The sequence below is a fragment of the Gossypium hirsutum genome, chromosome A09 (genome assembly GCF_007990345.1).
Source record: "Gossypium hirsutum isolate 1008001.06 chromosome A09, Gossypium_hirsutum_v2.1, whole genome shotgun sequence".
Classification (NCBI taxonomy): Eukaryota; Viridiplantae; Streptophyta; class Magnoliopsida; order Malvales; family Malvaceae; genus Gossypium; species Gossypium hirsutum.
Genome location: NC_053432.1, coordinates 10,708,058 through 10,780,146, shown reverse-complemented (window position 1 = coordinate 10,780,146; position 72,089 = coordinate 10,708,058). Strand labels below are relative to the sequence as shown.

The window sequence follows — 72,089 nt, the reverse complement described above, 5'->3', positions numbered from 1 at the left end:
ATTGTAGTCAGCCAACTTATACATTTTCCAAAGCTCTATGGTAATTTCTGGTGAACCCTAGGTTATTCTTAAGGTTATTTACGTGTTTTCAACTCTACATGCATAAGTGTCAGATTGGTGTGTAAGGAAGGAAATTTCCTTTTTTGGGTTAAGTGTTAATGTTTCGTGCATGCATGTTTAGATTCGATGAAGTAGTAATATGATATGTTTAAATAATCTTATTTTTAGCTTAAGACACTACTAAAGGTCCGAGTGACAAAGGCAAATAACTTGTTATTTAGATCTTGTTATATTTTTGGTGAGTTTTTTTCTTACTTCCATGTGTTGTGATTATCTTTACTTTTATAATATTGTAAGGTAAGTATTATTACTCTGTAGAGGATGATCAGTGTATGTGTGTGAATAATGGTTTTCTGTCGAAAGTCATTAGTCCAATTTATGTATGCCTAGGATAAGAAGTATGGGTCATTTTATGTTAAGTCATTACCATCTTCTTCTGATATGAATGATATGATATAAGCTGATCTACAAAAATAGAGTTAAAGGAAATATGTTGTGTAGCCTCTGGTAGGGCAGATATATATTGCAAACTGGATTGGCATAACACAATTAAACATGCTACTGAATGATTTTGAAATGGGGAGCTATAAGGAGAGAGTGTATATGAATGAAACGGAAACATCTGATATGAAACTGACTCTGAATTCTAGGTATGTGGCTGGCATGAAAATGGAATGTCTGTGTTATGGTTGTGTTGGCATATAGAATTCATCCATGTGACATGCTGTAACACCCCAAACCCAGCCTAGACGTTATGGCTGAATCCGGAAGTGTCGCATGAAATGGGTTGAAAAACCATTGTCATTAGGTTAAAACCTTTCCAATTCATTAGCCTTTAGAGTTATTATTAATTTCAAAGCTTTCTTTCATTTGATCATTTAGAGTTAAAATTTTTTGTAGCAGAAACTTGTAAAAATCATTGCGTCCAGAAAATTCGTTCAAAGTTTTATAAAACCATCACAGTTATAAATAAAGTAAAAACAAAAATCCAAAACCAATGTCAAAATTTTAAAAGAGTCCAGAGTCCAAGAAAAATACAAACTCGAAGCCAAAACTTAATAACCCAAAAACAAAAACAGTAAAATAGGTGGTCACCGTCGAGTCCTCCGCTGCACCGATCTGCCTATGACTGTGGGTTACATGTTTAGACAAAAAGAAAAGGAATGAGTTTATGTAAACTCAGTGTGTAACCCAGCAGAGTTAAGCATGTACACATACATAATATTACAAATCAGTCAGATTCACAATCGGGCATCACCATGTCAAGTACAGATACAGATTCGGGCCTGAGCCCATTTCAGATACAGACATGCAAATCAAATAACAAAATCCTACCCCCATCCTCTACACACCATCTCCGACCATTCGTGCACACAATGTGGGGTTTAGAACACCCACCCAGCCCTACAAACCACACTGTACCGATGCGGCACATATCAGATATAATACAGCTGTGCTGCCAGATATTAGGCATAGCCTGCCTTTCAGAACACTTTCTCTAGTATACATCATCCCACCCCAATCACAGTAACAGAACACGTATATAGAATTAACAAATAAATCACATTTAACATGCTTACATAATCAGATATCAAATAAACAAACATAGGCATACTCATAAACATATTTCAGTCTAACAGATCAATTGGTTATAGGGTTAGATAGCATTTACCGACCCCATGATAAGGCCACATTCAATTAGGACGACCCATGTGACCCAAAGGAAAATTTCAGTAATATAGACCCACACGCCCATGTGGGTTGCCTATGTGGCCCACACGCCCGTGTAGCATATACGCCCAGGTTGGCCTTACCTGTGTGGATCACACGGCCTGGCCCAGTTACCATACGCCTATGTAGCGTGCTCGTGTGGGCCAACACACCTAATTCGGTCTAGCCCGTGTGGCCCACACAGCCACACTCTAGCCATCACATGGTCGTGTCTTGTGCACAACCTGGCCTTCGTCGATTACACGACTGTGTGGCGTCGACAGTGGGTTTTTTAGCTTTCGTCAAACCTCATTTTTCTATATTTCGGGTACACACATGATATCCTTTCGCTGTAAAGCAATCCCGAGCCATCCAAAAGCCTAAAAAAAGAGCACCCGTCAACGATTTAGTGAATTTACTAACAAATTTGATACAAAGGAAACGATACGAAACTCACTTACCGCCAACGACTACCATTGCTACAAGTTCTAAACCGTCGAAACTCTAACGAATGGTCCCCCGTCAATTCCTTCACATAACAATCTTATTGAATTATTATTCTTTCGAAAACATCCCATTAAGAAAAACTCCACCATTTGAATACACTTCAGCCAAACCGAAACCTTGCTTACCTAGACACACGGCAACCACGAAACACGACACAATAAAATTACCACGGTAAAAAGAAAGAATTGAACGATGAAAGGGAAGGAGGAAAAGAGGGGAAAAGAAATGTAAAGAAAAAAAAGACGTTAACTTTTTTCTAGAAGGGAGAGGAAAACCAAAAACTAATCAGATATCCCACAATCCCTTAACTCTCTTCACTACCCTACTTTTGATAACCTCCACAGAATTTTTGTTTGACAAAAACTCTCTCTCTCTCTCTCTCTCTCTCTCTCATTCAAACAAACAAAAGTAAACTCCTACGCTTGCGCAGGGATTCGAACATAGAACCTCCATACCACACACAGACTCTCTTTCCATTCAAACTAGTAGGCTCATTCTAATCTGATTCCACAAATAATTAACACAAGCCCACTCCCTAAACACAAGATTTAGATAAAAAATCTCAAAATTTACTAAAGGTAGGGCTTGAACTTGGGACCTCTTAGACACTTTCAGAACACTTAACCACTGTAGCAGATACACAGTTGTGTCAAAATCTCACAAAAATAAAAAAAAATAAAAAGAAATTTTGGGGTGTTACAATTCCACCCCCTAAAAGAAATTTTGACCTCAAAATTTACCTGACCAAAATAGATGAGGATACTACTGTCGCATCGAGTCCTCAGGTTCCCACGTGGCTTCCTTAGTGCTATGATTCTGCCATAGCACCTTTTCTAACGGAATGGACTTTTTTCGCAGAACCTTAACATCGTGATCCAGAATCTGAACCAGCTCCAACTCAAAAGTCAAGTCCGACCTAACCTCGATCTCCTCAATTGAGACAATATGAGACGAATCAGAATGGTACCGCTTTAGCATCAAAACATGGAATATGTCATGAATACAGTCCAGTTTCGGATGTAGTTCCAACTGATAAGCAACTGGTCCCACACGTTTCAGAATCCAGTATTGCCCAATAAATCTAGGGCTCAGCTTGCCTTTCCGACCTAACCGTAGAACTTTCTTCCACGAAGAGACCTTAAGAAACATAAGGTCCCCCACAGAATACTCAATCTCACATCTCTTCAGATCCGCATAAGACTTCTGTCTGTTGGAAGCCACTTTCAAATGATCCTGAACCAGTCGAACCTTATCCTCAGTTTTAGAAACTATCTAAGGACCCAAAACTCGATGTTTGCTCAGCTCAGTCCAACACAAAGGAGTACGACACTTACAACCATACAGAGCCTTGTAAGGTGTCATCTGAATACTAGCTTGGAAACTGTTATTGTAAGCGAACTCAACTAGTGGTAGATAATCCTCCTAAGTACTTCAGAAATCAATCACGCAACTCTGAAGCATATCCTCTAGTATCTGAATCACCTTCTCAGATTGACCATCGGTCTAAGGATGGAACGTAGTACTGAAGTCCAACCTTAAACCTAGAGCCTCATGCAATTTCTTCCATATACAAAAAGTAAAACAATGATCTCTATCAGAAATAATCGAGACAGGGACCCCATACAGTCTTACAATCTCAGAAATGTACAACTTCACTAGCTTTTGCAGAGAGTAATTAGTTCGAACCGGAATGAAGTCAGCAGATCTGGTCAACTGATCCACGATGACCCAAACAGAATCCTTGTTACTGGGTGTCAAGGACAACCCACTAACAAAATCCATAGTCACTCATTCTCATTTCTATAAGGGAATCTTGACTGGATGCAATAAACTCGAAGGCAACTGGTGTTCAGCCTTTTCTTGCTGGAACATCAGACATCGAGCCGCAAAGTCAGTAACCTCACACTTTAAACTCGACCACCAGTATAGCTCATGAAGGTCACAATACATCTTATTACCGTCGAGATGTATAGCATAAGGGCTACTATGCGTCTCCCTCAGAATAGACTGTCTCATATTAGAATCGTTCGGTACACAAATCCAGCCTCGAAAACACAAAATACCATCACTACTCAATCCAAAATCTGCAGTAGTACTACTTTTAACCTGACTAAACTGCACACCTAGAGTCTCATCTATTATCTGTTTATCTCGAATCTGCTCAATCTAAGTCACCATAACTTGCAACTTGGCCAATAAAATCCAATCATCATACAAACTAAGGCGAGCTAACCATATTGGCTTTATCTGGATGATACTCTATCGTGCAATCATAGTCCTGAAAAAGCTCAATCCATCGACGTTGTCTAAAATTCTACTCTTTCTAAGTGAGGAGGTACTTGAGGCTTTTGTGATCGGTGTAGATAATACATCTCTCACCATACAGATAGTACCTCCAAATTTTCAGTGCAAGGACCACAGAAGCTAACTCAAGGTCATTTATTGAATAGTTGGTCTCATGCATCTTTAACTGACGGGACGCAAAAGCCACAACCTTACCACTCTGTATCAGAACACAACCCAATCAAACATGCGACGCATCACTATATACCACAAACTCCCTTCCAGATTCAGGCTGTATCAAAACAGGCGTCTGAGTCAGAACAGATTTGAACTTCTCAAAGCTCGATTGCTGCGCATCAGTCTAGACAAACGATACACCCTTATGCAGAAACTTAGTTAACGGTGTAGGAATCAAAGAGAACCCCTCAACGAAACGCCAATAGTATCCCACCAAACCCAGAAAACTGCGGATTTCAAAAATATTCTTAGGTTGTTTCCAATGCAACACAACATCAATCTTCCTAAGATTGACTTGAATCCCCTTAGCAGAGACTACGTGCCCTAGAAAGGTCACTTCCCGAAGCCAGAACTCACACTTGCTTAGCTTAGCATAAAGCTGCTTCTCACGAAGAATCTGAAGCACTACTCTAATATGCTCATCAATATGCTCATCATGCTCATCTTTAGTCTTAGAGTATACCAGAATGCCGTCGATGAAGACTACAATGAATTGATCCAGATAGGTCTGAATTACCTGATTCATCATATCTATGAATGTAACTGGTACATTTTTCAACCCGAAAGGCATAACTAAGAACTCGTAATATCCATAACGAGTCCTAAATGCCGTCTTATGCATATTTACCTCCTTAACCCTCAACTGATGATACCCTGAATGGAGATCGATCTTAGAGAATACAGAAGCCCCTCGGAACTAATCAAATAAGTCTTCGATCCTCAGAAGTGGATACTTATTTTTAATGGTTAACTTCTTCAGCTGCCAATAATCTATGCACATCCTCATGGTCCTATCCTTCTTCCTAACAAACAATATTGGTGCTTCCCACGGAGACACACTAGGAAGAATGAAACCACGGTCCAACAACTCTTACAGTTGAGCCTTCAGCTCTGTAAGCTCCTTCGGTGTCATACGATAGGGAGCGATAGACACTGGAGTTGTACTCGGAAGAAACTTAATCCCAAACTTCACTTCTCGATTCAGTGGTAATCCGGTAACTCCTCAGGAAAAATGTTCAGAAAGTCTTTTATTGTTCTAATGTTCCCAACAGAAGAGTCCCCAGAACCAGAAATACTTACGTAGGCCAAGTACGCCTCACAACCTTTTCAAACTAGTTTCTTAGCTACTAGTGCGGAGATCACATGTGACAAATAGTCTCAACACTCACCAATCAAAACCACCTCCACATCATCCTTGGTTCTCAAAACGACCCTCTTAGATGCACAATCTAAACTGACTCAGTGTTTAACCAACCAGTCCATACCCAAAATTAGGTCGAACTCCCCAAACGAAAGCTCCATCAAATTAGCCAGAAATATCTCCCCTTGCACCTCTAACGGGATATCCTTATACAGTTTACTAATCTAAATAGACTGGCCCAACAGGCTTATCATTGTAACCTCACTAAAAATACTCTTAACCGATAACCTCAGATTTTTGGAAACAGAACAAGCTATATAGGAATGAGTAAATCCTATGTCTATTAGAGTAAAGTAAGGTACATCAAATATAAAGAACGTACCAGTGATGACGTCAGGAGCATCTTTGTCCTCTCGGCGACGTGCAGCATAAACCAAAATAAGCTGCCTTGCCTCAGTCTGACTAGTACCCCTGCCCAGTGCTCTCTGTCCACGACCCAAATCGCTACCACCCCTAGCCTGTCCACGACCCCTAGGTGGCTGCTGAACCACCCTCTGTAGCTGTACAAAACCCAGAGCTAATGCTTGTATCTAATCTGCCCACTGTGGACACTCCCTAATGAGATGCTCAAGAGACCTACACCTCAAACAAGCCCTAATCCTCCTCCAACACTTGCCCGAATGGCGCCTACCACAATCACTACAAGGCTGCAACCTAGTAGAAGCAACAGAAGCAACAGGGGCCCCCACTCTAACTGGCCCATCAGATCTGGCCTTTTTCTTAGGCCTCGGGACAGAACTAGAGGGCTCCAAATCCCTCTTATTCTTACCCCTCTCCATCTCTCTATTCTGGCGCTTCGCGCGCTTAACCTCTTCAGCAATCTTTTCCTTCTCTACTAATACTGTGAACTCATGCTCCCTGTGTGGAGTAATCAGAACCCTCAAATTATCCCTCAGTCCATCCTCAAAATGAATACACTTCTCATATTCTGATACCACCATACCTCGAGCATAGTGACTTAGCCTCAGAAATTCAGCCTCATACTCGGCCACAAATCGGTCACCTTGCATGAGATTCAAAAACTCACATCTGCAAGCATCAACGTAATTGGCCCCCACATATTTGCTCTGAAACGTATTCTTAAAGAATTCCCAAGTCAGACGATCTGGCTGAGTGCCCTCCTTAACGGCCAACCACCACTGGTATGCCTCGTCGCGAAGCAAGGAGACTATACCCTTCAATTTCTGCTCTGGGGTACAGTCCAGATCGTTCATAATCCTTTCAACAACCTCTAATGTAACACCACTAACCTGTATCCAAAACTGGAATAGGTTTACGGAGCATTATCGAAAATTTCAGAACATTTTCAAATAATTCATAATATTTACTGTTCATCGCGAAACTGTCCACTTGAGTTATAGTCACTAAATTATTTATATCTAGAGCTACGGAACTCCAAATTAAGATTCGCTGATTTTCCCTGAAATTAGACTCACATAAAATTTTCAGAATTTATGGATTAGCCAATAAGTACAGTTTATTCTTCAAAGTTACCCCTTTTTTGCTATTTGACAGCTTCGACCTTTCTTTACTAAAAATTAATTATCTACTCTTACGAAATTCGAATGATGTTCCCTTTTTTTTTTGAAAATAGACTATTAAGGATTTTAAACATATAAATTATAACCCATAATTATTTTTGTACAATTTTTAATGATTTTCCCAAATCAAAACAGGGGATTCTGAAATCATTTTGACTCTATCTCACATAAATTCAAATATCTCATAAAATAAGATTCTTTTGCTTACAAGGTTTCTTCTATGTAAAACTAGACTCAATAAGATTTAATTTCATATTTTATTCAACCTCTAAGTCGATTTTCACAATTTTTGGTGATTTTTCAAAGTTGAACTACTGCTGCTGTCCAAAACTGTTTTAGTGAAAAATGTTGATAACTAAGTTTATAACGCCTTCACTTCCTTTCCATTAAACCCTATACATGCCATATAAACCTTAAAATGCACAATAAAATTTACCGAAGTAATCTGGATAGTGTGCCCTGATGTGTTGATCCGATCCACCAATTTCACGTCAATCTACAAAGAATATTTAACACACAGGAGTAAGCTTATGAAAGCTTAGTAAGGTCATGGGCACAGAAAATAATTCTTACCGAAAATATTATAACAATTATACAATATCTAAATTCACTAACTCCTCCTGTCAATCACAAAATTAGTGATAAGTTTACTTGCTTGAATTCAATGTCACTTATTAACCAACTTTTAAATCTCTTGGGCCCCTTTTATCATTTACCTTTCTTAATCAAATTAGGGAACGATTATGGAATTGATTATTCCGTTATCACAATGCCATAATAAAACTATGGTCTTGCACATAGTCACATATTACACAACAAAGCCATAGCCTAGCCATGGTCTTACACGGATCACATATCACACTGATGCCATATCCCAGATATGGTCTTACACAGAAGCACATATCATACCGATGCCATATCCCAGATATGGTTTTATACGAAAGCTCATATCACACTAATGCCATATCCCAGCTATGGTCTTATACAGAAATCACATATCACATGTTGCCATGGTCTAACCATGGTCTTTTCCGTCAATTCATCTTAGCCATTGAACAAAAGTACTCAAATCCATCGTTCTAACTAATTTGTACTTTTACTTAATCATTATTTTACAATTATCAAAATTTTATAACGTTCATATACAATAATATACCATAATATTCATGAAATTTTCATAACAAAACATTGAATTTAGCCATATGAACTTACCTGCGCAAATTCGCAAAAGTCATACAAGTTTAGGGACTAATATGCTATTTTCTTTTTTCCACCATTCACTTCGGGTTCTTGATATATGTCAAAATATGAAAAACCAGCAACTTCCAAACCTCCCATGACATTTTTGCTGAAGAAAAATGATGATATCTCTAGATTTTTCAATTTTGTCTTTATTTTATATGTTTAATTTGTAAAATTTCCAATCTTGCCCTTGTTTCTCCTTGTCTTTTTGCTGATTTTCTTGCCCAAACCATCCAGCCCATATAATTTGGGTCTAATTGCCTTTTAAATCCCTCCTTATTAGTCACTTAAGCTATTTAATCACTTCACCAAATTTTGCATTATTTTTAATTTAGTCTTTTTTTAATTAATTGACTAACCAAACGTTAAAATTCTCTAACGAAACTTTAATACTAACTTAATAACACTCCATAAATATTTATAAAAATATTTATGGCTCGATTTATGAATCTGAGGTCTCGATACTTCATTTTCAACCCGACTTACCTAATTAATTCTTTTAAATCACAAAATTTACTAATTAAAAAAATACTTCTATAATCACACTTGACTCATAGTATTAATTTATTAAATTTTCAAACTTACTTGTCGGATTTAGTGATCCCCAAATCACTATTTTCGACACCACTGAAAATTGGGCTGTTACACCACTGTCCCAAATCCTGTGACACCCCTAAACAACTCATCTCCATTAGACTGAAGTCACTCAGTTATTGACCCTCGACCCCCAGATCCAGAATTAGGCCCATTGACCCTCTCTAATATCCTCAGCATGGCTTGGGACAGTGCGTCATCGGTAGCCGAATGACTCTGAGACCTAGCCTCAATAGCAGGTGACACAGGTGTCTCACTAGTGTCCAGATTTGGCATGCTGCCCGGAGATGAGGACTCAGCTCGAGCCCCCCTACGGCCTCTACCTCGGCCTCGAGTACCACGTCTTCGGATACCTCGTGTGCTCATTTTGATTTAGAAGTTTTATCTAAATTAACAATTTTATGCATCAGTTTCGATATTTATTAATAAATGTTTTATGCATAAAGAATCAGAAGTTTAGAGTTGTTTTCGCAAGTTTTAGTCTCTATCAGTTCTACTACAGTTTCAAAATGCATTAACTATAGTGTTTCCAAGTAGACTATCAGCAATGCTTTCAAAAAATTTTTATCAAAAATCAGAAATACTTACAGGATCGACACCGGAAACTCAATGTACCACGTACTTAATCAAAATATTTTTAAACCCTTTTTAAAACCAATTCTTTAAAACGTATTTTGGAACTCAAAAATCCACAGCCGAGTTTTTGTAACTTGGCTCTAATACCACTAAATGTAACACTTTAAACGTGTCACATGAAATAGGTTGAAAAACCATTGCCGTTAGGTTAAAATCTTTTCGGTTCATTAACTTTTAGAGTTATTATTAATTTCAAAGCTTTCTTTCATTTGATCATTTAGAGATAAAACGTGTTTGTAGCGAAAACTTGTAAAAATCGTTGTGTCTAGAAAATCTGTTTGAGGTTTTAGAAAACCATCACAATTATAAATAAGTTAAAACCAAAATCCAAAACCAACGTTACAATTTTAAAAGAGTCCAGGGTCCCAAAAAAGTACAATCTCAATGCCAAAACTTAATAACCCAAAAACAAAATGAAACAGTAAAATAGGTGGTCATCGTCGAATCCTCCGCTGCACCAATTCGCTTAAAACTGTGGGTTACCTGTACAGACAAACAAAAAAGGATTGAGTTTACGTAAACTCAGTGTGTAACCCAGCAGAGTTAAGCAAGTACACATACGGAATATCACAGATCAGTCAGATTCACAATCAGGCCGGGCCATGTCAAGTACAAGTACAGATTCGAGCCTGAGCCTATTTCAGATACAGATATGCAAATCAGATAATAGAATCCTATCCTCATCCTCTACACAACATCTCCGACCATCTCTACACACCATATGGAGTTTAGAACACCCACCCAGCCCTACACACCACATTGTACCAATACGGCATATATCAGATATAATACAGCTATGCTGCTAGATATTAGGCATAGTCTGCCTTTCAGAACACTTCCTCCAGTATACATCATCCCACCCCAATCACAATAACAGAACATGTATACAGAATTAACAAATAAATCATGCTTAACATGCTTACATAATCAAATATCAGATAAACAAACATAAACATGCTCATAAACATATTTCGGTCTAACAGATCATTTGGTTATAGGGTTAGATAGCATTTACCGACCCCACGATAGGCCCACAGTCGATTAGGATGACCCGTGTGACCCAACAAAAAATTTCAGTAATATAGACCCACACGCCTATGTGGGCGTACACGTCCGTGTAGCCCATACGCCCAGATTGGCCTTACCCATGTAGACCACACGGCCTGGCCCAGTTACCACATGCCTATGTGGCGTGCCTATGTGGGCTCACACGTCCAATTCGGTCTAGCCCGTAAGGCCCACATAGCAACACTCCAGCCATCATACAGTCGTGTCTTGCGCACAGCCTGGCCTTCGTCGATCATACGGCCATATCAACGTACATGGCCTACCACACGGTCGTGTACACTATAAGAAAATAGACTTTTAGCGGTGCTTTTTTTAGCTTTTAGCGGCGTTTTTAAGTGCCATTAAAACTATTTGCGGTGTTTTTACAAGCGCCACAAAAAACGCCGCTAAAAGTCATGACTTTTAGTGGCTTTTGTTGGGGAAGTGCCGCTAAAAGTCAGTACTTTTAGCGGCGTTTGTGGGAAAAGCGCCACTAAAAGTCATGACCTTTAGCGACGCTTTTCCTACAAACGCCGCTATAAAATGGACCTTTAGCGACGTTTTTCTCACAAACGCCGCTAAAGAATATGACCTTTAAAAAAAATTATTTTAATTAAATAATATTTATTTCTATGATAAATATTATATTATGTTTAGTTTTTAAAATTTAAACTTTAAACTATATACTTTTAAGGATAAAAAAAATATTAATTAAATTAAATTTTCTATTAATATTAAGTTAAAAAAAAAAAGACAATGAAGAAATTAAGGGTCAAACATTAGCTCCAATAAATGTTCAAAATGTAAGACAGCTACCTTCAAATAGAAACTAAATAACAACTAAAGCATCCAATGGAACATAATTTCACTCTTCATCACTAAATGTTTCCTCATAAACATGGCTTCATCCAAAACAAAACCTCATACCATTACAATTTGTCTTTTAAGCAGAAGCTGCTGCAACCTTCTTTCTTGGTGCTGCTTCAGTACCTATACATCACCCCCAATCAAAAATAAGAACATTTTGAAAGAAAAAAAAAACCCAAAATTTCTTACAAGAACAGAAATACGCAATGGAACTAAAATCAGAAAGCAATGAGCCTAAGGACATTGGCATTTTCCTACCTTCCCTGAAACCTGTCTTGAACCTACGAGGAACATGGCGAAGATACCTCTATACACCGGTGATGGAGATGTTAGCCTCATCTAATTGAAACCAACAGCTAGAAACACAAATAATCACACAAGTTAAAAACCCAAAATAAGTACTTAAACACTTCAATTTGCAACATTTAAGCACTTCAATTTACAACATTTAAAGACTTCAATTTGCAGTATTCAAACACTTCAATTTGCAGCACTTTTAACACTTCAATTTGCAGCACTTTAACATCTCAATTAACAACATTTATACACCTCAATTACAGAGATAAAACATCTCAATGTCCAGCAACTAAACACTTCAATAAACACTTCAATGTGCAACATTTAAGCAGTTCAATTTACAGCATTTAAACACTTCAATTTACAACATTCAAACACTTCAATTTGCAGCACTTTAACACTTCAATTTACAGCATTTAAACACTTCAATTTACAGCATTCAAACACTTCAATTTGCAGCACTTTAACACTTCAATTTACAGCATTAAAACACTTCAATTTGCAGCACTTTAACATTTCAATTAACAACATTTAAACACTTCAATTTACAGCATTCAAACACTTTAACTTGCAACACTTTAACACTTCAATTTACAGCATTAAAACACTTCAATTTGCAGCACTTTAACATTTCAATTAACAACATTTAAACACTTCAATTTACAGCATTCAAACACTTCAATTTGCAGCACTTTAACACTTCAATTTAGAGCATTAAAACACTTCAATTTGCAGCACTTTAACATTTCAATTAACAACATTTATACAGCTCAATTACAGTGATAAAACATCTCAATTTCCAGCAACTAAACACTTCAATTTGCAGTACTTAAACACTTCAATTTGCAACATTACAACTAATATATAATTTTAGGATTCATTAACCAAGAAAAGGAAGGAAAAATATTCTTACTGCCATGGAATATCGCCTGCAATCAGCCATTCTCCTTCTTTGTCCTGGTAGGTGAGAATATAATCATCTTCATCACATTTCTTGTTGTTCATGACATGAAAAAGAAAAAAGCAAGCTGAATATTGAGATTTTTGGTATTCATTTATCTTTTGAGGAATTTATGTATATAATCAATGACTTTACCTTTGGCAAACATGGTGATCAAGGAGTGATTTAAAATATAAATCATGAAAATATTTTACACCAAGGAAAATAATGTTTTAGTATATATATTATTGGAGTGATTTAAACCTTTTTGGATCTTATGCGTTTAAAGACAGAATCAAGTTGTTGCTCCAAATTTTGAAGCTCTCTAAGACTCAAATTCTAGGTATCTTCTCCTTCGTAATGCCTAGAAATATAATTAATTATTTATTAAAAGAGAAAGATGCATGCCTTGAATGTATCTAAAATTTGAAGCCATTGGGGGGTACCTCAGGTTTCTTTGTAAAGTCTGCATTCTAGCTTTAAGTTTTGCATGTTCCCAGGTCCAGTTTCCCTGTAAAAGAACATATATGTTCTTTCTTGGTGCTGCTTCAGTACCTATACATCACCCCTAATCAAAAATAAGAACATTTTGAAAGAAAGAAAAAACCAAAATTTTGCATTAGATCCCAAATCCACTGAATACTACTTCAAAATTCATGCTTTTTTATGCATAATGCACATGTAAAAGTACAACTAGAAGCAGTAGTTTAAAATTAAGTCGTAAAGTAATCCCCAGTAGTTATAAAGAAATATCACTGGCCATGGAACTAAAATGGCATTCATCACCTTCAACAGCCTGTGCCATAAATCTTTTATGGAGTCCAAATAGAAAAACAACCACATCATGTATCATTTATCATAGATATGTGCACACACACAAAGCAGAGTGTAAGTGCTGGAAAAATTTTTAAAACCTTACATTATCAAATTAGAACTAATTAAACAAATATGGAAAAGAAAATAAATGATTGTAAAAATACGGTGCTGGCTTCATTAACTATCTCACCTTGATTCATGAGGGTGCACACATCACCTCATCATGAAAAATTATATATATTAAATAATTTACCTTGTTTTATCTGATAGAATCATAGTTTGCAATAGTGCAATATTGATCATATCCATTAGTACTTCATCTATGTTGCAATCTGAGCCAATCCTTGTATCAACCAATTCCAACAAGTTAATCTGAGCCAATCCTTGTATCAACCAATTCCAACAAGTTCCCATTCTCCTTCAAAACATGAGCCTATAAAACACACAAATTTAATTGCCACATTCAAATTCATTAGATAAAAAAATGAAACTCAAACTGAAAAATGCATAAACTTTCTTTGTCATGTATATAAAGTACTTGTGTTTGGTATAAGTGATATGTGTTTGACATTCTATAGTATAATCCTTCATATGTATAATAGCTTTTATTAAAAGCTTTCCAATGAACCCTTGAAGAGTAGGACCGTATGAATTCCTTCATTAAGGACTATCAGTTAAAAATGCCAAAAAGTGGCCAACAGACACCAGTTCTTCAGGTTCAGCTATTAATCCAAGCCTAACATCACGTGATAGCAAGCTAAAAGGATTAAACATACACCAAGTACGTAATGACCTAATGGTCCAAGTCCGTCACCAGGAAACTATAGTCTTATCCATAACTACAAATGAATTTCCACATGCCAACATTCTAGAAACTCACACGCATGACTTGTTTCCTTCTAAAAGATATAAAATTAATTCAATAATTAAGTGGAAAAGGGCTCTTTAGCTCGAGGAATGTCAAGCTTCTGAAACATGAAATGAGGAACGCCCTTAAACACTGAAATACAAGTTGACAGCTAAGCACATGTTGTAGCGGGATTCATTAATCAAATGTGCTAGCAGTCTTCTAGCATAGGCTCGAACAGAAACATTCAAGAACTTTACATGAAAATTCAACAATGGAATTAGACTAATAAAAGACTCCTATGCAACAACAGTATCAATTGTTCCCATGCAACAGATCTTCATGCTCACATACCTCTGCAACCTTCTCTGTTTCCTCTATCAATGCAGTCCAAGCATTAAAATCTAATGAATTGGCTCTCAAAATACTCCATAAACGTTCTTCTTCAACAGACATGGTTTTTACTTCTAACTTGCTAAGTTTTTACTTACTCGGACATACAAACAAATATACAGGGAAAAAACATAATTTTTTTTAAAGAATGGTGGTGAATAACTGAATGGCCAAATTAAATAATTTATAAGTAGAACTAATAAGCAGGAAAAATAAAGTTGTTTATCGTAGAGAAAACTTTAATACAAAGCAAAAGAGTGCAATCTAAAAACTGCTAAACAAGGGACCTTAGAGTGTTATAATGGGATGTTAAAGTACAAGAAGTAGCACAGCATCTCCTGCATCAAGAATAATTTAAAGTACGTAAGCTACCTCTTGTCTTCTGCAGCAATACTTAGCAACTCCTTCATGTTTGTAGAAACTAGCTTTTGTACTCCTTCGGAATGTAAGACATCTTTCTTGAGGAATTGGATTTTTTTTTACTATTTCATGAAATTATTTATTACTAATTATATTAATAATAATTATAATAATAATAATAATAACTCCCTAACAAAAACCTCTCTACTTTTCTTCCTTGCGGTGCTACTGTGCCTGTTTCATTGACTAGAGGGCAATCAAATCAACCTGCTAAAAAAATCAAAAGGCAAAAAAAAAAAAATTCTAAAAACCAATGAAAAATACGTTACTTTTTTGTCTGGCAAGTCTTTGCTAGATGATTTGAACACTTTATTCACCGTCGAGAACCATCCACTCCCTTTCTTTCCCATCGTCGGTCAAAAAATAGAAGTTTCTAAAACATATACAAAATGGCAGATCGTAAAACACTGAATTTTTTAAACTAATGAAACATATTACACTCGTTAAAATGTTAGAAAGAACGATACATAGAGACAAAGCAACAAACACTTATATGCCATTTTACAAATTCATGTTAAATGAAAATATAGAATTCATGGCAGCTACTCTCAAGGCGCCATTTTGAAGAAAATCAGCAAGTTAATCAAACAACAAGGCTGTCCTCCATCCCCAACCCTTGGGAGCTTTTGCTAGAAGAGTGCCCCTCTGTTTGAAGCTTCCGATCACCATTACTTCTCGCTTTGATGGACAAATTAGTTGGAAAAACGAAGGTATGAAAACAGAAGGCCATCATAGCCTATGAATAAGGGAACAGATTGCAAATGCTTCGATTTGAACTTAGACTTACTAGATTTCGGCGAAAATCAAAGGGATGGAGATTTAGAGAAACAGGAAATGCAGTGAGAGAGATGCTGAGGATTACGGATCAGTATGGCGACATGGAAATGGTGGCAGGATTTCGATTTGGGTGAAAAATTAGATGTGTTTTGGGGATACTGATTTTAGGGGAAAATTTTAGGGGGAAATTTTAGGGGTTTCAATGGGTAAAATTTGGGGAAAAAAATTAATAAGGGATTTCGGGGTTATGGTTTAGGAGAAACAAAATAGGTTTTAAGTAGAGCAGAACGGCATAGTTTTGTTTTAAGGAAAATGATTTTTTGTGGCGTTTTAACTAAAAACGCCACAATTACTCAATTTTGATTTTTTTTATTTTTAAAATATTATTTTTTATTTTTTTCTTTTAAAATTTTTGTGCTGAGATTATCATTTTTAGATTTTTTTTAATTTTGAATATTGAACTTTTTAACTGAAATATAGAATAAAATATTAAATATTAAATTTTTAAGTTTTTTATTTTTTATTTTTTATTTTTATTTTTAAATTGTATTTTGGAGATTTTTATAATTTTTAAATTAACATATAAAATATAAAAGAAAACTTTAATAGAAATAAAATAGAATCGATGAATTAAAAAAAATACAAAATGAAACAACAATACAAGCATTTTTCTTTTAAGTATAGTTCGTATTAATTGTTTAGATTTTTATGTAAATGGCATTTAATTATATGTATACACCTAAATTTTGACAACGATATATTTCAGAATTATATATGAATTTCGGTTTAATGTGTAATTGTAGACTTGAAATTCTAATTGTGGTTTAAATGTATAGTTGAAACTTTAATTTTGATTTAGTCATACATATTTTAAAAAATAAATACATCAATATATTTTTATATTGAATAAATATAAATATTTATGTATGCAATATATAAATATAAAATGATGTTATATCAATAATTGTGTTAATAATTTACAAGAACTAGATTAAATTAAAGTTCATGTATACAATTGCACACTAAACCATTGTTCATGTATGCTTTTGGGATTTAACCCATTTTGATATATATTTTTTTAAAATAATAATTTATATTTATCTTATTTAGATTTATATTATAAAAAAATCCAAGATACACAAGTTAAGTAGTTCACCATATTTACCCCTAGACACTAAAAATTAAATCCTAAAACCCAAACTTCAAACCCAAAATCCTAGACCATAAATCCTAAATCTTAGACCATAAACCTACACCCTAATCTCTAACTATATAGTTACCTATCCATAAACCTTAAAATAGTAACTCATAAGAAGTTTGGGACCAATGCAGTGAATGGTGGTGGGTCTGGTTGTTCCGGGGACAGCTTTCTGGTACGGCTATTGGCCTTCTAGCTAAGTCACAGTCTTATCCCTTATATTATAAAAAAATTCAAGATACACAAGTTAAGTAATTCACCATATTTACCCCTAGACACTAAAAATTAAATCCTAAAACCCAAACTTCAAACCCAAAATCCTAGACCATAAACCCTAAATCTTAGACCATAAACCTACACCCTAATCTCTAACTATATAGTTACCTATCCATAAACCTTAAAATAGTAACTCAAACATTTTAAACCCTAAATTATATACCATAAACCATAAACCATAAATTATAATGATAATTAATTCAATATTTTAAAATTAATACTATCTCTTTAATAATTATATAAGAAAATATTTATCATATAAATTAAAAAACACTAATTAATCTAAACCCTAAACTCTTAATCCCTAAACCTTAAACCATGAGTCATAAAACATAAACCTTAAACCATAAACCCCTGACCCTTAACCCCTAACATCTAAACCTTAAACCACCCTTAACCCATAATCCCTAAACCCATAATCCATAAACCTTAAAATAGTAACTTATAAACATTAAACCCTTAACCATATACCGTAAACCCTAAACTATAATGATAATTAATTCAATATTTTAAAATTAATACTATCTCTTTTACAATTATATAAGAAAATATTTAACATATAAATTAAAAAACAATTAGTCATATACCAGAAATCTTTAAAATTATTTTAAATAATAGTATTTTAATTTTTTTTCATTTTTGGTGGCGTTTTTTGAAAAACGCCGCTAAAGATCGAACATTAGTGGCGTTTCCCAAAAAGCGCCGCTAAAGGTGTACATATAGCAGCGTTTTTAAAGAAGCGCCACTAATACTGGATCTTTAGCGGCGTTTTTAAAAAGCACCACTAAAGCCACTAAAGGCTCAATACAAAACGACGACGTTGTGTTAATTTTTTTGCGGCATTTTTTTAAAAACTCCGCTAAAGGTGTACATATAGCAACGTTTTTAAAAAAGCGCCGCTAATGCTCGATCTTCAGCGGCGTTTCCGCTAAAAGTCTGTTTTCTTGTAGTGGTAGCGTCGAAAGTGAGGTTTTTTGACTTTCACTGAACCTCATTTTTCTGCATTTCGGGTACACACCTGATATCATTTCAATGCAAAGCTATCCTGAGCCTTCCAAAAGCCTAAAAACAGAGTACCCGTCAACGATTTAGCGGATTTACTAACAAATTTGATACAAAGGAAACAATACGAAAATTTACCGCCAATGACTACCACTACTACACGTTCTAAACCATCGGAGCTCTAACGAATGATCCCCCGTCAATTCCTGAAAATAATGATCTTATTGAATTACTATAATTTCAAAAACACCCTATTAAGAAAAACTCCACCGCTCGAATACACTTCAGCCAAACCGAAACCTCGCTTACCAAAACGCACGATGACCACGGAACACAGCACCACGAAATTACCACGGCAAAAAGAAAGAATTGAATGATAAAAGGGAATGAGGAAAAAAGGGGAAAAGAAACGCAGAGAAAACAAATATGTTAACTTTTTTTCTAGAATGGAGAGGAAAACCAAAAACTAATCTGATATCCCACAATCCCTTAACTCTCTCCACTATCCCACTCCAGATAACCTCTACAGAATTTCTGTTTGACCAAAACTCTCTCTCAGTCAAACAAAAAAAGGTAAACTCCTCCACTCGCGCAGAGATTCAAACACAAAACCTCCATACCACACACAAACTCCCTTTCCACTCGAACCAGTAAGCTCATTCTAATATGATTCTACAAATAATTAACATAAGCCCACTCCCCAAACACAATATTTAGATCAGAAAAATATCAAAATTTGCCAAAGGTAGGACTTGAACTTGGGACCTCTCAGACATTCCCAGAACACTTAACCACTAAAGTAGATACAAAGTTGTCTCAAGATCTCACAGAACTAAAAATAAAAATTTTGGGGCGTTACACAGATACTGAGTTTGTCTGAGTTCTGTAAACGCCAGTGGGCGTACTCTATGGTTATAAGTGATTCCTTTGCAAGATTGAACTGTGTTATTAATATTTTTCTTAAGATATCTACGGAACTCATTAAGTTCTTTTGAACTTACCCCGTTACCCTTTCCTTCTCAAGCCTATTGTTGAAGGAAGATTTTCTAAAGGACTACGCTAGAGGACAACTGTTGCTGTGAGACATCTATTTATTTGTACTATGCGTGACATAAGGTGGTGATGTCTAGTTGTATTTTGAGATGGAATTGTAACTGAAACTTATGAAAATTCTTTAACGGAATTTCATCTAAGTTTTTGGAATGCTTTCATAATGTTATATTTCGAATAATGAAATTATCTTATTGAAGTTTATATGCCATTTGGCTTATACTATATTTTAGTATTGAATTAAAGGTTTAAATCAAACATTGTAAATTATATAAAATTTTCCCTAGAAATAGTTTTAAAGATGGATGACTTCTAAGTAGTGAAACATCATACTTGGGTCCTTCTAAGGGATCGAGTTTGGCGTGTTATAGGTTAGGCACTACCTATTGAACTCAATACCACCCCTACAATTACAAAATCACAAAGGCAACCATTTATTTCCATATCTTCCACTTTGCACATCTTACATAGCACTCTATATAGGTATACTTGTACAAGCCCAATTTAGCTAGGGGCCTAATAAGACCCCAAACCTAAACAAATGACCCACTACCCAACTACTACCCAGCAGGCCCGATCTACAAATGGCCCAAACACAACCCAAAATCCTTAACCTATTTTCTATCAGCCCAATAATCCCAAAACATTAAGCCAACTCAGAAACCCTAGGGTTTCTAAGCCTCCCTTGTGCCGCAGCCACCACCCACGTGCCTCAGCACGCACTCCGCCCGAGGGTCGACGCCCCTTGCACGAAAGTGGAAACTCCCTCATCTATTGACCCTTCATAGACCTGCAAACATGGCAAAAAAAGGAAAACAGCAAAATCAGAGCCAAACAGTAGCAAACAATAGATTAAAATTTTTGTATTCGGCTATAAGAAGCCTCAAACGTAAAATATTTTTATCATTAGCTATTTTCGTTTCTTGTTTCTTTTATTATTTTTAACACAAATCTTTTAAATAAAAAGAAAAGAAAAAACTTACTTAAGTAGTCCCACGCTCCTCCGTCGAGGGTGTTTCACCGGCGCCGAGGGCCTCAAAACCTTTCAAGGTTTGGCCTTGGCTTTGACGGTTGCATCGGCTAGGTAAAATGACCAAAGAGTCATCTTTTATTCAGTTTTTATCACGAATAAAAGGCTAGGCCTCTAGATCCGGTCAAACGAGGGCTAGAGGGACCATTTTACACCTCTCCAACCACCGTCCATGGTAGAGGAGAGGTGGTTTGGTGGTGGCGCGATGATCGGTGTATAACCCTAGCAGAGAAGAAATGAAACTAAAAAGGGGGTGTTCTGTTTTTTTAAAAAGGAGAAGAGGAAACAAATGAAAAATGAAAATTTTGACTTAAGTAATAATGCAAAAATAGCACCGTTTTGCACCTGGGTTTCTAACGCCGAAACGGCGTCGTTTGGAGTATGCCCATGCGCAACCCGACCCGCTCCAGGGAGGTCCGCGCGTTTCCTTTAAGTGGGAAAATATCCACTTTGGTCCCTCCGCCTTTTCTATCCCTTTATTTAGTCTCACTTTTCTCTTTTTCTTTTTTAAAATCTCGCCCTATTATTTTATTTTATTTCCAATTCAATCCCTGGCCTGGACAATGGAAACGCAGCGCGTTGGACTTGGGATATTGTCCCATTTTGTCCTCACGAATTTAGGCGCGTTTTATTAAGGTCCCTGGCAGCTTTCTGTTATCTATGATCTATACCTCAAATTTTGATTCGGTTTCAATCATGTCCATAATTTATTTAATTCATTTGTTAACCTTTTTAAGCTTCATAATATATTCGATTAAATGTCTTATATGTTATTTACCTTAAGGCCATTGTAACTTACTTTAATGTATTGTTTGTTCAAATTATTAGTTATTTTAACTTGCTTTATGTATGTATTATTTATTTTATAATCCTTACCTATTATATATATATATATGTATATATACAATTTATTTCAAGTTTTTATATATTTTCCATTCTTTTAAAACTTTTTTGCCATATATTTATTTCAAATTATTTTATATTGCTTATTTTTATGTTATTGCATATTATGTATTTCAAATAATCCTTTTTTTATATTACATTTGAATCATTATTATATTTATATTGTCTATTTTAATGCTTTATATATTACATATTTTAAACTTGTTATATATATATATATCATTTTAAATCGACTTATATATTTCTTGTTTTAAAATTATTTTATACTTTATTTTAAACCCTTTTTACTTATTTTAAATGATTTTATTTATTCTAGTTTTTTTACGTATTATTTATTTTACATTTTTATACATACGCATTATCTATTCTAAATTATTCATATATATATCTTTTTTTTAATTTGCTTTGTGTATTATAGATTTTAAAATCCTTTTTTACATTATTTATTTTAAACTCATTTATTATCATTCTAAAATTTATTTACATTATATTTATCTTAATTTGCTTTATACCTTTTTTATCACTTAATTCATTGGTTTTTTATTTATCAATGTTATTATTTGGATGTTGTATGATTATTGCCTTTGTGTGTATTTTAATTCGTTTTTTCGTATTTTTGTATTATTGCTATTAATTCGTATAATGTCGTGTTCATGTATCATTGCTCTAGGCTCATTACTATATTTTTATTTCATATCATCGCCTCATGAATCAAGCCTCGTTACATTTACCCAATAAATCATTTTATTTTAATCTAAACAAATAACCCACGTCGTTTTAAACTTACGTTTGATAAAATTTAAAAAAAACAAAGAAATTTTCAAAGTAAGGTAATGTTCTGTATTTGGAAATTCGAGAGATCGTGCCCTAACGTACTGGGTTTCGATTTTTCTCGTTTGATCCAAATGACTGAATAACCTCTTAAAATTAAAACGCGTGAGTTTTGAAAATCAAAAGACCAACTTATTCTCGATGGTCTGAAATGTTATGTCCTAACGTACTGGATGTCGCATTTTATTACTTCGGGACAAGAAAGTCTTTGGAGTCCATTTCAATTTATTCAAGCAAATTCTTCGTATAGATCAACATAAAAAGGGGATCGTATTTTAAAATCTTTTTGAGTTTTTTTCAATTCTCAATATTAAGACAATAATTAATCAATTAGGTACCAATTTTGGGCACTACGAGTGTGCTAATCCTTCCTCGTACGTACCCGACTCCTGAACCCGTTTTCTCAAATTTCGTACACCAAAATCGTTTTTTCAGTAAATTGAGATTTTTATTAAAATGACCAAATTTCTAGGTGATCCGATCACACCTAAACAAAAAAGGATTGGTGGCGACTCCCAATTTTCATTTATCATTTTCAAAACCAAAGTCGACCCCATTTTTCAAAAAAATAATTTCGACAGCTTGGCGACTCCGCTGGGAACGAACTAAGAGAGTCAAGCCACAAGTTGATTAACTTTTGTCTTTTTGTCGAAAATTAAAAATTTGGTTTTGGAGTACGATCCTTTCATTGCATTCCATCTATTATTTTTGTGGTTTATGATATAATACCTGCTTCTTTGGTTCAAGTCTTTAAATAGTTTTGCACATCGCATTGCATGATCGTTTAATCTACCCTTTTAAGTAGAAGTGAGAAACTATTCCTTCGTGAGGTTTTCACCTCCATGTAGGATAGTGGATCGCTTTCGGGATACATCCGTAACTATGTCTTCGTGAGATTTTCATCTCCGTGTAGCCATAGGGAAATGTATTCCCCTAAACCGAACTCAATCCATATGAGCCTATAATAGGTGAAGATCGAGGAATCTGCTAGTTCAGGTACCCTTACTCTAGAACCGAGCCTCATGTAATGAACCTTAAGACCCAACCCTAGGTAGAACTACCCCAAACCTTAGTGGTTACCCGAATATGTGCTTGATTATTTCCTGTTTGCTTTGGATTCTATTTTTTGTATACTGACTTGTTGTGTTTTGTTGTTATTGCATGGCATTACATTATAAGAAGGTGTTGATTCACGTTCGGTTACTAAATAGAAAAGCTTAGCATGGATAAAGGGTTTCTTGATAGAGTGGAGGATAATGCGACCGTCCGAGTATGGCCCGAAAGGACGCAGCAAAAGAAAGGAGATAGTTTGATCGAGGGTTATGAATCGGAGTTGTGGGATTTCACTCGCATCAGTGTGACCCAAAATGACCTGTGAGAATTGAAGGAAATATGGAACAGTTGGAACGACGAGATCAAGTAGATGTTTTATCACGATTATGGGGACTTACCTTATTTACTCGAGGTGAAAGTAGACAAACGCTTATTCCGAGCTCTCCCCAGTATTAGAATCCCGCATATAGTTGCTTCACTTTTGGGAAAGTTGATTTGGTACCTACCGTGGATGAGTATATGGCCTTACTTCGTTGCCCGAGGATTAAAGTCGACAAGCCCTATTCCAAAATGGCTAACGTCCTAACCTTTGTAAAGAAATTGATGAATATCACAGGGGTGAGTGAGTAGTGGGTTGCAGGCCAAACCAAGCAAAAAGGAGACGGTAAGTGTATTTCTTGGAAAAACTTGAGAGATCTGATTCTAGCACATCCGGACGTGAAAAAGAGGGTTAATGTTTTTGCTTTGAGCATCTACGGTTTGGTCGTCTATCCCAAGGCATTAGGATACGTAGATGAAGCAGTTTCATACCTGTTTGATTGACTTGATAAAGGGGTCTCACCTATCCCTACGATCTTGGCTGAAACGTTTAGATCATTGAATGCTTACCGGAGAGCGGGCGAAGGTAGATTTATACGGTGTGCACAACTTTTACTATCGTGGTTCCATAGACACTTTTGGAAGGTAGAAAAAATCTCATATTGAGTTTTTTCCGAGAACTACTCCCCATTGAAGGAATTAGTGGCTACCCCAAGGCAGGATGACCTTTCTGAAGCAAAGTGGGGCGATTCTCCAAAATCTACAAGCTGAAGATATTGGGTGGAGGGCCCCATGGATGATCCCCGATAAGATTTTATATCGGTACGGGGACTTTGATTGGGTCCTTCTACTTGGGATATGGGGAGCCGTTGGATATGCTCCACTACTCGTGTTAAGGCAGTACCAATCAAGGCAGTTCGTACCAGTGACACGAGGGTTAGCTCAATGTGAGTTCTCATACAAGGACGATAATTATAGGAAGAGAGTTCGTGAGATATCGAATGCTTGGAGCCAAACCCGTAGGATGAAAGGATCCACCGAAGGTCCAATGACGACCCCTGAGTATGACTGCTGGTGGAGTAAAAGAATCAAAGACAACATCCCAATGCCAAGTCAAGAGAACACTCGATCGATAGAGGAGCACTTGCAAGCAGTACCGTCTGAATTAGAAATCATCAAACAAGACTTTGAGAAAAGGAGGTCAGAATTAGGAAAGAAGATAGAGCAGTTAGAAGAGGAGAAGATGAAGTTGGGATTAGACGTCGATATCCACAAGCTTGAGGCTGAGAAATTGAGGAAGGGAAAAAACAAGGCCGAAGAAGATCTAGATAGTCTAAAAACTGATTACAAAAAGCTGTTATGTCGATGAGAACTGTCGGTTTGGGTAAAACATCTGAGCAATGGCATCAAGAAATTAAAGAAGAAAAGGCTAGAGCCGATCATTGGAGGGAGAAGTTTCAAGATGTCTAAATCCGGAAAGACGCTTTGAAAAACAGCTTGTTGGAAAGCCAAAATGAAAAAGAGAGGTTACAAGCTCGGGTGGCCGAATTAGAAAAATCACTACATCGGCATCATATTCGTAACTCTGTAATTGAGTTGAAGGCCAGTCTAGGCAAGATCGAGGAATTGAAAAGGAAAATCAAGGAACTCGAGACTGCGCTACAAGATAGAAAAACTCGAGTGGAACTCCGTGAGGCAAATCATGAACATTGGAAAGAACAACTTCACCACTCTCAAGATCAGATCAGAAATAGAGATTATGTCATGGGCGAAGCAATGGCTCAAGTTCGAGAGGTAGTTGATCACTTGCAAACCTTGGCAGTTCAAGCTGATGTGTTAAGCCTAAAGTACGAATCAGAATCAGATCGAGGCTGGACTTAGCCTGGCTCCTTAGGAAGGTTAAGGCTTTGGGCATTAGGGCAAAGTCGTATATGTAATCATCCGCTCTATGTAAAGAAAATTTTCTTCTAGTAAAGTTGTTCTAATGAAATTGAATCAGAATCAATGCCTCTTTTTGCATTCATTTCATTCATCTGCATTACATTTCATCATATGCATTAAGTTTCACGAAAAGACCCTAATTAAACAAAATTATTTCAATTAATCTGGAAACCAACAAGAGTCAACCAACCGAATACCGCTACAATACCTGTCACAAAAATAAGGCAATGGATCAAAAAATAGAAATACTAGAACAAATACAAAGGGATATGCAAGAGAAATTGCAAGTATAGATGCAAGAGCAGCTAGCTAAAATGTAACAAGATATGAAGGAACAAATGCAGGAGTCCCAAAATAATATGTTAAGCCAATTAGTGCAGTTGTTGGTCAGAGAATGTGAAAAAGGGAAGAGTACTGCGAACGAAAACGAGGATCCTATCTACCCCCGGGCTTCACTCCAATCAACTTCCAGATACTACCAGAAGTATACCCACGAGGGATACCCGTTACTATCAGGCCTCAATAGCATCAAACTGATACTTCAGCATCGATGAATTATCAAACAGGCTCAGGTTCTAATCTTGGGGATAACCCAACCAATCCCCTTGTTCCTGATCTAGATAATGTAGCAGAAATGGAGAAAACAAGAGTGAAACCACCAAAACAACCGGATGATCGATACAAGTGGCTGGAAGAAAAACTCAGAGCAATGGACAACGTCGATTACTGTTGCGGAATGGATGCCAAGGACCTAAGTTTGGTCCCAGATTTAGTACTCCCTCCTAAGTTCAAAACCCCAAACTTTGAAAAATACAATAGAACTAGCTGTTCAGAGGCTCACATCACCATGTTCTGTCAAAGAATGGCAGGGTACGTTCACAATGATCAACTGTTGATCCACTGCTTCCAAGATAGTTTCGTTAGGTCTGCGGCCAAATGGTACAACCAACTAAGCTGCACTCAAATCCATTCATAGAAAGACTTGGCACAAGCTTTCATGAAGTAATACGGCCACGTGACAGACATAGCACCCGACCGAATCACGTTACAAAATATGGAGAAGAAACAAAATGAGAGCTTTAGGCAATACGCCCAAAGATGGAGAGAGATGGTGACTCAAGTCCAACCACCTCTTCTAGAGAAAGAAACAACTATACTCTTTATCAATACTCCGAAGGCTCCATTCATCAACCACATGCTAGGAAGTCCTACTAAGAGCTTCTCAAACATAGTAATGTCTGGAGAAATGATAGAGAACGCAATAAGGTGCGGGAAGATTGAAGCAAGGGAAAATGCCAAGAAATCAGCCCCGAGAAGGAAAGAAAATAAGGTGAACAACATGAGCGTGTACAATAAGAGTTATTCCAAGCCAGTTACCGTGAGCCAACCTAATACAGTGACTACTAGCGTCAGGGCTCGACAAGACAAGATTCAAACTCAAGGCCTAACGCAGAAAGAGTCCAGTTTACGCCTATCCCAATGTCATACAGAAAGTTGCATCAGAGCTTATTCGATGCCCATGTAGTGTCACCCTTCTACTTGAAGCCTATGCAACCTCTGTTCCCGAAGTGGTGTGACTCTAACGACCAACGTGAGTACCACGCAGGGATAACGGGGCACTCGATCGAGAACTACACTGCGTTTAAAAAGTTGATAAAAAGATTTATCCAAATGGGTATCGTAAAGTTTGACGACCCATCAGGACCCAACATAGCAGAAAATCTATCATGTTAATAAAGGGATAAATGCGATAGTTGAGAACGAAGGCAAAAGAATCAAGGCTGACATGGCAGAAGTAAAAACCCCATTGAGTTGGGTTTGGAAACAAATGATCAATGGAGGTTTGATCACACAACGTTTAGGGGGAAAGCCCAGAGAAGCGAGAAAATACTACGAGTTTCATGCCGTTGAGGACCATGACATCCAAGAGTGCAGTGAGTTTAGGTCTATAGTACAAAATCTGATGGACAATAAAGAGATGGAATTTTATGAAGAAATCGGAAGATCAGAAGAATGAGAGGTTTACGCCTCAGATGAAGGAATAACAGAAGGAGACCAAAGAGTTAATCATCATGTGGTGATCATTTCGCGATCAAGAAAAATGAAGAAGGAATACAATAGGGCCGAGAGTTATAATCCAGAAACCAGTATCCTTCCCCTACAAGGATAGCAAAAGGGTTCCCTGGAATTACGACTGCAATGTGACAATCCCAGGGGAAGAGAGCCCGGCTAGTGCTTCAGAGGGAAACCAAGATGTAGGTTTTTATACACGCAGTGGGAGACGTTATGATCCTACAGGTACAAGAACTAAAATTGTCAAAGAAAAAGCCCCAATAGTCGAGCGAAGAAAAGAGAGGATAATCAGACCTGAATCACCAGTTAATGAACCGGTAACGGAAAAGGAGGCTAAGGAATTTTTAAAGTTCTTAAAGCACAGCGAATACAGTATTGTAGAATAGCTACATAAGCAGCCGACTCGTATCTCAGTGCTAGCCTTACTTTTGAGCTCAAAGACACATCGAAGCGCGTTAATAAAAGTGCTAAACGAAACCTATGTCGCGGATGACATCTTTGTCAACAAACTTGATCGTCTGGTCAACAACATCAGCGCCGACAATTTTATTTTCTTTAATGACGATGAAATACTACCAGGAGGTATGGGATCCACAAAGGCCCTGCACATCACCACCTATTGCAAAGGGTACACATTACCAGGGGTATTAATCGATAATGGATCGGTACTAAACGTCCTACCCCTATGTACATTAAATAAGTTGCCAGTGGATAGTTCCCACATGAAGACATGTCAAAATGTAGTGAGGGCGTTTGACGGCACCGAAAGAAAAGTAATGGGGAGGATTGAAATACCCATTTTAATCGATCTAAGCACATACGATGTAGGTTTCTTGGTGATGGACATTAAACCCTCTTACAATTGCTTATTGGGAAGGCCATGGATTCACTCAGAGGGGACAGTGTCGTCATCATTACATTAAAAGCTCAAGTTTATAACGGAAGGCCGATTGGTGACCGTACACGCGGAAGAAGATATCATTGCCTCCATTACCTGCGAGGCGCCATACATACGGACAGATGATGAAGCAATAGAACGTTCCTTCCAGTCGTTAGAATTTGTGAATGCAACCTTCATTGTCGAAGGGAATAAGGTCCTGGTGCCCAAAATCTCCAAAACTAGGAGGATGGGCCTAAAACTGACGATTAGGAAAGGAACTTTGCCCGGGAAGGGGCTTGGAAGAAACCTACGATGAAGGATCGAGGCACCCATGCTCATGGATAAACGAGACCATTTTGGCTTAGGATTCAAGTCAAATGCGAAGCAAAAGAGAAAGAAGCAATAAAAGAAACAAGAAAGGAGAAGAGCGCGTTTAAGCGGGGAAGAAGTCAAATGGGAGCCAATGACCTTTCCTCATATATCCAAAACATTTGTATTGGGAGGGACTATTTACTCTAAATGAAGATCAACAAGGAAGGGGTTTGCCGAAGAAATATTGGAAAATTTGAGCATTAACGTCATATCCGAGGAAGAAACAAGAGAAGAGGATCAATTAGGCATTTACCCATACGGGCTTGGGAGAATTTTGAATAATTGGACCGTGGAAGAGATCCTTGTAACTTTTAAAATTAATTCAGAGTAATGTCCAAAACAACATTATTGCTCTAAGCCTAGGGGCAATAAGAATCCTTTTGTGAATTAGGCTCTTGTCTAATATCGTTATTTCAATAAAAATGCATCTTTGTGTATCATCTTAAGGAAATATTCTTTTATTCTTTCCATTTTATTCATAATCATACCACCAATAAATATTCTTAGATTCTTTTGTTCTTTGGACTTTTCTTCATCTCTATAACAGGTCTCCAGATATCAATGATATGAGTAATGCTGCTACTAATTCAAAGTCTCCTTTTGAGCAAGACATGTGTATAGAGGATTCTCAAGATTTTGACGATGACCGAAACTATAACCTATCCCCCGATTTGTTAAGAATGGTAGAACAAGATGAGAAACAAATCCTACCTCACAAGGAGTCAGTGAAAATTGCGAGCTTAGGAGAGGGAAAAGAGGTGAAGATTGGAGCCCGTATTACCGTGGAGACAAAGCGAGACCTCATTGAGCTACTACAAGAATTCAAAGATGTCTTCGCATGGTCATATCAAGACATGCCCAATTTGAATACCGATATTGTGGTACACCGGCTCCCCATAAAGGAAGAGTGGAAGCCAGTTCAACAGAAACTCCGAAGAATGAGACCCAATGTTCTGTTAAAGATAAAAGAAGAGGTTAAGAAGAAATTCGATGTTGGCTTCTTACAAATGGTTAAGTATTTAGAATGGGTAGCTAATATAGTCCCCGTTTCTAAAGGAAGACGGTAAAGTATGAATGTGCGTGGACTATCAAGATTTGAACAAAGCCAGGCCAAAAGATAAGCCACATTGCCCAGATAAGCCGATGATACTATATTTGGCAGTGTTCGAAAACTCCTTGGGATGCGTGTTAGGCCAGCATGATAAGTCAGGAAGAAAAGAAAAAGCGATATACTATTTCAGTAAGAAATTCACTGAATGTGAGACAAGATATTCGTCGATCGAGAAATTGTGTTGTGCTTTGATTTAGACAACCCGAAGACTGAGACATTACATGTTGTACCACACAACTTGGCTCAACTCAAAACTAGACCCTCTAAAGTACATGATGGAGTCAAATGCTTTGAATGGAAGAATGGCTCGTTGGAAAATTTTACTTTCTGAGTTCGACATAGTCTACGTAAACTAGAAGGCTATAAAAGGGAGTGCAATAGCAGATTTTTTGACCAGTAGGGCTCTAGAAGATTATGAACCTTTGAGCTTTGATTTCCCAAATGAAAATCTAATGTATGTTGCAACCACTGAAGAAGACTCTCAAGAAGGTCATCCTTGGAGACTGAATTTTGACGGAGCCTCAAATGCTGTGGGTAACGAAATCGGGGCAGTTCTGGTATCCCCAAATGGAGATTATTATCCCTTTACTAGTAAATTGGATTTTGATTGTACGAATAACATGGCGGAGTACGAAGCATGCATCATGGGTATCTGTGCAGCCATTGAATGCAAAATCAATGTGCTAGAAGTATATGGGGATTCTACACCAGTGATCTATCAGCTCAAAGGTGAATGGGAGACAAGAGACCCTAAGTTGATCAATTACCGAAGGCTGGTTCTAGAGTTAATTGAGGAGTTTAACGATATCACTTTCTGCTACCTCCCAAGAGATAAAAACCAGATGGCTGGTGCCTTGGCAACTTTAGCTTCAATGATCAAAGTGAATAAGCAATAAGATGTGAAGCCTATCCAAATGAGTATTTATGAGGCTCCGACTCATTGCTACAACATCGATGAAGAAGGAGAAAAAGATGATCACCCTTGGTATCAGGATATATTGTGACATGTGAGGAATCGTGAATACCCAGACCAAGCGACTGAGAATGATAAAAGGACATTGAGAAGGCTGGCCAGTGACTATGTCTTGGATGGAGAAATCCTATATAAAAGAAGGAAGGATTAGGTACTCTTAAGATGTGTAGACGCTGTTGAGGCTAAGCAAATCTTGGAAGAGGTCCATGAGGATGTCTGCGGAATGCACACTAATGGTTTCACAATGGCCAGACAGATTATGAGATTCGAATATTATTGGTCCACTATAGAAGGGGATTGCATCAACTATGCCAAAAAGTGTCATAAGTGCCAAATTTATGGAGATAAGATTCATGTGCCTCCTTCACCTCTTCATGTCATGACTTCTCCATGGCCTTTCTCCATGTGGGGCATGGATGTCATAGGTCCGATCTCGCCAAAGGCATCTAACGGGTATCAATTCATCTTTGTGGTCATCGATTACTTCACCAAGTGGGTAGAGGCCACTTCTTACGCCAACGTCACAAAGTCGGCAGTCAGCAAGTTCTTAAAGAAAGAAATCATGTGTCGATATGGATGCCTGAGAGAATTATATGCACTGAACTTGAACAACAGCACGATAGCGGAGGTCTGTAGCCAATTCAAGATCAAACACCATAACTCGTCACCGTATCGCCCAAAGATGAATGGTGCAGTGGAAGCAACCAATAAGAACATAAAGAAGATTGTGGGGAAAATGACTAAGACTTACAAAGATTGGCATGAGAAATTGCCATTCGCCCTCTACGCCTATCGAACGTCAGTTGGAACCTCTACCGAGGCAACTCCTTTCTCTTTGGTTTATAGAATAGAGGCGGTTCTACCTATTGAGGTTGAGATTCCCTCTCTACGAGTCCTGTCAGAACTAAAGTTAGATGAAGCAGAATGGGTCCAGTCTCGATATGATCAGCTGAACTTAATTGAAGAAAAGAGGTTGAAAGCTATTCGTCATGGTCAAATGTACCAAAAGTGAATAATGCGGGCTTATAACAAGAAGGTTTGCCCTAGAGAATTCCATGAAGGAGACCTTGTTTTGAAAAAGATCCTTTCCATACAAAAGGACTTTAGAGGAAAATGAATGCCAAATTGGGAAGGACCATATGTGGTGAAGAAGACCTTCTCTGGAGGAGCTCTGATTTTGACTGAGATGGATGGCAAAAGCCTGCCTAATCCCGTGAACTCGAATTCGGTCAAGAGGTAATTTACCTAAAAAAAGGGAGAGGCCAAAGCAAAAACTCGTAAAAGGGCGCTTTGAAACCCAAGGGGTTTTGAGTTGAAAACCCAAGAATGGGTAATTCAAATTTTGATCCGAGATGGGGTATGCGATAGTCTTATTTTCTCTGAATTAACAAAGAGGGATGCTACATCTTGGGGCATCAACAATGTACTCTAGGTCTTCTAAACACATATCAGGGTCAAAGGGTCCTCAAGAAGTTTGGTGCAGAGAAGCTCATGCTACGATATCTAGGGCATCTATTTTTTTCATTTTATTCATTTTGTATTTTAGCAGAATTTGCAATCTTGATTACTTTATTCATTTTTAGCTTTACTCTCAATAAAATTCCATCTTGTCTATTGCGATAATCTTTTTCAAGCATTTTTCATTGAAATAATGATTAATGGACTAATGATATTCAAAAAAGGAGTGTTACATATGGCTCTGAAATGCTTCTAAATGATACAAAGAGCTGAAACGGGACTAATTAGTTTGAGCTACCTAAATTCAAGGGTTAGAAACATTGGAGAAAATAGCCCAAGTTATGATTATTCTTTAGATTTTCTGCCAGAAATACCAGTAGAAGAAAGACAGAGTAATACGGTAATTATAAAACCTCGATGAACAACGAGTAATATCAAATTAAGCATAAAAAATGACATTTTTGCATTCATACAAACATCATTCATACACATCTAGTTAGGAACATTTGATTCATTATGATCATGACATCCTAATCATTTAGCATAAATAGGCCCATGAAATAGACTTAACAGGTCATGTTCTCCAAAGAATGGCATAACAGACCAGAGAAATCAAAATCCTACACCTCTGAAGTTGCAGTAAGGTCGGATCAAGTTACCATGACAAATCTTATCTCCCTGAAGTTGCAGCGGAGCAGATTGAAGTCGCAAACCTCATCTATCTGAATATGCGTAGAGCAGGTTGAAATTACCAAGTCTTATCTCCCTGAAGTTGCAGTGAAGCAGATTGAAGATAATAAATCTTATTTCCCTGAAGTTGCAATGGAACAGGTTAAATCTATGAGTTACAAGTCCTATACCTCTGAATTTGCAGTGGGTCGGATCAAATCTATCATGGCGAATCTTATCTCCCCGAAGTTATAATGGAGTAGATGGAAGCCATTAACCTTATCTGCCTGAAGTTGCTGTGGAGTAGGTTGAAGATATAAGTCTTATCTCTCTGAAGTTACAGTGGAGCAGATAGAAGCCATTAACCTTATCTCCTGAAGTTGCTGTGGAGCAGGTTAAAGATACAAGTCTTATCTCTCTGAAGTTGCAGTAGAGCTGATGGAAGCCACAAACCTTATCCCCCTGAACTTGCAGTGGGGCAGGTGGAAGTTACGATCCTTATCTCCCTGAGGTTGCAGTGGAATGGGTCAAAGCAACAATTCCTATATACTTAAAGTTGCAATGGGTTAGAAAGAGGCTACTTGAAAAAGATAAGCACCAAGAAGTCAAGACGCAGCGAGACCGGGCAAAATTGGTCTTTTTTAAAAATCTTTGCTCCATTCTCGATACACGAAAATAAGCAAAAAGGGGCAGTTGTACAAGTTTAATTTAGCATGGGGCCCAATAAGACCCCAAACCTAAACAAATGACCCACTACCCAACTATTACCCAGCAGGCCCGGTCTACAAATGGCCCAAACACAACCCAAAATCCTTAACCCATTTTCTATCAGCCCAATAAGCCCAAAACATTCTATCCACCCGAAAGTTGACGCCCCTTGCATGAAAGTGGAAACTCCCTCATCCGTTGACCCTCCATGGACCTGTAACATGGCAAAGAAAGGAAAACAACAAAATCAGAGCCAAACAGTAGCAAACAATAGATTAAAATTTTTGTATTAGGCTATAAGAAGCCTCAAACGCAAAATATTTTTACACACATACTATTAATCAAAAGCAGAACAGAAGTTTCAAAGGTTTCAATCTTTTCATTAGCTATTTTCGTTTCTTGTTTCTTTTATTCTTTTTAACACAAATCTTTTAAATAAAAAGAAAAGAAAAAACTTACCTGAGTAGTCCCACGCTCCTCTAACGCCAAGGATGTTTCACCGACGCCGATAGCCTCAAAACCTTTCAAGGTTTGGCCTTGGCTTTGACGGTTGCGTCAACTAGGTAAAATGACCAAAGAGTCCTCTTTTATTCGGTTTTTATCACGAATAAGAGGCTAGGCCTCTGGATCCGGTCAAACGAGGGCTAAAGGGACCATTTTACACCTCTACAACCACCGTCCACGGTGGAGGAGAGGTGGTTTGGTGGTGGCGCGATGATGGGTGTATAACCCTAGCAGAGAAGAAATGAAAATAAAAAGGGGGGTGTTCTGTTTTTTTTTAAAAAAGGAGAAAAGGAAACAAATGAAAAAATGAAAATTTGACTTAAGTAATAATGCAAAAACGGTGCCGTTTGTCGTTTGGAGTATGCCCATGCGCGACCCGACCTGCTCCAGGGGATCCGCACGTTTCCTTTAAGTGGGAAAATATCCACTTTGGTCCCTCCGCCTTTTCTATCCCTTTATTTAGTCCCACTTTGCTCTTTTTCTTTTTTAAAATCTCGCCCTATTATTTTATTTTATTTCCAATTCAATCCCTGGCCTGGACAATTGAAACGCAGCACGTTTGGACTTGGGATATTGTCCCATTTCGTCCTCACGAATTTAGGAGCGTTTTATTGAGGTCCTTGGTAACTTTCTGTTATCTATAATCTATACCTCGAATTTTGATTCGGTTTCAATCATGTCCTTAATTTATTTAATTCATTTGTTAACCTTTTTAAGTTTCATAATATATTCGATTAAATGTCTTATATGTTATTTACCTTAAGGCCATTGTAACTTACTTTAATGTACTGTTTGTTCAAATTATTATTTATTTTAACTTGCTTTATGTATGTATTATTTATTTTATAATCTTTACCTATTATATATATGTATATATACAATTTATTTCAAGTTTTTATATATTTTCCATTCTTTTAAAACTGTTTTGCCATATATTTATTTCAAATTATTTTATATTGCTTATTTTTAGGTTATTGCATATTATGTATTTCAAATAATTCTTTTTTTATATTACATTTGAATCGTTATTATATTTATATTGTCTATTTTAATGCTTTACATATTACATATTTTAAACTTGTTATATATATATATATCATTTTAAATCAACTTATATATTGCTTGTTTTAAAATTATTTTATACTTTATTTTAAACCCTTTTTACTTATTTTAAATGATTTTATTTATTTCAGTTTTTTTTACATATTATTTATTTTACATTTTTATATATACGCATTATCTATTCTAAATTATTCATATATATATATATATTTTAATTTGCTTTGTGTATTATAGATTTTAAAATCCTTTTTTACATTATTTATTTTAAATGAGTTTAAAATCATTCTAAAATTTGTTTACATTTTATTTATCTTAATTTGCTTTATACCTTTTTTATCGCTTAATTCATTGGTTTTTTTATTTATCAATGTTATTATTTGGATGTTGGATGATTATTGCCTTTGTATGTATTTTAATTCGTTTTTTCGTATTTTTGTATTATTGCTATTCATTCGTATAATGCCGTGTTCATGTATCATTGCTCAAGGCTCATTACTATATTTTTATTTCATATCATCGCCTCATGAATTAAGCCTCGTTACATTTACCCAATAAATTGTTTTATTTTAACCTAAACAAATAACCCACATCGTTTTAAACTTACGTTTGATAAAATTTAAAAAAAAACAAAGAAATTTTCAAAGTAAGGCAATGTTCTGTATTTGGAAATTCAAGAGATCGTGCCCTAACGTACTGGGTTTCAATTTTTCTCGTTTGATCCAAATGACCGAATAACCTTTTAAAATTAAAACGCGTGAGTTTTGAAAATCAAAAGACCAACTTATTCTCGAGGGTCTGAACTGTTGTGTCCTAATGTACTGGATGTGGCATTTTATTACTTCGGGACAAGAAAGTCTTTGGAGTCCATTTCAATTTACTCAAGCAAATTCTTCGTATAGATCAACTTAAATAGGGATCGTATTTTAAATTCTTTTGGAGTTTTTTTCAATTCTCGACATTAAGACAATAATTAATCAATTAGGTACCAATTTTGGGCACTACGAGGGTGCTAATCCTTCCTTGTACGTAACCGACTCCCGAACCCATTTTCTCAAATTTCGTAGACCAAAATCGTTGTTTTAGTAAATCGAGATATTTAATTAAAATGACCAAATTTCTAGGTGATCCGATCACACCTAAACAAAAAAGGATTGGTGGCGACTCCCAATTTTCGTTTATCATTTTCAAAACCAAAGTCAACCCCGTTTTTCAAAAAATGATTTCGACAATATCAAAACCGCAAAGTCCCAATTGTACTTTCTAGATATTTTGAAATTAGCTAACAAAAGGAGAACATAGCGTTCCAAGTGGTATAAAATTTGTTGGCATAATTTTTTGGCATCAACACACCTCCAGTTACTTAGAGGATGTGATAGCTTTAGGATAGAGAGTTATTTTATTAATTTTAAGTTTTTATTTTAATCAAGTTAATAATGAAATAAAGTGATTTTTGTAATGGTTTTAATTACATTTATGTTAAGTAGTTAACTTTTAAAGTTTTTATTTAATAATATATTTTTTCCAAATTAGACACTGAAAATATGAAATTTTATTCTTGAAGGTGGAGAAAAGAATATGTTGAATTTCGACATCTGAAGCCACAACATCGAGCCTGACAGGAATAGATTGGGAAGCTTACACTTAAAGAACGTCACTTCAGCTTTTATGTTTAGCCCATCTCTTAATCAATCAGAATAAGCTATGCGAAAATGTAAAGGCCCAAACACTCATAAGAGGACAAAATTAGAATAGGAAATGGAATTGACCTAGTCCACAATCTTTTGGGAGAATATAAATAGGGGGAGTCATCGATTACAAGAAAAGAACAGAAAATTTGAGAGCAAGGGAGACAAAACGATAGAGAGAATGAGAGGAAGAAGGAGAGAAGAACGACTTGCGGAGAACCACTAAAATTCAAGTCTACATCTTTTCAGCTTCTCTTTACCTTCTATTCATTTCCCTGTTGTTTTGAATCATGGCTGAATTTTGTTTGATTGTTTTTAATTTGATGATTATGTGCTAAATGTTTGTTAGCTAAAATAATTATGGAACCCTAATATGGGATTGTTGGTACTTTGTTAGGGGTGTTTGTTGTAATTTGATGTTTATTCATTCAAGTGTTATTCATGTTTAATACTTGTTATTGTTTGATCAACATTAGTGGGTAATTGAGTTAATTACTAATTCTGAAAAGATTTTGATTAATAGACATAAAACTTGAATGATGCATGTTTAATTTCTTTGATTTTAAATGTGTAATGATATAGACATATATTGTTACCATGCATAATCCTGTAGGAATGGTGCTTGCAATTGTATTCTTGATATTAATTTGGCAGACATATGTTAAATTAGTTATAGGATTGAGCTTAGTGACTCCAAGAGAAGTTTATAAACTATCGATTCTAGATTAATCAATTGACTTAATGTCGAAGCATTGCCACAACTTCGTTACCAGTAATTGCATATTAGGGGAAAATAATTATTCTGACTCTTTAATCATTGTTATTAATTTGTTACTGTTTTTAAATTGCTTTGCATATTTATTTGAATTCAATCAAATTTTTATTTACTTTTCAAATTGTTATTTGTTGATTTTGCAATTATTGTTTTAAAATCAGTCCCTATGGAAATGATAACTCTAGTATTTACTATTGTATTATTTGTGAGTGACTGTGTACACTTATACATCATAAGAAAATTTGTTTCAAGATGTAAGCTCTAACATAGCACTCAATATCAATGGGATTAGATTTAGTTGAAATGCCTCCTTAACCGTGTTAAATTAATTCGAAGCCTATCGAACTTAGACTCATAATTGGGATCCCTTCCGAACATTTGAACAAGTACTTTTTTCATATTGCATTTAGGACTTATTCCTAGATGCTCGTCAACTGGAAGGTCCATCAACAATGCTACATCTTCTAACGTTATTGTAACTTTGTTGTATGGGAAATGAAACATATTGGTTTTGGGTCTTCATTGTTCAGTTAGAGAAAAAATGAATGCTGACACACAAAAGTAAAACCCCATTGTTGTTGCAAGCTGAGCGACGTGTCAAAAACCTAGACATTCAATGGTGGCAAAATTTATTTGACAATAGTTACAAAATATGCCAATTTATTTCATAACTATTACAAAATGTATTTCATAACTGTTACAAAATGCATTAACTGTTAAAGTTTTCAATATTATTGAGGTCTTTTTTTAACAATTTTATTATAGGTTTTGATTACTCAAACCTATATTCTCCTATATTAACAACAATATTTATGTTAAACGAATTAAGATTCAATTAGAAGTACTTTTAACCCTTTCTTAATCATTATTTTGTTTCTAATAAATTTGAAAAAGAAAAACTTAGATGATGCAAGACATAAAATACCAGTCTCTCATAGGAAAAATAAAAGTAATTTTTTTACATCACTAAAATTAAAAAGAATAAACAAACCGCTTGAGTTCTGCACCGTATGTAGTAATTCCGGCTAATTGATTAAACATTCCGTTAGCTTCAACGTTTGTATTAACTTTTCCTTACTTTACACTCATTACCCTACTCTGGCTCAACATGAATTGAAATAAAATAATACTATATTTTTATTCAAGTTTATATTATAAAAAAAATATTTTGTAATATAAACAATAAAACAAAAAGGGTCAAGCAAAACCAGGCGAAATTCAAAGATTGGACATAAAAAAATGTTTTAAAACTGGTGTCTGCGTTGATTCAAAAGAGCAAGCAACGTACAAATGAAATAATCAAAATATCAGAAAAAGAATGTACAAAGAATTCACACCAACAGAGAATGTACAAAAGGGATGGTTGAGATCCCTTCTTTCTCTAAACCTATCACTATTTGCATGTTCTCAATAACAAATGAATGATGGGTAAACATTTTTTGTTTGTTTTGTTTCAAAAGTATAGCTTTATTTTGGTTTGGATCGGACTTCGGCATATCGGACACGTTTGGAGGTCTTTCGAACATTCTTCACAGGTCTGAGATAACAAAAAGATAAGGTAGTATTATGTTAGCATCTGCCTTTACCATTTGTCTACACCGAAAACTGATGAGAGTAAGTATTTCAAGACGCTTACCTGATGTCCACAACCGAATGCCATGTCTTTCGAGTTACTAAGGCAAATGGGACAAAGCTGTTCAAAGTGATCACAAAAGGATTAGTCTTCAGGAAATGGATACGGTCATTTGTTATTAATAGAAGATATATGGACCTACTGAATAACCGTTAAACTTAGCGTACCTGGTTATCATAATTAGAACTTGGAGCTGGGGGAGCTGAGCTGATGGGATTACTGTCTTCCAGATAAGGAGGGACACTTGGTGAGAAACCGGTAGGATGAGAAGGTTTTGAGCTGCTGAAAGATGCTGAACCATATTGGAAACTAGTAGAATAGGATGGTTTGGATCTGTTAAAAGATGATGCGCCGTATGTAGGAGGAGGTAGTGGAATTCTCTCGGGAACATTTCCCTTTTGACTAACAAGTAAATCGAAAATCAACGTCAAACTTGAGCCATAAACAGGTAATACAAAAACCTTTAAAACGGCCAACATGGGACGAATTATTACCCCAGAATATTAAGCTCAATGGTTGCTTTGTACTGTGAAGGAATCTCCATTAAAGCCGCAAGAGCAAATTCTGTCTCCTTCCGGGATGGGGATGTATTCTTCGACATAATCTCCGTGGAATTCACAAACTTGAGAAAGAGAAGAGCAAGGTGAAAAACCTTAGTAACTGAAGCATGATGATGATACCATTGGAAAAAAAAGACAGGTAATATCAAACATGAAACTTCTTGTACGCAATTCAGAATATACCTGAAAATTATCAAAGGCTCGAGCAGGAATGTTATCGTCAAACTCCTTCATCATATCCCATGGTCCGTCTCCAACACCAACCAATATAATCGACAGAGGAAGCTTGCTGAAATACAAGAAACAAGTAAGAAAGAAAACGGCTGCACCAAGGAAATCAAAAAAGATGAAACATGTTATATCGTGTTCACCTTGCTTGAACTATGGCATCAACAGTTTTCTGCTCTTGCGGACTTAGCCGGCCATGCTGAGTATCAATACTTCTGGTTACCTGAAACAACCATCAATGATTTTATACGAATGTGAAAATAGATCAAATCATACTGAATAGTTATCAAAAAGTTAATATAATGCATTGCAAGAAAAATCTTAAAGTGGTACAAGTACACAATCTTGTCAACATTCTTTACTTGTTTATTCCTGAGCCAACCATCACGGCTCACACACGTTTCCTTTCTGTCATTTTTATCTCAACCTAATCTCGAAACTAAATGAAGTAACCCACACAAAGAGAAAAATACCTGGCCATCTGCAATTATCACTAACACGTGGTACTGGCCACCACTCTGCTCAACTATGGTCATTGCCATTTCAATGATTGGAGCAAACGACGTCGGTCCTGGCAAGAGATATAGCAATTATTAGACTGGATATTCTTCAAGAAGTGATTCTCAATAAGGAAGAAAAAGAGGAGATAATGTAAACCTGCAAGTCGAAGATGTGGCACAATTTCTCTATAGCGGCTTAAGACTTCCTCAAATCCATTACAAAATCTGTCATCTGGGTAGAAACTGAAGACATCTTGATCATGTGTTGATGCTGCCAACAAATACAAGTGATCTTAGTATCTGCATTTAAAAAAATAGGCATCCTCGTGGCGAAAACAAATTAAATACATACCATCACCGAATCCAAAGCAAGGAATTAAATTGTCCTCATCGAAGGCAGCTAACGTTTTCCCAATGATTGAGATTGCTTGTTCATAAGGATTTAAACTATTTCCAATGTGGTGCAAGCTTTTTCTATTGAATGATCTTTTCCCTAAAAAAACAAGCTCGATTCAGCAGGTTCTAGAACTGCTAATAACATACATTACTCGCAATTAAGACAGTAGATTTAACCTGTCCACTCATTGCTCTTCGTGAAATCAATACCAACAATGAGATTGGAAGATTCGAGACCAGCATTAGCAAGAGCTTCCGTCACCTGTAATCAAACAATTAAGCAACATTTACCCAAATCATTGTTCGGAAAAAAGGATAAAAGCATGAATATATAAAACTTCTAAAAATGAAAGCAAAGTAGATATTAACCTGATCTAAGGAGTTGTAATTGTCTGCAATTCTGGAATACCTCCGGTCTAGTGTCCTTTTATCACTGCCACGGTTTTGAGGAGGTGGATAATACTGCAGCTCCGGTTGTGAAGGTGGATAATACTGCAGGGAGGCAGAGCTATACTGTGACATATAACTAGGGCTTTCTTGACCATACTGAGGATTGCCAGTATGAGAATCCCATGAAGCCGAACTCGTACGATAAGATGAATTCTGCCTCCAATTCACATCCTTTGAACTACTACCCCCCATCAACTCAAATATCTATAGAAATTCCCAATTCTTAACAAAAACCGATTCCTTCCTCCACAAATGAATCGAAATCAACAACTACGGCCCAAATACCAGAATGACAGATAACTTAAAACCCTGACATAATACACAAACAACCAAAGAATGACAATTAAGGAATGAAATCACCAAATAAACGTTCTCAAATCTTTTCCAAAACCCACCAAAGCAAGCATTCAAATATATGTAAAGAAGCAAGAAAATTAAAAGATTGAAACGATATCTACAATTTGGAGTTTCCTAGAAACTTCAATTTTCCCTTATTTACCAGAAATCTCAAAGACACCAATTCAGCAACGTAAGCTTCCCCTTCACTGTTCTTAAAACACCTAAAGAAAAGCCTTCCTTGTTAAGTATATTTCCAACAAATTACTTCCTGGGAACTTATATTACACTAAGACTCCATCGAAATGGCTTAAACAATCAAGAAACACACCATTTTAAAATAAACAATTATTAGGCACCAAAGACAAAATGTAAATTCACTCTAAAGAAAAGTAAAACGCCAAAAAAACACCGCTGTTTCATCTCAAAGAAAAAAAAAAGCCATGAAATCTGAAAGAGACCCATTAATCTTGGCGGCTATTAATTGCTTAATACTTAAGAGAAAAAAAAAACACGTTTTCAAGATCTGAAGTATAAAAGTAAACAAAATTGGAAAGTGGATCAAAGTTAGAAGATAAATTACAATACCTTTTATTGAAGTAGGCAAACAAACTAGCAGAGTTGCAGAGCATCAATGGAGGATCTGGGTATCTATTTGGCTTTTGAAATTTGAGATAAATGATTACTTTTTAGATGATTGCTTTCGTGAAAGTATATACCTTTTTATCTTTTATAAACCATAGGGATAATATATACTATATCCCCTGAACTTGTCTATTTATACCTAATCGGTCACTAAATTTTTTTTCTAAACCTAGTTAGTCCCAAAACTTATATTTCATCAATCAAATTGGTACTCTGCATTAACACAGTTAGTTTATGCTGACATGAAACTGCTAGTCAATTTGGTAATCGCACATGACAATCTCTCAGAACTTTACCTGACAAACATATATATATATAAAAGCAGGGGGAAACTAGAAAATTTTTTAAGGGCCGAAATTAAATTACAATTTTTATGATAATAAAAATACAATTTCACTATTTTAATAGCCTCTAACTTTATAATTTTTAAAGGATTAAATTAATTTTTATCATTTTAGAGGAGCTAAAGTATAATTTTACCTTTACTAATTTAAAATTTTAAAAATTTCAAATAGCTTAAATAGAAAATTTTCCATTTTTGGGTGGTTGGGGCCCCTGCCAACCCCTAGTTTCGCCCTTGTATAAAATGCTATCACATGACACCACCAAATTGACTAGTAGTTCCACATCAACATAAACTAATGATATCAGTGTAAAGATATTAACCTAATTGACGAAAAATAAATTCAAGGATTAACTAAATCAAAAAAATTAGGGACCAAATTATATATTATCCCTTGATTTTTTACACTGTAGCGGAGTTATTTCTTATTTCTTTTGTATTTTAATGGAAAGTGTGGAATGGACGTTAACACATGACATGGAAGCCTCGCGCTGTGCAAGTACTTGCGGGTCTCCAATGACTTGGGATTACAATCCATTCATTTAATATAAATTTATAATAATGGCCAACCCAACTATCATTTTTTCATTTTCATTATTTAATTATGAAAATGTTATAAAATAGTCGTTAACTGGTTAACATACAGATATAAACACCTAAAAATTCAATACAGTTAGGTGATGAAAAATACAAAATTGAATAGGGTGATCAAAATACAAAATTTAATAGTTAAATGATTATTTTATAATGTTTAATAGTTAGGTGATCATTTTGTAATTTTTCACAATTAGATGACTAAAAAAAACATAGTTTAATGGTTATTAATGTAGTTTACCCTAAAATAATTCAGATTCGAAGAAAAATAATATTATGAAATTTAGAATAAGAGTCAACCTAAAATTTAAAATATATATATATATAATTGGTGATAATTTTATAACTTTTTATTGTTAATCTCAATTGAATTGAGATCAGTAAATTGAGACACGGGTTGAATCAAATACTTAAAAGAATAGTATAGATAAAGGAGACTTGGAGAATAAGTAATGAAAAGAAATTTATAAAATTATGCATGCTACTATAAATGATTAAATTATGACTTTGATCCTTCTATCATACTCAAATTTGATATTTAGTCTCTTTTCAACTCATCAAAATTTGATTTATTTTATAGAAAAAATAAATGTGTTTTAATTGAAATAGTTAATTTTTTTATATAATTTTTATTATTACTTATATTCCAAATCCTTCAAATGGAGAATAATATATATTTTACTGTTTTATTATTATAATAACAAAATTACTAACAAAGTTAAGGTCGAATTAATAATTCTATTAATTATTTAAACTAATCAATAACATTAACAAAATAGACACTAAATTATAATAAAAAAATTATATATTAAATTTAAGAAGAAAACCAAATTTGACCAAATATTACAAACAGAGAGGAGTCGTTGTTCCAAAATTTCATCTATCCTCTTCTAGAAAATCCCAATTAGGCTGATAATATTCAATCCACCTGTCATTTAGTTGGCCTCAAATGGAGGTGATACTGAAAGTACTAAAACATTCCCCATTTGACAAAGACTTTTGATGTGAATGGCTGACAAGTGTGAAGGCTTTATGGGACAGCCAGCCATGGATATCCTGATTAGGGTTTGAAAAACTGTAAATTTGGGGGAAATTGTGTTTGCAATTGCGAAATTTGTGATTTAAAATTTCCATTTCACATTTTGGTCAAAGTCAAAGCCTATGAGTGTAAATATGGAATTTGGTAATGCCTTCTAGTGTTGAAAGTTCTAGAAACAACGCTCAATGCATTTCGATTTAATTCAACTTTGAAAGAAGGTAGCCTGCTTACACCTGCAGCTGTTCTAGCAATGATAACAATTATTTTGAAACAATCTCCCCCCACAATTGAATTACAAGTTCACCATTGTGTCCGGAGATTCCGCGGACGAAATTTCCGGCCAAAGAATTTTCCAATAGACTATGTACTGCAAGGAAGATCATTTTGTTCAAAGTTCACGAGCATTGAATTTAGAAATGTATAACATGTCATTTAAATCAAAATGCTTAGACGATTTATGAAAGGGAAATTTAAAAATCGTAATTACTTGAACTCGAATCGAATTTTAAATATTTTATATTTAAAATAGTAAAAATAATTTAAAATTTCTTGAAATTTCTTTTTTTGAAATATTTATAAAAAAAGTTTTGAAATTTTGTCCAATAATATTCAAAAACTATAAAATAAAGCTTATTATGTTAAAATAAGTCTAAAAAATTAAAACAAAAAATTAATATGAAAAAATCAAGAACCTAATTGAATCGATATCACCCTCAATTGTTACCATGTTTAAATTGAAAATCTAATTCTAAATTTACTAATCCAAGTTCAAAATTGAAAACCCAAATCTACATTTATAAAACTATAGCAAAATTTGTTTCAATCACTCTTGAATAAAGATTGGTTCTAAAAGATAAAGAAGTACGGGGTATCAGAGTTTGTGTTTCCAGGATGGAGGATGATGGTAAGCTTTCGGGAGGAGTATAGATAATAAATAAGCGTAGAAGGTTACATAAGACTGTGTGAAGTCTGAAATCTTATTAAAGAAAAGTAAGAACACATATGATCTATGGTAGGAGAGGATGTTACAAATGCCATGTTTTCCGTCACACTTGTACAATGCCAGCTGCTTTAACTAAACAATTCCAGAAGCATTAGAGATTATAGGCCAACAAATTTTCATAAAATTCTAATCTCAATTAACGAGGGATTAGTTGATATTGTAAAGGGGACACACGGAATTAGACGGGATCCCTTGTCTTCCTGTTTACTTCTGGTTGCCAGGAATGTGCAGAGCAAATTCAGTAGGGTAGAAATTAATAGCGACAGGACAGCCACTCATCACTTTCATTAATTCTATAAAAACCTCAATCAATCCAAACAAAAACAATCCCTAAAATGCTCTTTCATGCTTTAAATTTCTCCTACTTAGACAATGTCTTAAGATCCACATCATTTAGACGTGAAGGAACTACTTGTATTGCTTGAATACTAAATCCAGCTTTTCTACATTCATCTTCAAGTCGTTTCACTTGCGGTGGTCCCTCGGGGCAGAATGCAACTACAGCTCCTCCACTGCCAGTGAATTTCGAAGCGGCACCCACCCTCCGAGCTACCTCCACCATTTCTACGTTTAAAGCACCCAAGCATTCATCCCCGAACATGCATCTGCATAGGATCCACATAATAAAAGCATTTAGCCAAAAAATGGAATTGTAGGACAGAGAATCTATAGCAGTTCCCGTGACATGAAAAAACGTCTTTACCTTCGGAGGTCGAAGTTATGATTCATGAGTTCCGCGAGCTTTTGGTAATTCTTTTGGAGTATTGCACTCTTACCTTCTGCTGCTATATCTGCAACTTCTTTCATTGAAGATATAACAAGCTCATCACCATTGAGCCATCTTTGTCGGATGGTGCTATGTACCTGCATTCAAAACATCTCCTCGTAAAGGTTAAAAGAAACATGCTATGTCCGATTAAGAAATTGTTTTTCTTATGGCAGAAAGTATATAAAAAGAAGGGGCAGAACATAAAACGAGTAAGCAAAAGCCATCCAGCTAACCTTTCCTGAATCACTTGGATTCTCAGCATAAATGAGATGGAAAGGCGGTAGAAGACTAATATCCATGGGTGTATAGATGCCATGTCCCAACTTATCCATGTTTTCCTTGCTGAAGTCCTGCAGTAGAATCAGTGTGTGTGTATAAATTGCAACGTAATTTTGTCAATTTGTTGATGGCATTTACATAAAGATAACAAACCATGTGGACGAGACCACCATAGACTTGTGCCACTCTATCCTGAAGGCCGGCAACAATTCCGAGCTCCTTCTCTGCGCTGAGGATGAGGTTGGGTCTGACTTTTACTTTAATCAAATGTCGGACCTTGTAAAAATCAAGCAGGCAGCTAAGGGCAGCGCATACAATAGCACTGGACCCTGAAAGTCCGGCCTGAAAAATCATAAAGCATTAGCCATACATCGCTGAAGAATTAAATAAGAACATTACACAAACAGAGAGAAATCAAAAAGGAATTGAACAATCCAAACTGCATACATATTTGTGTTAGAATAACTACAATAAACCGTGTATTTCAATGCGTGAGAAAAATGAGTGACAAACCGATGACAACAACAATGACATATATTAAGTAACTAAAAGAACATTATGAGTTCGATTCTTGTATTTTCTGTTCAGAGCAATACCTGGCGAGGGATATTAGTATCATACGAGAGGGTGAAGTTCCCTGGTGAGAGATTTATGTTATTATCCTTGCAATGCTTATGAAAGAGTTTACAAATTGACATAAGCAGTCGCACACCTCCATAATAACCTTCACTTTGCAACCGATTAACCTTCCAAGTAAAAAAATCCGTGTTTCAGCCCATTTATGTCGAACATGCAATGTAGATATCTATACCTATGAATGCAAGTAGAACCAGACATAATACAAGGGGAAATCTCATTACTAAAGCTCAAAAAGACCAACCCAAAAATAATGTTGCTTGCATTCAATAATTTGTCAGATTAAATGATAATACATAAAAGACAAGCATACATGCATACATACATACATATATGAGATTCATATAATGAAGTTAAAAATCTCATTACTAAAGCATCTAAAAGAAAAAACAAAGCAAAAGCATGTGGCTTGCATTACATAACTTGTCAGATGAAAGATAACACATAAAAGACAAGCATACATGCATGTGAGTTGCTTTCAATCATATTAAAGATAACACATAAAAAACAAGCATACATACATACATGCTTGCATGCATGCATACATTCTTATATACATACATATATGAAATATATATTAGCATCAGAAAGCCCAAACTGCAGAACCAATCCTAAACACTTTATCAACACATGGTAACCATTAACCAAAGAATTTCTCGTATATAATCTACAATACCACAAACAAATTACTCTTCTCAAAGAGTTCTGAATTATAATCTTCAACACTTGAATTTAAAAAGAAGAAAAAAAAATTGCAATCAACAAAAGAGCCTTACATCTCCCACTTTAAATCAAAAAACTATTATAGAATCCTAGCATGGGGTGCAAAATTAACACCAAATCAAAACTCAAAAAATATCAATCATATCAAACTAGATTCAATAAAAACCCAACAAATCTCAATCTGGGTATCTTCCGAATCCCCTGAAAATGCTTAGATAACCAAAATTTTCATATTCAAATCCACCCCAAAAAAATTTAAAATATCAGATCCTACAAAATATAAACACCAATATAAGAAGGAAAAAAAAAGAAAGAGAGAAAGAATGAAATTACGAGGTGATCAAGGGAATCAAACTGAACAAGATCATGAATGGGGTGAGGGTTGATGATGAGATGAGGAGAAGGCTCCAAAGTAACGGAAGCCCAGAAATTGGCAAGGCTAAAAGAGATGGTTTTGCCGAAGTAAACATCGCTTGGGTTGCCAAGCAATCCAACACGAGCGTAAGCTTTGTGTTGAATCGCCCCTGACCCTGAGATAAGACCTTCCTTGGTTGAGTTCATATTTTGATCCATTTTTTCCGCATGCACTGCACCAAACCAGTACAAAAAACAACTTCTTTGAGTGAGCGTTTCGTTTTCGGATTTGGTTTGATTTATACATTGTAGGGGTCCTACGTGGTGACACCTTGGACCTACCTACAATTGGATCTCACTTTGCTTTTCTGCCAAAATATGCCCTCTTGCACTTGTGCTTATCTCTTCATTCTAAATCTATAAGTCACGGCGTGGTGTCACCTCTTTCTTCTTTTTTATTCGGGTCGTGTTTTGTATTTTGGTGTTAGCAACAGCTAGACCTATCGCGGTGCATCCCGTCTTGGAACAAAGGCTGGTCTAAAAATTAGGAAGATTTAATTAAATATGAGATTTAAAAAATAAATTTAGATAAAAATTAAGGTCTGTATTTTATATGCATTGAATTTTAAGTAAGATATTTTTATTCAAATCCAGCCTGTATTATATTATAAAAAATATTATATTAATTATATATGTTAAATATATATTATACATAGTTATATTTATATTTATATTAAATCACTAACTCAATAACAATTAAATTTATTATCTAAAATCTAAAAATAAATTTACCCAACCTAAAATATAAAATTTTAAAAATTATATTTAATACAATAAAACATTTATTATATTTATGATAGTATTTTTTAATATATTTTTAGTCTCTTAGAAAACTTTAATCTTAGCCTTTTTTTAATGCATTTAATAAATTATATTTAATTTTAAAAATTTTAGTAAGTCAGGTTGAACCTTGATTTACCTTTCTTAAATCTGGATTGATCTTTCTTAAATTAGGTTGGATTTAAACAAAAAAGTAAACCCATTTTTCAAGCTAAGTCGAACTTAAATTTAAAAAATTAATCTAAATACATTACATAAATCCGACCTAACATAAATTTATAAAATAAGAAAATTATTAAACTTCCAATTCAATCGTTTATTAAACCACTCTTTATTTTGATATCTCTAATTAGGTCCATCTTTTAAAAACAGTAGTCATCTCATCATGATATATAAAATTTATTGGAAAATTATTTGATACAGTATGGTCATTTTATGATAATATATATAATCTATTGTTTAAAAATTATTGATAAATCAATTAGTATGGCGATCTCATGATAATATATACAATATATTGTTTGAAGAATTATTTTCTCAATTAGTATGGTCATCTCGTAATAATATATAAATTTTATTGTTTAAAAATTTATTTTAGTGTTTTTTTTTCTAATCACAAGAATTTAGGTAAAATCAATGGTTGAGTCTGAATTTTTTTGGATCAGAATTAAATTGTATATTTTTATAATAATAAAAATATAATTTTATCATTTTAATAGTCAATATCTTTATCATTTTTAAAGAGTTCAATCAAATTTTTATCATTTTTAAGGGGTCAAAATATAATTTTACCATTACTAATTTAAAATTTTATAAATTATAAAAGGCTAAATTAAATACTTATCAATTTAGGAGCCATGGTCCCCTAGGTCTCCACCATGCTCCACCACCAGATAAAATACTAAAATCCTTTTTATGACTTTAGAATTTGAATTCATTTTAAATATTTGGGAGAGTAGTTGATGGCCACTTCTTCCAACTATTTATTGATAATATTTTAAATAATAATTTTTTTATCAATGTATCAATTAATAATCGTGTTTTTGTATAATTAATTTTTAAATAATTATTTGTTATAAAAATAATAATTAACAATTTGTTTGAAATATATTTTTTTTTTATTTAGGGTTATCTTATCTATCGCTCATATTTTAATTTGATATGTAGATTTCAAAAAATTTTAATTGAGTATTCAAAGTATCAATATTGTATTAACCAAGTCTTTTAGACATAAAATGTTAGTTTGAAACGGACATGGAGCAATTCTAAAACACATAGATCAAATTATAAATATATGTGTACTTATCATATAGATGGTTTAGATCTTTTTAACATGCCTGATCCGATTCATGCAGTAAGTACATGTGTCTGCAAATTAATCCATGCATTATAAATATGCTCAATGCCAAGTTTGAGCTGGCCTTTTAATGACCAAGCTAATGGCGAGACTGATAGAATGACTTACTCAATATAATATTAATTCTTTTTTTTAGGTACGAATTCAAATGATATTAAGGCCTTGAAAAGCTAATAAGACATTTTGATGTGCATGAAGCCCATTGTCTAGCTTCCCTTTTGAGAAGAGTGATGTTGGTTGTCTCCTAGATGAGGGCAATAGATTATAGGAGGAAATTGATGTCGCCATATACAGGAAACAACTTCCAATCCACAATGGTGCTTCCTTGAATAATGTTGTTTTTGACTCCTTGTTGATTAATATGCAAGAGTTGACATAGGTTTGGACATGTCCACTACATAAAACAAAGGCTCAATGTTCTTTGGCCTAAAACAAGGTCGTTCAGAGTGAAGAAAGTATTAATTTTACCATAATCTAAAACTTTAAATAATTTAAATAAAATCATAAAATAAATTAAAAAAACATTTTAAAGGCTTTAAAATGATGTTGCTCAAGGAAATTATGACGTTGCAATGAGATTAACTGAGTAATGAAGTCACGACATGATGAATGTGAAGTCGTGACGTCGAGCACCAAGGTCACAACGTCACAACTACGTGGTTGCGACGTGAGTCACTGATTATGCCCAAAACACTTATAATCACTCTAAAACATATCCCAAACATCGCCATATCATTCCAACATAAATCCTATCATTATAAATAAAACTTAAAGTCATTTAAGTAACACATCCAAAACAAAAAGATACACATCTGTTTAAGAGAAATGCAAAAGAGGCTCAAGTTCATCATTTAACTTTACAATTGCTCAATTAATCCAAGTCTTTGCATACATGACAATAATTCAATACAAATGGTATTTAAACATTTAAATTACAATCTTAAAAGCTCGATGGATAATGTGGTGCTCCCAAGCCAACACCACGACTTCTTGATAAGTTCAAACATATGCATTTTAAAAAATAATGTGTGAGCTTAAAAAACTAAATAAGTAGCCAAGGATAAACTTACTTATCTTAGTCCTTATAAGAGATTATCTTAGTCCTTATAAGAGATGAGCCCCTCCTATGGATTTCATGCTAGTTTCATTCAAGCCACTTTTCAGTACTATTCATTGTTTCATTTTGATCTACCAAAGTGTAAGGGCTCAACTTACACTTTAACAACTTGTTAACGAATTCATTTAATGAAAACACATATTCTAGACTCTTAAGTAGAGTCCATGGTATCTTGACATGTTCTTTCCCATTTCCCATTTGCATTCGTTAATCTTTATATGATTTCATATACATCATTTTCATTTCTTTGAACTTAATATGCTTAAATCATCAATTTCTTTAATGTCGTTTAAGGTAAGCTCATTAGGCTATACACTTTTTAAGCTTGTTATCATTTGAAATTCTCTTTTACTTACCAATACATTTACTTTGTTTTCATATCTTTTAGTTACTAGACATTTAGTTTATGATACTAGTCTTTCTTTTATCCATTTATAGCCACATATAAAGATTATTACCAACATTTAATTCATTTTTTCCTATAGTAAACTCTAGTAAAACCAACTCGGATACACGGGACTCCACCACACCAAAGAGCACCGAAATGCTAAATTGTAAGAGAGTGCAAACTTCCCTCCATTGCTCAAAAATGCTCATAAGAGCATAAACTACCCTACACAAAGATGCACATAAATGCAAGGCCCAAAGGCAATATAAATCGCACGTAAGTGCAAAATCTCCAATAGGACTTCAACATGCTATAGCCCCTAATTGGCATGCCAACCATATTCTAACATTCACTAAGTTTACTAGGGAAATTTACAATTATAATTAAAAAAAATCCATCAAGGCCATTAACACATGCATGTACACATATCATATAAGGGGCACCTTAAGTGTTTTCACATATTCATGTTCAAATCCATATAAATAAAGGCCTTTTGAGCACGTTCATTTCCATATGTAGACACCATAGGTTCTTTACAAATACTTACTCATTTTCACATTTCTTTAGACATTATAAACATATCCATTTCATATAACAGTTCCCAAAGTGAAAATTTCATATTTCCATTGTTCTTTATCTTTTACATATTAATTATCATATTTTAACATGATATCGATTAAAAGCATAAATTCACTAATAACAACCAACTCATGTATAAACTAATCAATCAAACTAATCAATCAACCATTCAAAACCTTACAAACTAATTATTCACAGTTAGCTATATACATGACCATTCCATCTATTCCTACCAAAATGCCTTCAATTTCCAACTCAACACAATCATCTTACCAATTGAAAACCATCAAATTCAAGAGATTGACATGAATAAATCAAAACATATACTAAATTACACAACATACTTATCATAAACCTTACCATTTCTACAACATTATTTAGCTTGCTCAATTCAAATGGCCTAAATGATAGTTTAACATACCAAGCCATTCAAATGTAAATCCATCATTCATACATTATCAAACTTAACCAAAATGTGTACTATCAATTTATATACCAAAAGATACATCCAATATTAAACTTCACCACAATTACATAATGTCATCCACTTCAAAATAACCATAAGCATACTAGGACCCATATGTACCTACCACATAATCTAGATTCAAAATGAACATATAAATACTTTCTTTAAATAATGTGTGCTTCCTAGTTGATCCAACTTTGCAGTTTCGCAAGGTACAAATCTACAAGGAAGTAAACAACTAAGGTAAGCATTTAAAATGCTTAGTGAGTTCAAATGGAAACTAAAACATACCTTCATCATTAAGACATAGTTAACTAATCTATTTGGAAACCAACTTAAGGCATATTTAATATAAACTTACCTGATCAAAATAAGCAAAATGAATATTGTAGGGACTAATATGCAATGTTAGCTTTTCCCCGATCAATTTCACTTCACTCCAATTCTTGATCTAAACAATTATTTGTATCATCAATTAATACCAAGTATTTTTGTTCTATACTATGATATGTATGAACCTATATAATTTGATTTTTTAATATCCCTAAAATTTATAATTTATTCAATTTAGTCCCTAAACTGGGATAGTTATAACCTTCAATTCCTAGCATCGGATTAAATTCAATTTCAAATATTCTCACTAAGGACCTTAAATTTTATATTTATAACATAATTTCATAAAAAAATTACATTTATTCAATTTGGTCCCTAATGTAACAAAGTTAGCAATAAGCTAAATTAACTTTACAATCTAGTCTTTTTCTTATTCTAAGCTTAAAATCTATCAAGCCTAATTCATCAAAAAATCAACAATGGCATATTTCAAAAACTTTAACAGTTTTACAAATTGGTACATAGGCTAGCTAAATCAAGCTTCTCTAAATCAAGCTCCTATGACCTCAAATCTATAGAAATTACAAGAAATAGACTTGAAAACACATACCAAATAGTAATGTAAAAAGCTTTCAAGTGGTTTTCTTCTTTAGTTTCAAGGTTGGTACAGTTGGGAGAGATGGAGAAGATGAGAAATTCCACTAACTTAAGCCTTATATACTATGATTAAATTCTTAATTACCTAAATTAATTAACTTAACCATGTTTTAATTAGCTTAATCCAGTTTTAGTCAACATTAGTGGAATCTTCCATCATTATTGACCAATTTTTATACTGAAATAATTTAATTACCATTTTGAACCTCTAGCTAATTACCATTTAAGTCCTGGAGCTTTTTAACAGTTAAAACTTTATAGTAATTGGACTTTTACAATTTAGTCATTGGACCTTAATTAACTATTAGTTTGACAAAATTACCAGACCAAACTTTAATTTATTATTATAAAATCTTCAAAAATATTAATATTTAATAATTAGGAGCTCAGTTTACGGAAATGGGATTTCGAAATGCGCATTTTTTGGTACCACTGAAAATCAAGTCATTACATAGTACATGTTTTTCTATTTTCCAAAATAGATATTATTTATTAAATTAATTTTCCCATTAAATAATTCTTTCAACCTAACAGTAATTTCGTTTAAGTCATGACAACTTTATCGTAAAAAGAATCCATGAGAAAATATATATAATTTCTACATTCAACTGATTCACAATGACCAATTAATTTAATTATATTTTTGAACTTCAATTATTTACTTAAATAAGAATTCGAAAAACTTAAATTAACTTTCAAGTCATTTGCATACTTAGTGAGAAACCACATTCATTTCCAAATGTAACATATTTCTCCAACTATATCATTTCTATCAATTTATGTTTATTTGATTCAACATGCAATTCATTTCTTGTTTCAACGAGCTAGCAGAGAGACCAATTGGACATATGTACTTAGGGCTCAAATAATTTATAATTAAGTTCTAGCTTTTCACCTATTAATTATAAACTCATTTAGTCACGAAGTCATTCCACTGTAGTGTCGTGAATGAGTTCTCCCTAATAACATAGCATTACAAAAGCTACTAGATCAATGTTCATTCAATGACATTGTCATAAGTGTGTTACCCTTATAGCATATCCTTAATCTCTTTGGGATAAATCCATTCTCCCAATATGATCATATTTTATCTCATGGTAACCATTACATCTTCCTTCATGAAAAGTCAATTACTATCAAATAGTAATTAAGTCATTCATCATAAAGACAAACGACTTGTGGCCACATTTACTTTTCATCTATCATGTACTGTCAATGAGAGGATATCATTTACCCATTTCTTGGGTTAGGAATTCCACTATTGTGAATGGTGTTACATACTATAAAAGTCGTGTACGCAACGCACCAACTTTTGATTCCTTATCTATTTGAACTCAGGCTTTTACTTATGTCAAAGTATATGAGTCACACATACATAGTCCATCATCCACTCAAGATTAAGGTATGACACACTATGAACATCACAAGTGAATAAATCCATAAACGGATCAAGATAAATTCTACTTAGGTCCTGTCCGATGTACTATCAACCTAGTCAGTGACATCTATGTCTCTATCTTCTAGGAGTCATCCGCTCCGATGCCCAAGACAGTATTTCCCCAACTGGACTTGATAGATGACATATTAGTCTTTCAATCGATTTGCTCATTTTAGATTAGACTAAGGACATGTTTAGGCTCATCTACTAATATAAGTTGTATTTCTGTATAACGATCTAACAACGTAATACCACTTAGTATTAATTAAACATTAGATAACCAGTGAGCTAATATTTGCTCCAATTTTGCTTTGCATGCAAAAATAATTGAGGATAATATATAAAGGGTATTAATGTGATTCATGAATAATTATTAAACCAATCTGTTCGAAAAAATTACAAGTATACAAACGAATATACTACACTTAGGGCACCAAATCCAACAAAAAGGCGATGTCTGATGGAACCCTTCGAAGAAACACTTCAACAAACTCCACCAAAAGCTCCAACCAACCCTCCAAGAAGAAGTTCTTGGCAAATCAAAGTCTGAAGAATAAGCAACACGATTCTTAAAGAAAAATCAAATTGAAAGCACTTCTAAGAAATCATAAGAAAAGAATATTGCAAAGAAATACTCTAAGAGTTTTATTAATCAAAGAATAAAAAGTGAATGGTGTAAAAACAATAAGGGGCATGGTTGCTTTATATAGGCAAAAAAACTAGGGTAAAACGAAGTTTTTCTAAATGGATAAGAGTTTAATAATCCTATGGGCAGCATCCACAAGGTGAGCTATGTGCTTAGCCTTAATACTTAATGACTGACAAAAACTAAGTATAAAACTTCACTAATAGGGGAAATTCAGCCAATCTTTTATAGAATGTTTAATAAATAACATAATTGAGCTTAATAAATTGTTCAAATGGGCTAAAAATAGATTAAGCCAAAATAAAGCATAACTAAGCCTAATAACATTTAAATTTGCTCAAATTGGGCCAAAACTCCACGAAAGGTTATATAGATTGTTGGAGCTTGTTTTCTTCAAGTTCTTAACTCCATTAAGCTCATAGATGACTTTAAGAAATTCATTCTTAAACCAAGATTTCCAAGAATTGAGATCATGATTTTCTTTAAACTTAAAATGTGTATGTCCATTTTAAACCAATATTTGGTTTCTAGATTTTCTCGAAACTAAGATTCAAGATCTTGATAATCTTGCTCAATGCCAAGGATCCCAGATCCTATCCAAAGTTGGGCCTCAAGTTATAGGATATTTTAGGCTTATCAAATGGGCTTTTTAAAAGGTTAAGTCCAAGATATTCTTGGGCTAAAAATTGGCCCCACATACTCAGATCATGATTAGACTTGTCCAAAGGTCGAGTAGCCTATTGGCCCAGTAGGCTTGATTCGACTAGGGCTGGGCTTGAATAAGGATTTTCGCACTTCAGGCCAGCCGGTTCAATTTAAATAATAAAAATATCTTTTAAGATTTTAATTTAATAATAAAAAGTACATAAAATATTATTTTTTTGAATAGTAAAATGAACTTTTTGGGTAGGCCGAACAAGTCTAAGCTTGAATTTTTTTTTTTGAAACCGGACCCGAACCAGCCCATGAAAACTTTTAATCATGATTTTTTTTCTTTTTCGGTATTTTTATATATTCTTGACCGTTGATTTACCTCCATTTTGTTGTTTTCTGTTGAATATATATATTATTGATTATGATTTATTCGCTATTCGTCTATTAGCTTAGCACTGTTTGATTTTTATTTTATTTTCTTTGTAAAAAAATAAATTCGCAGTCTGTTTTCCATGTAAATGTTTTGTATTGAAACCGAGTGGATGAAAAATTTGGTCTTTCCCTTTTTTTCGTTCACACTGGCGATTGAAACCAAGCTGCAACATAAGATGGGCTTTGGGCCTGAAAATAATTTCTTTTTATTAATTTTTTCAAAAACCAAACATCCACCCATCTCATACCAAAATTTCAGAATTTTAATTAATTTTAAATTAATTAAAACCAAAATTAAACAAATTCTAACTTAATTTTAAAATTTCAGATAGAAGAATTCAACTTAACTTAGCCCTTATATAATATAAAAACAACCAATTACAATTTTAAAATTTAACCTAATAATAACTTAATTTTAAGTTGAAATCACAAATCCAAATAAAATTGTCTACATAAAACCATAAATACCCAAACCATTATATATTAATAAAAAATATTCAAAATTTTATAAATTCATACCAATACAATTACAATACATGTGGAATTTATTGATTACATTTTATTAATTATCAATTATATATATAATATTACATAATATATTAACACATATCAATAGTTATATGTGATTTTATATTTTACAATATATGTCATAACTAGTAATACATAAAAATATATCTTAAAAATATTGTTTTTATTAAATTAAATTAGATTTTGAACTGGATTTTAACTTTTATAAATCGTATTTTGGTATTTGTTTTTTTTTACTTGAGATTTGGGATATAATTTATTTATTTTTTGTTTGCATAATAACGGGTATATTATTTAGGTTTTTGCTTAGTATAATTAATATATTATGTGTCAACAATTTCTTAGCCCAATAGCAAAAGTATTATGTTATAGGCATGAGAGCTTGAGTTCAATCCTGAACAACTCCATTCCCTCACCTAATTATCAATAAATTAATATATTATGTACCATTATTACAATGTGATACGATATTACATAATATAATAATATATTTTAAAACTATGAATACATATATAAGATTAAAATGGCCTATACTCTTCTTAAATTTGGAATTTAGTCTTGTATTTTTATTTATAGGAATTTGGTCCCTTTGCTTTTCAAATTTCAAAATTCAAGTTCAATTGTTAACACTGTTAAAATTATTTTGTTAAATTTAAGCTCATAACAGCATAATTTTTTAGTTACACCAACAAATTTAACAAAAAATTTTAACGGTGTTAACAATTGGACTTAAATTTTGAACTCTGAAAAGTAGATGGACTAAATTCCTGAAAATAATAGGAACTAATTACAAATTTGGAAAGAGTACATGGACTGATGACATATTTTAACCTATATATAACTATTAATTGGTCCAAAATCAAAACTGAATTTACCAATTGATTTGCTTAAATTGGCTCGATTTGGTCGGTTAAGTTGGTTTTAACTGCTAACTAGAATAGATGGTATACTATTACATAATATAGTATATAGCTATGACTTAAACTATTAATTCATGTATATAAATATAACTATTATTATATTATAAATTATAATAAAAGATATAGTATCAAGAGTTACTGTAACACCCCTCACTCGACCTGATCTCCGAGTCCAAGCTACAGGATGCCACATTCGTTGCTAGAGCAACTACAGTCAATTACACAATATAACTGTAAGACATACCATAACATTATTTGCTCTTCATTGCATGTGTTAATTCTTATACTGAGATTATTCCTTAATTTGTTTGAAATTGAGCCTTTAATTCCTATGCTTAGTTAATTCAAATGGTTGGGTGATTCATGAATAATTTCTCATTGCTTAGTTTGATTGACAAGTGTTTTGTAGAATTGGAAATATTGTGGTTAAAATCAACATCCCATGAAAAAGGTTAGTTCTTTAAACTTGCTTAATAAAATTACTCGTATCCCGTTTTAGTCATTTTATTTTATGTTAATAAAACATATATATATACTATTCCACAAATGGCTTAGTTATGAGTGAAGATTTCAGAAATGTTACCAAATTGAGTAACGGGGATGAGGTTTTTAGGTTGTCATCTCACATCATGTCAAAAGATCCGAGTGACGAATCGAAACTTGCAAACACTTTACTATCCGAGTTACCATGAGTAGGGAAAAATAATCCGTTTGGAGACGTATCAAATTGAGCAATTGGGGTGAGGTGCTTGGGTTGTCTATGTCCTAATCTTGTTGAATAATTTGGTCGAGAACAATTTCCTTGTAAGTTTAATTGAGCTTCAATTTAGTGAAATGGTTGATTTTGCATATTTTTAGAATTTTATAAAACACTTGTTGGTTAAACTGAGTAAATTCTTATTCATGCTACACCTAAATTGTTTGCATTGCGCATGACTGTTGAATGAGACTTGATTTTGGGAAAAATTATTGAATGTTTCTAATATGGAAATGCTAGGCTTGAGGACAAACATCAGCTAAGCAGGGGAGAATTTGATAGCAAGTTAAACTTTTATGTTTAATGTACCTAGTTTTGGTCACTCTTTTAACAAAATCCTACTAAGCTCATGATTTCTTACTTAAATTTTATCAAGGACGCAATTGGAATGTCGAAGTTAAAAAAAAAAGAAGAAGCAAAAATCGGGCTAAATTGAGAATTGCAAAATTATTTTTGGGTTGATAAAAATATCAAACTTTTTACTTTGAAAATTTCTATATTTAGAAAAATCTGATCTAATGGTTGGTTGTTAAGCATGATTCTTAGTGTAAATCATATGAAATTGGTTCTTTGAGAGTTATATATAAAGGCTTGTAATTGTGGCATTAGGATTGTAGCGACGTAAAAATTTTGCTTGGCCGCTAATTGAGGCGATTTATTGAAAATTTGAAAACCGATTTTCGATTTTATTAAAAAAAGGGAGTCACCACCGATCCCTTTTCCTAGGTGTGATCGGACACCTAATAAATCCTCTTTTTTTTTAAAAGAAAATTTATTTTTTAAACAAAAAGAAGGCCGAGTTTAGGTCTACGTCAAAAGCCAAAGAAAAAATAGGGTTCGGGAGTCGGTTACGCACGAGGAAGGTATTAGCACCCTCGCGACGCCCAAAATTGATATCTCGTTAAACATGTGTTGTCTTAATTTTCAAAAATGCGAGTTCAATGTAACATTTAATCATGATCCGACCAAAACACGAGAAATTTCAAGTTTTTGGTTTTTGAGAAGGGCGTTCCGTTTTTAACACGAACCGTTGATATTCACCCAACATAGCGATGAAATCGATGACTTAATGTTAAATCGGCACGTTACTTTATTTATTGAAATTAAAAAAATGAATGAAAATATTTTTAAATAAAAATAAAAAGAAAAAGAAAACTAATATAGATGTTGAAATAAGATGCAATCTAATATGCGAAATTCTGAACAGGCAAATAATAATAAAAAGTTAAGAATATTCGAAGTAACTAATATATAAAACACTAACAATACATATGATATTAAACGTAATAATAATAGAAATAATGCAAATATGAAATAGTAGTGAACATATATATATATATAAAACATATAATGCTAGTATTAAAAAAAATTACACAATATAATATTAGAAGTATATACATAGTATTAAATATATATATAATATATACATATTACAAATAATAATAATATTAAAAACAACTATTAATAATACTACATAAATATATACATATATATTAAAAATAAATACATAATAATATTAAAATGATGATAATATTAAAATAACCATTGATAACTTTACATATAAATATATATACATATAAGTGTAATAATAGTAATAATAATAATAATAATAATAATAATAATAATGATGATGATGATAATAATATAATAATAGTAGCTATAGTAATAATATATTGATAATAGGTAGTAAAAGGAATAAAAATAATAGTAATAATAAGAAATTTAATACTAAAAGTTATAAGAATAATATAAATAATATTTAAAATAAAATAAATAGCAAAGATAATATAAAAATCAACTTAAATCTAAAAAAAGACTAAATTCGGAACAAAAACGAAGTTTTGGGGCAATTTTAAAAAGAAACAAAGAGAAAATGACTAAAAAGCGATATGCGCGTAACCTGGGGGGACCAAAAGCGCAATATTCTCTCATCCTAAAACGCAACGCATGGCAGAGAGCCAGATCACAAAGCGCAACAAATTTCGGGGCCAAATTTAGAAATATTAAAAACTCAATTGCGAAAACATAAAAAGGCGGAAGGGCCATTTGCGCAATTAGACCCTTAAGTAAAAACACGTGGATCTTGAGTTTGGAGCGGATCGGGTCCCGCGGGTCGGCTCAAGACAACGTCGTTTTGGTACTGGGGCTTAAGTCCTAAACGACGTCGTTTTGGATGCTATAAATAGCCCAAGTTTCTTCAAAAATTCATTTTTTTTCTTTTTTCAAAACCTCTCTCCCTCTCTCTCATTTCTCTCTGGCTCGAGCCAAAATCCGGCGAACGGACCGCCGTGATGCGCCGCCGGCGCCGTCGCCGGCCACCGTGCACGGTGGCCAAAAATTTTAAAAAAAGGTGTATTTTTTTGTTTTTTGTTTTAATTTAATAACATGTATATTTTATGTGTATATAAATAGGAAAATAAAAGAAATATGTATGTATATGTATGCGAAATAAAAAAAAATACCCTTTAGCCCGTTTGCTTTGTTTTCTTCTTCGAATGCTTGCTATTACTTTTGTATTTTTGGGACTGTTTTTGTTGTTTGAGTATATGATTTTTATTTCATGAACTTGTCGTTCTTGTTTTCAATATTCGATTTGGCTTTTATAGCCATATTACAAACTGTTTCTTTCTTTCTCTCTGTCTTTTCTTGTTTTAATGCTTTGCAGGTGCTGAGTCAACAAGGGCGGTCGACGTGACCAGCATGACGGCAATGCAGTGGCGGTGGGCAGAGGCAAGTTGCGGGTTAGGGTGGCTGAAAGTCAAAAGGCTGAAGACCCTAGGTGCGGCGCACCTAGGGTTTGGTTGCTGATTTGATTGGGATGGGCTAGGGTTTGATAGTAGGTGGAATTTGCGTCTGTTTGTTGGGCTAAATTTTGGGCTGCTAGTTGGGTATGGAAATGGGTTTGGGTTTTAAGGTTTATTTGTAAGGATTTTAATTTTAATGGATGTGGGCTGATGGATTGTATGTTAGGTGTTTAGGATATTATTGGGTTTAAGGATTTAATTTGGGTTGTTTGGTTGTAGTTAATGTGGGTCAAAATTAGCCTGTAACAAGGACAAACTTGAATTTAAAAGGCAATTAGCGCATTCTTATGTCAGTAGCATTTGATCATTTTGTCATTTTTTTCTCTTTTTATATTTTGGTTCAATTACCCTTTTAGTCCCCTCCCTTCTTCACCTATTATCATTAATTAAAATCCACTATTATAATCCAATCAAGTGTGATTAATTTCCTGCTCAACTAATTTCTATTTAACTTTAGGTTGGTTATCATTCTGATCGAGAATTGTGAGAAATGAACCTACGTTAAAACTTTACAACACGGTATTCATTATATCTCCAGAATATGGGATAGTTACAATTGTCCTTTAAAGTTAATTCAATTTCAAAGCAAAAAGCGCGTATTGGGTTGGAGTTATTTGGCGTACAATTGAAAAAATGATACAGTCGTCTGCCAGATTCGGGTTCATGCAAACAAATTGGTGTGTCCAAGTGGGAAAAAAAAGTTGGATTCCGTCAATGGAGATAGTGATCGGATTTAAATGACCCACACGATTAAGACCGTTAATTCGAGTTGGGCTCTTATAGATCACAAGGCTAATGAGATCTTAAATTGAGGATGCATGTTAGCGGTTAGATAGTTAGTAAGGGTTGGTTTGCAAGGTGTATCGGAATCAACTACACAAGGAAGAGTTGGCGGTTAAGGCATCCTTAATTGCTATAACTAGTTTACCGTTTGCAAGGAAAAATTCACTTTTAAGGATCGATTAAAGTCTAGAATATACCGAGTCTAAGGCTAAAAAATCGCATATTTGATATATCTAATTTAATTTCGGTTATTTAATTTTATTTTGCATTTATAATTCAACTATTATTTTGTTCTATTTATTTCTATATTTTTATTCCTAATCAACCAAAACCCCATTTGTTTTATTTTCAACGCAGCATGTTACAAGTCGTGGGCACAGCAGTTGCCATGACTATAGAATCTAGTCACGCAAAAAACGATATTAGGAATCCTAGTATCGACCCTACTTCTCTTTACTACTATTTATTTTACCAATCCATGTTGAGGTTGAAACCCTTATGTTATGAGGTTATAAATGCCAATAAAAGTGGTTTTTATGCCATTTCAAGTTATTTATTCATGTTTATTCAAGTTTGAGTTGTTTTGGATTAGAAAATTTTTATTAAAAAGGGTAAACTATAAAAATAATCACTTATGTATGGTTTAAATTGCATTTTGGTCATTAAACTTTAATTTGTTACGTTTTGGTCACTAACGTTATCGATTTGTAACATTTGGGTCACTATGCCGTTTTTCGGTGTTAATGGTGTAACAAAAGTCTGACGTGGCACAAATTGTGCCTTCAAATATTGGCGTGTCATCCACGTCATCACCACATAATTTAAACATGTTTTTTTTTTAAATTAACTTGTTTATTTTATTTCCTTTTTCTTTATTTCTCCATCTTCTTTCTTATTTTTCTTCTTCCCATCATTGTTCTCCCAACTCACCTTCTCTAAAACACTTTCCCTCTCTCAACGCTTCATTCACGATCATTGGTTGCCTAATTCAATGTCGTCACTGACATTTCCTCCGAAAAAGATGGGTTGAATTGCTCCCTCGATTGCCTCTCTACAAATCTCCAATTATTTTTCTTCAAAACCCACTAAAAATCCTTAGATATAAAACTTAACTTTTGGACTACCTAAGCTCGAATCTGCATCATCTATCATTAGATCGACTCAATTTTTTTTATGTACTCCTTCTCGCCAATACTTCTTTCTTGACCATCAAGATCGGCAAGCAAGTCGTCGGAGTACCTCCAACCTATTGACCCAAATTTGACCCCCTTTTTTTTGCTTTGACATTATCTTCTATTTTTGACACATTTTTCTTTGTTAGAAGTTTGATATTTGGTTCAATATGGTTTTATTTTGTGCTTATTGATTATTGTTTGTTTGGGTTTTTGGTTGATTTGAATATAGGTTTATTTTATAAGTGAATGATGTTGTTGGGGTGCCGTGAATGAGTTGGGAGTAAGTGGTGAAGGTGACATTATTTGAGAGGTTACTAGTATTAGATATTGGGGAATTTCATTGCAAATTCAAGTTGGGTTTGTGATTATTGATATGATTAATCTTTCATTATTTTGTTTTTCTCTTGTTTGGTTTGATAGATGATGAGAAACTTATTAAATTTTCTTTGTTTTTCTATAGCTTTAAGAAAAAAAATGAGATTTATTTTTTAAATTTATATTTAATTAACTCTTTGAATCATATCAATTAAAAAGCATGGATGAAGCTTGGGAGAAAAAATGTGCTTCAAAGAGGATGAGTTGGGAGAGACAAAAGAACAGTGAGAAAAATGGAAAAAAATACGAAAAAAAAAGGAAATAAGGAAATGAAGTAAAAAAAGGAATTTTTTTTTAAAAAGGTATTTAAATTCTATGGTGATGACACAAATGACACATCTACATTTAACAACATAATTTATGTCACGTCAGGTTTCTGTTACACTACTAACATCGAATAACAGCACAGTGACCAAAATGTTACAAATCAATAACGTTAGTGACAAAAACATAACAAATTAAAGTTTAATGACCAAAACTTAATTTAAACCATACATAAATGACTATTTTTATAATTTACCTTATTAAAAATTAAGACATAAATTTGCGGGAGTAAAAAAGAAAATGAAAAAAGTTAATCCAATAAAATAGATATTTTAAGGTTGGAAATAGAGGAAAATTTGTTTGAAAGAGCTAGGCAACTTCCATGCACGTCCACTAAACCTAATAATAAAAGTAAAGACATGCCAAAGACGACAAGGTAACTTAATATCAAAATTTTTATTTTTGTTTTTTTTATATACTTCATATTTGTTTTACAGTTCATGTTCAGTATTTGTGGCTTCCCCTCTCAACATTGTCGTCTCTAAGGTTTGAAATTGGGTCCTTCCCTTAGGGGTGCAATGTGTCTTACCATTGCACTCAACTACTTGTTAGTAATTTTTATTTTTTTAATCTAAGCTATTTTACATGATTATTTTAGATTCAATAATTTATTTATAGGATAATGTTATGGAAAATCACGACACCCATTACAATTTACTGTTAAATTACTAAAAGTTTGAACAAAATATATCATAGCCAACTAATTTACCCATGACCCAATGCAACCCATAGAAAAATCCAAGCATCCCTTCTCCCCCCCCAAAAAAAAAAACTTATACTCGTGAAGTTTGTATTTTTCAACCATAAGATAGTTAAAAAAATACAAAAAATACATAGATTTTTTTGGGCGGAGAGGGGATGGTTGGGTTTTTTATGAATCGGGTTGAGTCATGAGTAAATCAGTTGGGTATGATATATTTTATCTAAATTATAACTTAACAAAAAATTGTAACGATAAATATTTAACATACAAAGACTCATCTAAAGCAATTGTTAATAAAGAGATTAAAATGGAATTCCAATAGAGATTGACCATAATTAAGTTTAAGGATGGGTTTGGATGGGTAATACGTTTACTTGCTGTTAGTATAAAAATAACGATGACAGTAAAATTAAATATTGTAGCGTGAGACAAAAGTAAGCTAAATACACCGCACCCAATTACGTACCTATCCAAAACTACCCTAAACTAGGAAAAGATAATATGGGAAGTGGTGGGAAGCATCCTTTTCCCTCTCTATCAAACCTTCCAAAAGAAAAAACAGGATCTACCATTATTTGAGATAAATTCTGATCAATGGAATTGGAGATATATGCTTTTTACTGATTTTATTTTTATTTGTATTTATTTTGTCTTAACCTTTAAAAAAAATATGAAAATGTTTTGTTCTTTATTGACTGAATTTTCTAGGAAATTACCTAGAAAGTAGAAAAATCACTATGCATTTGATAAATTGCTAATGATATAGTGTTTTTGTTATTAGAAAGTAGAAGGTTTAATATAATATTTGGTATCTAAATTTTTAGATTTTTTTAAATTTGGTACTTAAATTTGTTTTGGGTCTAATTTGATATTTAAATTTGATACTTTTTTCTAATTTGGCACTTAGAATTGATACTTTTTCTTAAGTTGGTACTTAATCTTTTTGAGGATTCAATTTATTAATTGAACTTGACTTTTTTCTTAATTTGGTACCTAATCTTTTTTTTTTGTTCGATTTGGTACTTGTCAAATGTTTTACAAATTACCCCAATATACTAAAAATATTTTTTTATGAGGTAACAAAAATGATAAATGTATAAACGACATGTGATAGTTGATATGATAATTTTTTATATTTATTTATTTAGTTATTTTATTAATTAAAGGGGTTTTAAAAATATTTCTTCTTGTTTAATATTAATTCGTTAAGCATAGTTTAATACCCATTTTTTAACACGAATTTCCTCTAATACTAACAATATTTTTCCTAATTTGTACAATATTTAATAAATTTAGGTACCAATTTGAACTTAAAAAAAAAGCTTAGGAACCAAATTAAAAGAAAAAATGCCAAGTTTAGGTACTAAAGGAATAGTTATTTTTTTCTTTAAATAAATATCCACCAAAAAATAACTTTATTTTTCATATAATTTTAACATTTTCTTTTCAAAATTTAGTGTGTTTTGATACTAAATAGTGATGCAATTAAAGGATTCCAACTACATATGAACTTAGCTTTCAAAGTTAGTGTCATCACTTTATGCAAAACCAATAAGGATTTGAAAGCGTGTGTTTAAAAGACATATGGCAAAGCTACAAGTGTTTCACAACTATTCTTTTTTATTTATCTTATAATTAATATTATATCAATATGACGTGGCAAAAAAATATTTTACAATAATAGTTATTATGGCAATTAATGATGAAATATATATATATAATTGGGGTTCTACAATGTTTATTTTTAAATATTGAACTTTATTTTTTTAATTATAATAATAGGAAAAAGTCTAAATAACCAATACGATTAGCGTAACTCGAAATTAAGTCATACCTAGAGCAATAAACGCTCTTAACTATGAGATTTAACATAATTATAAATACAAATTCAAGTAAATATAATATAAAATTAAATTAATACAAAACACAAAAAAAGAAGAAGATCACGCATGACAATTACGTGAGTAAAAAATAAAAAATGTATATTAATGATAGATTAAAAAAAGTGAATTAGTCTGTAGTGGAAAAAGAACTACGTTGTTATCTCATATTGGAAAATTAGATGCTCCCTGCCACTCTCCTTGGGAAAAAAAGAAAAACATATATATATATATAGTAATGACTGGGTGAGAAACAATGCAATTTAGGACCATAGCATAGGATTAAAACTTCATTTTTAAAGGAAAAGGATAGGTACTTTAAAAACTTTAACTAAAAAATGTGGCCATTACAATAATTGAATGACCTCATGCTTAAAATAAATAAATGTGTGGAATCACCTGGTCAGTGGTCACCACCACCAAAGCATTCATAACATAATAAATTACATTTCTTCTATACAAGTTTGTGATGTGTTGTGTATAGGAAATTAAACTATATTAACTAATATTTTATAAAAAAAAATAATTCAAGTTAGCATTACTCCTGTTAGTGTCACTAATTTAATTAAGAATTTTATATCAGGTATTGACCAGATTACTCACTATGAGACTGGTTGAAAAAATATGGATAAAGAATTATATTTTTGAAAATTATATGTAATAAATTATATGGATTGTATTTATAATGTCAGTATATTTCATTACTTTAAAAATCTTTAAATAATTTTATTCTCGATTGAGTTGGTGTCATTGAATTAAATAACACTATATTCAATTAATATTATTTTAGCATTAAAATTTATATCACACTTTATAATAATTTGATTATGAGATACTCATGATATGAGCGAAAAAATTTTATGTAATAAATTTATAATAAAAAATGATATAAAAAGTAAATATGACTTTAGTTAAAGTGATAAAATTGAGGGAATAAAATTTTTTAGGGCTTGGCATGTATTTTTCTAAATTGTTTATAGAAAGATAAAAAAAACCCTTAATTTTATATTTGTTTTTAATAAAAATATTGGGATTTTAGTAATTTCACAACTGAGATCAATCAAAATTTTAAATAATAGTATAAATAAACTTAAGGGAAAAAATATACTTAAGAGCGATCAAATCTACATCCATCTAATTATTGCAATAACAACAATCAGAGACGAATCTAGGGGGGCTGGCATGGGTCCTAGCCCCCAAATTAAAATTACTATTTAGGCCCTTAAATTTTTTTAAAAATTTTAAATTAGTAAAGGTAAAATTATATTTAGCCCCTTTAAAATTATAAAAATTTGATTTAATCCTTTAAAAATTATAAATATATAGACCATAAAAAATTATTTTAGCTTCACCCCTGACAACAATATCAACTAAATTAATTTTTAGTATGTTGTTTAATTAGTATCATTAATAAAAAAATTTAAGAATATTTTTTTTACTTTAAAAATTATATTAATAATATTTTATAAAATATGAAAATAAAAAACTATATACATTTTAACCATTATATTTCTGATGTCCATAATAGTAATAATAGTTCACAAACATTCAAGGTGTAAATACGTTGGGTTAAACTTTATACTCAATAAAATTTTTATTTGATGAAGATTTTTTTTAAAATTTTTTTAATGATATAAATTATACCTAAAGTAATTTTTAATCTATTATATTTTTAATTTTTAATTATTTTTAGCTTTTAGTTCAAACATTTTATTAATACTGATTTATAATATTTACTGAAAAATATAAAAGTATAAAAATATCTATTAAGAAATTGAAATCAAATAAATGATTGATGAATAAGTTGATGGTATTTTATAGAGGAAAAAATGAGATTGAATTCTTATTATTGTTGTTAAAGATATTTGATTCAAATTTTTGTTAAAATAAAATACAAACGGCAAGAGGTTCGGAGGTTGCAGCTCATCTTATATTTCCAATAAGCAAGATACTGGGTTGGCGTAGTAACTGGCCAGAGGCTTCCGCGGTACGGAACAGGCTGCACAAGTGAAATCCCTATAGAAATATACTACCTCTATTTGATGTTAATTAAAATAATATGTTTTAACCTTACTGCATTACTTTTATTTGATTTTGATTAAAATATAGTTTTACAAACCTATAAATAGACGTAGTTGTCTCTCCTCTTGCATGATTCGAATTCGAAATAGTAAATTTTCTTCTCCTTTGCCCATCGTTTTTCCATGTAAAACCTATTTGTTTTACTTTTCTTTCTTTTCTTTTCTTTTTTTTTCTTTGCGATACATGTAAAACTTATTTGTTTTACTTTTATTTCTTTTCTTTGCGATACATTGTCATTATCAACATTCTATTATCACAAATTTAAAATTCATCTAGTTATATTTAATCATCATTTATGTTTAATGTATTTAATTATTTTATGTTTTTGAAATTTTAATTATTAATAGCATAATAATAAAATATTTTGCAAAAATGTAAGTTTTATATGATAAAAAAATTTTAATATTATCTATAAAATAATACTAAAAGTTGATTTCTTTTAATGCAACTTGAATAAAAATGCTTTGTTAATGCATACATTTATAACATTAATTAACTAAACGCGGATCCAATGTTTAATGAAGTGATAATAATTGTAATTTTAATAATGAAAAATCATTAATAAAATATTTAATTAAAAATATATTATATTTAAAATAATAATTGTTTATTATATTTATTTAAAAAGAAATGTAAAAGTAAAAATGGCATGCACTGTTATTTTAGTTTTACACCCTTTTCTATATTTTTGTAAGATTAATATTTTAACGATTTAACCTTTGAATTTATTGGATATAATTCTATTTTTCCTGCATGTAAATTTTCAAACAGATCCGATATCTCTATCATATTGATATAAAATATTATATATGTTGATAGTTATTCAACAGTAGAAAATATTTTATGTAAAACAAATAGTTAAAAAAAACTTAATTTACATCAAATTTGATATGCATAATCTATATTAATAAAATTATAAATATATGACGACTAGATTGTTAAAATAATATTTGATACAAATATATATGAAAATATGTAAAACTACTTTAATTTTATATCGGTATAAGAGGATCCCTCCTTAATTTTTATATATCATTTATCTAAAAGTTTTATTTATTTATTTATTTTTAATTTATTCAATTATATTTAATGAATTAAATTTTAATTAATATTAATTTTTATTGTCACATAATAATTTGTATTTAGTAATATATTAATAAATTATTATCTATTCAAAAAAATTTCCCAGTTTGTTTATATATTATAGATTAGTAGAAATCCTATCACATGCATGTGTGTGTGGAAATCACGAACTTAAAACATATGTGTGTTTAAAAATAATATATAATAAGTGATGAAATGAATGGTTTGAAACAAATTAATTATCATAATAACACATGAAATATGTACGATATTAAAATTAAAAAATTAGATTAAATTGTGAGTAAAACGAAATTTAAACACATAAATACATCGGATTAACAATATTAAATGCACTACAATCAAAGTGTTGTCATCAATTGTGAGTTACCGTCCAGTTGACTTGTGATACCAATTCAATCATGAGTTTTAATAAAAGTTAATATTTGAAACACTAGCAATATATTTTTTATTATTTCACAAGCAATCCTATAAAAGTATCATGTGTCTCTTTTTTTAAAATATTTAGTTTTTAAATACTTTACTATATCCCTATAAGACACTTGTAGCTTTTTTTAGAAAAGTGACCCTTTAATTTTAAAAAAATTATGAAAATGACCCAACTTTAAGATTAATTATGAGAATAACTAGAAATCTACAGCGCAAATTAGTGTCACCACTTCCCAATGTGGCACCACCCTAAAATTTCACCAAATCATCATCCAATCATTCAGTTAATAATTAGCTTTAAAAAAATAATCTTTTTGTGCCACCACTTTCTAAGACGACACTCGTATGTGTTTTTTGAAATACTCGTATTTTCACGAGTATTCTCGAAGTAGAAGGAAAAGAAATTTTAATTCTAGTGACAGCTTTAGATGTGGCGACATCAATTTCAGTTTTTTGGGTGTTGCCTCTTCATGTGGATGCACCAAATTCTATATAAAAAAAAATTCTTTTTGGTCCCAACTCCAAATGTGGCATCACCAGTAATTT

At 33.2% G+C, this 72,089-nt stretch overlaps 3 protein-coding genes across 6 annotated transcripts; all 3 read right to left on the bottom strand.

The window, feature by feature from the left end:
• Positions 1 to 1,178: 1,178 nt before the first annotated feature.
• Positions 1,179 to 7,295, bottom strand: LOC121206543 (uncharacterized). The gene is made up of 3 exons (XM_041077523.1): positions 6,321 to 7,295; positions 2,232 to 2,299; positions 1,179 to 2,150 (listed from the first exon to the last, which is right to left on the bottom strand). The coding sequence occupies exon 1, from the start codon at positions 7,210 to 7,212 to the stop codon at positions 6,529 to 6,531; it is 684 nt and encodes a 227-aa protein (XP_040933457.1). The 5' UTR covers positions 7,213 to 7,295; the 3' UTR covers positions 1,179 to 2,150; positions 2,232 to 2,299; positions 6,321 to 6,528.
• Positions 7,296 to 39,527: 32,232 nt separating this feature from the next.
• Positions 39,528 to 43,134, bottom strand: LOC107892134 (E3 ubiquitin-protein ligase RGLG2). 4 transcript variants are annotated; one of them, XM_041077520.1, is made up of 13 exons: positions 42,979 to 43,095; positions 42,554 to 42,614; positions 41,974 to 42,363; positions 41,782 to 41,866; positions 41,561 to 41,701; positions 41,366 to 41,479; positions 41,182 to 41,279; positions 40,852 to 40,931; positions 40,664 to 40,769; positions 40,415 to 40,542; positions 40,088 to 40,322; positions 39,924 to 39,980; positions 39,528 to 39,824 (listed from the first exon to the last, which is right to left on the bottom strand). In XM_041077520.1, the coding sequence occupies exons 3-13, from the start codon at positions 42,244 to 42,246 to the stop codon at positions 39,741 to 39,743; spliced, it is 1,401 nt and encodes a 466-aa protein (XP_040933454.1). In that variant the 5' UTR covers positions 42,247 to 42,363; positions 42,554 to 42,614; positions 42,979 to 43,095; the 3' UTR covers positions 39,528 to 39,740. The 4 variants fall into 4 exon arrangements, with proteins under 4 accessions (XP_040933454.1, XP_040933453.1, XP_040933456.1 ...); XM_041077519.1 differs by lacking the exon at positions 42,554 to 42,614 and having other exon boundaries at positions 42,979 to 43,134; XM_041077522.1 differs by lacking the exon at positions 42,554 to 42,614 and having other exon boundaries at positions 40,088 to 40,315; positions 42,979 to 43,134.
• A 3,127-nt stretch (positions 43,135 to 46,261) lies between these two features.
• Positions 46,262 to 49,262, bottom strand: LOC107892133 (glucuronokinase 1). The gene is made up of 6 exons (XM_016817133.2): positions 48,755 to 49,262; positions 47,659 to 47,808; positions 47,216 to 47,404; positions 47,017 to 47,133; positions 46,718 to 46,878; positions 46,262 to 46,619 (listed from the first exon to the last, which is right to left on the bottom strand). Exons 1-6 carry the CDS (start codon positions 48,992 to 48,994, stop codon positions 46,376 to 46,378), a joined length of 1,101 nt encoding a protein of 366 aa, XP_016672622.1. The 5' UTR covers positions 48,995 to 49,262; the 3' UTR covers positions 46,262 to 46,375.
• Between the last annotated feature and the right edge of the window lie 22,827 nt (positions 49,263 to 72,089).

What these genes read in the sequence shown, in the direction of transcription:
- LOC121206543 (XM_041077523.1), bottom strand. Translation starts at nt 7,212, where the DNA reads ATGAACGATCTGGACTGTACCCCAGAGCAGAAATTGAAGGGTATAGTC.
- LOC107892134 (XM_041077519.1), bottom strand. Translation starts at nt 42,246, where the DNA reads ATGGGGGGTAGTAGTTCAAAGGATGTGAATTGGAGGCAGAATTCATCT. An exon ending in ATTACAACTCCTTAGATCAG is followed by an intron (nt 41,867 to 41,973) that starts GTTAATATCTAC and finishes GTTTGATTACAG; the next exon opens with GTGACGGAAGCTCTTGCTAA. An exon ending in GTTCTAATTATGATAACCAG is followed by an intron (nt 39,981 to 40,087) that starts GTACGCTAAGTT and finishes CACTTTGAACAG; the next exon opens with CTTTGTCCCATTTGCCTTAG.
- LOC107892133 (XM_016817133.2), bottom strand. Translation starts at nt 48,994, where the DNA reads ATGGATCAAAATATGAACTCAACCAAGGAAGGTCTTATCTCAGGGTCA. An exon ending in ATACTAATATCCCTCGCCAG is followed by an intron (nt 47,405 to 47,658) that starts GTATTGCTCTGA and finishes ATGATTTTTCAG; the next exon opens with GCCGGACTTTCAGGGTCCAG. An exon ending in CATAACTTCGACCTCCGAAG is followed by an intron (nt 46,620 to 46,717) that starts GTAAAGACGTTT and finishes GATCCTATGCAG; the next exon opens with ATGCATGTTCGGGGATGAAT.